Here is a 72,089-nt window from a genome sequence, read left to right as displayed (position 1 = left end):
TTACCTTATTCCTGCACAAAATCACCCTTTCTGTATTACAATTAGTGATTGAAACGTTTGACTCTCAATTAAATGAACCAACCAATCAAAATTCCATAAAAGTCTCCCCCAACTAATAAGATAACGTTAGGCTTTGGGGACGAAACTCTTTTATTTCCAACTAAAATATTCCCTCTCCCCACAATGTAAATATTTGTTTTAATTCTATGCCTCTGAATAAAGCCTTTATCTTGATCCAAAAAGTAATTTTACATCGCTGTATACAACAAAAAGTATTTTAACAAGGTTAATTTTGTCCATAAATAGTTCAGTAACAACATTCATCTTTATAGGAAAAGATTTTTTTTCTCTAATTAGTTTGCCGAGGTTTTGCGCCCTTAGTATCTGAAGGATTTGTATTCAAACGGAGAGAAGTGTGCAGAATAGCATTAAACCATCCACATTAAAAATGAAATAGCCCAAAATCATGCAGGGACATTAATGAAGATTTCCCAAAAAGAGAGATATATATGAATGAAGAGACATATGGATAAATAGCTTAACAGACAAGTAGATAGACAGACAATTAGATAGATAGATAGTGAGATGGACAGACAAACAGATAGTTAGATATATAGACAGACAGATAGATAGATTAACAGCATAAAGTGCATTCAAATAAATGACGTCGCACAATACAAAGTACCAATGCTAGGCCAGTATAAATTGTAATTGACGAATGGTATAATTTATATTGGCCTCTCATTAGTCACATGTAATGTGTTACGTCATTTTTTGGAGGCACTTTACGCAGTTTCATAAATAGATAGACAGACATAAAGCCATACAGATAGATAGACAGACAGTTAATTAGATAGACTGACTTATAATTTGACAGACAGACATAATTACATAGTTGCTACGCAAGCAAAAGAATGGTAAAATAAATGCATTGATACATGTTATTACTTCTTAACAAATTTCCTGAAGGCTTTTAAAATCAAAATGCAAATTTAAAAGATATTAAAACGGCTGGTGGCAATTTTCTTAGAAGGGTTGAGGGCCCCAAATTCCCCTAAAAGATAAAAAAATATCCATTGGACCTATAAGAAGCTTCACTGAAATGGAGGCTTATACCGGTTAGCGAGATATCTCGGTACAAACCCACAGACAGATTAAAAACATCCTGTAACTCTAAATAATAATTTGATTTTTTTTGAAAATAAAAAAAAAAATAGATTATAAATTCCTTTAGAAGCGCATGGAAAGTTTCATGTGTAATGTCATAAAAATACGTCTAATTCCATCTTTTTCTAGGAATTTCTTCTCACTTCTCCTCTCATCCCTCCTTTTTGAAAGAATTTTTATGACGTCACACATGACTGCAGCGCTTCAAGCCTTTAAAGCCAATTGAACGACTAAACACTTATTTGTCTGTCCTATGGCGTATTTACTAAAGTGTTGAACATACACATGAAGTGTCTAAATTGTAGCTACGCAATTGTGCAATATACAGGGTGGGGCAAATAAGACCGGACAAATTCTAACTTCTAAACAAATGAACATAAAATCGTCAATTTTAAAGATTTTATTGAATTTTAAAAACTGGCAAGCAAAATAGGTATATGACTATTAGATTATTCAACAAAATCGCCGCCAGCCTTAATCACCACCTTTACCCGCCTCCTTAACCACCGGCAGGTCCAGATCAAAATGTACCTGTCCAAGCTGGCGTAATTCTCCTTGATAGTGGCAATGAGGGAGGTCTTTGGGGGTATGGGCACGTCTATTGGTGCATGCTTCAAAGTAGCCCCAGGCCTAAAAGTCCATTGAATTATGGGAGTCCACATTTCCTTAGAAACGTGAGTAACCGCAGGATCCAAATTCGCCCAACTTTCAAGCTACCCTTGACACGGGGGCTCTTATTTGGACCACAGTTGAGCTAGAACGACGTTCTTTATCTTTTTAGAAATGGCATGAAGTTTCAGTACAATATGGAAACAAAGTTTGAAATCTTTAGATCAATTCTAATAGCTCTTACAAATGGAAAACAAACTCACACTAAAAGTATAAAAGCTATGCTTTAAAAAAAGCCACCAGGGAATTCTAACTCAAAATTGTTGATCCATTCTGAAGGTCTCGGGAGACAATAGCAAATATCAGGGATCTAAAGGGATAGGACAATGACGATAAATTATTGTTCATCCCAATGACAATAAACACCATCATCTGTAGATTATAATTATCGACTGAAAAGTTTCTACGCTACTAGATTGGAAGCAGCCTATCAAAAAAGTAACCAAACACTTTGTTATAAAACTTTGGGTACCCCTGTAATTTAAAGTTCAATGTCCCCTCCTCTCCCTGGCAAATGTGAATTGCAACTCTTTATCCGTAAAAATATCATCAACTCTTAATAATCATCCCTTGAGAACAAGGATGGGATTTTTCATAACGAACATTGAAAAAAATTGTATAAGGGAGAGAATACCCCCCCCCCCCTCCTCCTTTTAGCATTTCATATACAAATTTAATGAGTTAAAGAAAGGGAAAATATATTTTTCTTCTGTGCCATTACTTTGACGGCGATGAAATAACACCCTTTCCGGCTAAATTGTCTATAACCTACCCCCGGAATAAGTTTTCAAGAAAATTGTAAAGCAGTTGATGGGACTGTTCATGAGATCCTATTTGACACACTACATTTAGAATTTTTAGTTGTTTAGGTATAGTATGTAGCACATCCCAATTTAAATGAAATATTCTTTGTGAAGATTTGTAAAAATTTAAGATCTAATCGGTTCAGTGGATATATAATATATAGATCATCCTTATATAAAAGAAACAGTATGTCTGACTGCTTGAGTGAAACGAAGGATCTTGCTAACAGCTGAACCACTAAGATTCTTCTTTATGGTTGCTTTTCACAGGTCCAGGGTAGGGTTATAACTCTTTTTGGGTGGAGTAATCGCCTCTATAAAGTATTTGACCATGCCAAATTGTTTACATTTTATATTTAAACTAAAATGAATGGATGGGTGGGTGGACGACTTCCAAAGAGGACTCTAGGGGCATTGCCGCTTGCAACAGATAAAAAGATAAACCACTTTGGCATTTATTATTAATGGCTTCAAGAGAAGCTGGACTAAATAAGTAAACCATAGAAAATTAAATATCTTCTTTATCTTAACCTTGGACATTTTATATGTTCTGTCAAACCAGCACAGTTTTCAACAGGGATGAAGGGGGCATTAGTTACTAAATTACACTGGTACCCAAAGTTTTATAAACACGCTACTTTATTCGCTGCCTCAAAACTATTGGGTACTATCAAATATTGATTAAATTTTGATTCGGTTTAGTTTCAATTATTTTCAACCTATACTTTGAATCTATTTATCTATCTATCTATCTATCTATCTATCTGTCTATCTATCTATCTATCTATCTATCTATCTATCTATCTATCTATCTATCTATCTATCTATCTATCTATCTATCTATCTATCTATCTATCTATCCATCTATTATCCCGCAGTGCAAATTATATATTTGCTCAGTAGTGCAATTTTAAATACAAGGTTGATAACAGGATTCGTCAGCCGTTGATGCTGCGGCTATATTTAATTAACAGCTATTTTAGCTGTCTTAATAAAGGAAATTTAAAATAGCAAACAAGGACAATAATGTCATAAATAATCACATTTGTAAAACAATTTATCTGTGTATAATAACAGCTTGATAGTTATGTATATACCTAGTAGATTACCTCGTACGGGCGGGATTACAGTCCAGGACCTTTTAACTTGGTGTACTGTCTAGGTCCTGGTCCAGCAATCCAGGAGAACTAAGGATGACTGTTACGCACCCTTCTCTGTCCAAACACCCAAGGATATTAGGTTAAGTAACATACAACAGACAACCAACTCTCTGAGATGCACGACCTTTTGTCTGAGAAGTCCCAACTGTGCATGGTAACGAGTTGCGCCTGTTTTGGGCCAAGGCATTCCCCCTATTCTAACTATTTATGTCGCGCATCTGACATAGCAGCAGTAGGAATCATTTTTAACGTCTTTAGTTATGACGCGGTGTCGACCCGAGATTCGAACCTATCACCTTCCCGACGACGAGCGGATGCGCTACGTGTTGAGCCACGGTCGCGTTATGTATATAATTCATATATCATGTATTATATACAAGTCTGTCTGTCTGTACAGATAAACAATAACCTTATCCTGTACATTAAAATTGTTGGTGGGAAAGATTTAACAAAAGTAACCAAAGTTCTTAAACTATATTAGTAATAAAACTTTGGGTACCACTGTAATTTACATTCCAATGTCCTCTTCCTCCCTGACAAAAATGCGACTGTATCCTTAAAATTAAAAAAAGTATTGTCACCAAAATTAATTTTATATTGACTTGTACAAGATTTCAAGCAATGAGGTGGAGACATTTTTATCAATTTAGGTTAGTAACGATGCTGTGAGTATTGGTGCAAAAAATATGACGTAACAAAAAAAATTAGCCAATGAGAGTCCACTACCATTGCCGCCATTGGTCAATAACGGCCTCTCATTGGCTAATTTTTTTTGTTACGTCATATTTTTTGCACAAATACTCACAGCATCGTTAGTAACATGGAACTAATTTATTGGTCAGTTTGTACTTCAATTGGGGAAAATTTATAGTTAGTGCTTCCAGAAATCAAAATCTTTAGCTACAGACGAAAAAACCTAACTACTTTATGGATGGAATTATCGTTATTACGTGTTTCACTTTATTAGAGAACATGAAAATTTGGTGTACCATCCAGGTAACAATATATATCCATTTGAGTATATTACTATTGCCTATGCATGCACACCATTAAATTTTGTTTTATTACAGGGTATGATGTGTGTGTGTCTGTCTGTCTGTACCGAAGGATCTCGCTAACCGCTTAACCGATCGGGTTCTCTTTAACAGGGTAGCTTATCATAGGTCCAGGAAAGGTTTTTGAGAAATATAAAAAAATCGAAAAAAAATTAAATATTTTAGAGACTTGAACGCAACATAAAGAAGTATCGTAGAAATTTTTTCTTCTCAAATAAACAATTTTAAATAAAAAAAGCAATAGGGCCTCTAGGGGTGTAGCCACTAGTGGAAGATAAATTATCATGCATTTCTATTGATGATAAACTAAATCACCCCTAATGCAGATTAAATTATTGGCTGAACGTTTAGACACTAGAAGTTGGAACCAACAAATAAAGATTTGATAAAGGTACACAAATTGTATGAACAAAACTTGGGATAACAGTATTTTTTAATCCAATCCTTTCCTTAAAAAAACGACTGATTTCTAAACCATATTCTTGAATAAATTTCTATTGAAAAATCGCTAGTACAAAAAAATATTCCAAGTATCTTACACCTAATTCATGCAAAAATAAAAGCTTAAAAATTAGAAAATTATTGCAAGTACTAAAAGCTATTCTCTCCTATATAATTTTCCTTAAATACAACAAAATTTAAATAAACTTCTTGCACTTAAAATTCCAAATAAAAAACTGTAGCTAAATTGTAACTTTTTTCTTATATAATATCTTAACTTTCCTGTCTAAAATTTAAAATAAGAATAAAGAAATATAAATAAATTAGAAACTAAGAAAGAACCATAGCATGTGGGTGAGCGAGAAAACATGTCTTAAGCGCAATGCCTCGTAACATTTTTATTCCCTGCGATCGATCAATGGATAATCATTGAATATTTATTTGAAAGGGCGGACATAATTTACAGTCTGATGTCCCCTACCTGCCTGAATTTTGCACTTGTTTGCATTTGTCCAGAAAGAGAAAATGGGCAGATATCATGGCCATATTGCATTGTCACAAATTAAACTTTTAATTTGTTTCAAAAAGTATTTTCTCGTATTCATTCGAATCCGGTGGATAGGAACCGGTTCTCATCCATACGAAAAAAACTATGTCTAGCCTCGTATTATAAACCGCTTTCTACGAATACAAACATGTACAATCATAAGATTATAACCAGTTTTTTAGCCCGTGCCTTCGGCACCTCGGGGCTAAAATTAATCCTATAATTGTACATTCTATATCCGCGGAAAGCAGTTTATAATACGATGATAGAAATAACTATTACAGTCTAATATCCCCTACTTTCCTGAATTTTGCATTTGTTTGTACCATTTGTCCAGAAAGATAAAACGGACAGATAACATGCCATGTTGCATTGTCGTCACAAACTATTGTTCATTTGGTTCAGAAGGTATTTTCTCGTATTCATTCGAATCCGGTGGATAGTACCTGTTCTCATCCATACGAAAAAACTATGTCTAGCATCGAATTATAAACCGCTTTCTACGAATATAAAAATGTACAATCACAAGATTAAAACCAGTTTTTTTAGCTGGTGCCTTCGGCACCTCGGGGCTAAAAAAACTAGTTTTAATCTCATAATTGTAAATTCTATATCCGCGGATACAATTTAAAAAAATCGCCAATAAACTAGGATGTTTTAGTCTATCCAGCGACCCATTTTTCTTTGTCATGCAATCGATCGGATAAAATTTATAAAGTAGCTGAATTTTTAATTATGTGATAAATAATTTTTGAATTATAAACATACATGATGCCCTATTAAAATTGACGAATTTTAGTCCATGTTTTTTACTTGTTTTGTGGAAGGGTAATGAATGTCTCTATTAAAACATTGATTTCTTGTTAATGATCACAATATTCATTTTACTAATTTGTGACATATACACTGATACAGTGTGTTTGATTGCAGTCTTTTATTTCTTTAATTTTAACACTAGGGGCTACATCCCTAAAGGCCTCTAGGGTGGAGAGTTTAGGCCCCCCACCTACTTTTAATTTTAGTTTTGAAAAGATAAATAGTTTTTTTTTTTTTTGATGGGGGGGAAGGGATTAGTTCTTCTAGTGGTGATTACTCTTAGGATGGGGGTGTTACTCTCCCCTAAAATAGTTATAAACCTCCCCAGGACCTATGAGAAGCTACCCTGTAAATGTGAAACATATCGGTTTACCAGTTATCGAGATCCTTTGGTACAGACAAAAAAACCTTACCACTTTATATAATAGGCTTTTTTCTTTAACTCTTTACTTGTTGTAAAATTTTGAAATTAAGAGACCTGGTTGTAGAGTGTTTGCTTGTTGTTGGATAGGTGTCAAGTTCTACATTGGACAACAACATGTCATACCAGAGATGTTTAATATAAAGCATATATTTACTCAATATCATAATTTTTTCCTTTGTTTGCATATTAGATTTTTTCTTCTATTTTTGACATCTCTTTGAAGAGCAGGAAGAACATAAAAAAGTTAAAGTAATTAAATTCAACATAAATTCAATATTATTAATTTAAATTTCTCTATATATGTATCACATGTATGCTTAATTACAAGTAAAACATAAAACTGCATTTCTAAAAATTGTGACATTTAAGCAGTTTTAAGTGTTTGATATAAAATCTTTATAGGATCTTCATAAACTTATTTTACTTTGTTGTACATTTATTTTTTTAAGTTAGCTTTTCTTCATTTAGGTAAAATTAATATGTTTGTCTATTTACACTCCATTAACAGATAGCTATTTAACATGTTAGAATTGTCCTTTTGGATAATGAAAAGGAAACAAATTAGCGGGTTTCGATTTATTTTCACAATAGCTTCTGATAGGTTACTTTAGTTTAGGTTAGTTTAGGTAAATGTTAATGATTGCCCTGCAGGGTTAACAAATTGGCCCCACAGGGGTAGGAGGAGTAAGACAACTAAAAAAGTGGGAAGAATGATAGAAAGATAGATAGAGAGAGAGAGACATAATGAGATAAATAATAAAAGATAGAGCCAAGTCGCTACAAAAGAACAGAAAGCAATTTGCTAGCAGACGAAAAAGGTTCCAAACATTGGATCAGGTAGTTGGATCTATCTTTATACATTTATTGTTGTATTATCAAGAGTACAAATAATATATAAAGTATAAAAAGTAAATTGAAGATGGGTCAATCCTTAATGTAGTAAAATATCTCTTTATTTAAAACCATAAATGTCTTAATTTTAGAATCTTGTTAAAAAGACGAATACACAGTGACATAGGAATATGCTTTAAATGCTCGAAATTAGCCTGAAGTGTAACGTGTCGTTTTGCAGTATTTAGAATACGTGGATATATTCCAGTAGGATATGAGTAAATTGGATAATGGGGGTGGATTCGGGGCTATTATTACTTCAGCCAGCTGGGAGCATCACTTTATTAGAATACATTAAATCTGGTGCAACATTTAAGTAATTAAAAATCGATTTCATTACCGATATAGACCTTGATTTTTAGATTAAATAATATAGTTGCTTAAACGTCCTAAAAATTGCAGATTACAGAGTTGCTACGCTTTCTTTATCCGACCTTTTTGTTCCAGAAATCGTCTTTCAAAGTTTGAAATTAATAGGAAAATTCTAAAAAAAATATTTTAATGATTATACCTATCCGTTACGGACGTAAAGACTTGTAGAACGGCTTAGCCTGTAAAAATGGTATTCAAATATTGATCGCTTTTCATCTGATATTATAATCTTACAGAAGGAATTTTGATTTGCTTAATTAAAAATACTTTTTTCTTAAAAATGTGATTATTTCAAAGTTTAGATTTAATTATGTTATTTTACGCGAAAAATTCGTGATATAAAAAAATACTTAAACTTTTACTAGCTATTATTTCAATCATTTGAAATAATTTTTTTTTGTGGAATATCTTTAAGTAGTTTAGGAACAATTCTGATGTTAAATCTTACGTTCTCGATGCCAATTTTCCCAGAGTTTGAAAAATATTTCTTTTTCTGCAAATTTTCATGTCTTTTGTTGCATGTATCCATTCTTAAAAGCGAAGCTTTTCTATAATTATTGTCGGTCCGTTCGTACGTCCGAGAAATATAGCTTGTTCCTTAATTTAGGCATGTTAGAATTGTCCTATCGATTTCAAATTTTGCATGGTGATCCCTGTAGTAGTTAGGTACAATTTAGAAAGCGTAGCAACTCTATAATCATTACCAGTTTTTCAACAAATTTACTCACAATTTTGTTTTGACTCTTATTCATTTATATTCTGATTATTCAGTTCTGACACTATACAAGTGTTAACGTTCGTTTGTCCTACCGTTTCATAGCTTCGCTTTTATGGATGTTGTCTTCCTTGTTTTCTCTTTTTCTTTAGCAGCATATCTTATTTTTTATCTTTTACTATCTATCTATCTATCTAAACCATTAACCACTTTCTATCACCTTTGTTTTTTCTTATCTTTTTTATCTATTTTTCACTTTTTCTCCCTTTCTTCCCATTCCTATTGATCTATCTATTTTTCCCTCATGTTCTCTCTCTACTTTTTGTTATCAATCTATCTATCTGAAGTAATATACTATCTATTTATATTGCTTCTATATAATTTGAGTCTAGTATAACTTCATTTTTAAAATTTGTTCTAAACTTAAATCTATCTGTCTATCAATTTGTATCTATTTATTTCGCTCTCTTTTTTATCTCTCTCTTTATTTTGTCTTGTATTAATATCTTCTATATGTCTCTCTTTATCTAACCATCTCTCTCTTTCTATCTATCTTCTCTTTCTCTATCATCAATTTGTCTTATTTTTCTATCTTCTCTTTCTAACTTCATGTCCATTTTCTATAACGCGTATCCATCTATTTCGCTCTCTTTCTCTCTCTCTCTCTCTCTCTCTCTCTCTCTCTCTCTCTCTCTCTCTCTCTCTCTCTTTCTCTCTCTTTATCTCTCTTTCCTTATCCCTGTAATCAGCTAGTTTTTGGTTTGAGTTTAATAGTGAGAGAATTTTCACTCTGGCCCGTTTCGGAGCCAGATGGTCAGACCATTCAGATACCAGGCATCAAGTAATATGTAGTTTATCTGTGTGTATTGTTATGGTGGTGGGTGGGTTGTATTGTTCAAGTTCAAAGGGGTGGTGATAAAGAGGTGATTATCCCCTCAAAATATGACACCTTTCATAAAAAAAACCCTAACCACTGAACCGATTGGATGATACTCTTCCGGGAATATACCTACTGGTCCTGTGGTGGTTTTAGGCTATTTTCTTAGAGAGGGGGGGGGGGGTTGGGACACCAACAACACAACCAAAAAAACAATAACAATTTTTTTAGGCAGATAATTTATAATAAGTGGTTGCAGCACCAGAAGTACTTATTTCTTTTTTAAAATTAAATCTTGGAGCAAAGCCCCAAGAGGCTAGGGATGCGAAGCCGCAAGTTATATCATAAAATGTTTCATTTATCAAATCAAACTAAATTAAATGTAATGAAAGACGCTTTAATACCACAACCTTTATCGCTGAGTATATACAATAAATATACATGTAGAGAGAAAGGGAAGTAGCTAGATTTTGGGTTATCCTTCAATAAATCAAAATAATAAAATAGCAATAATGATTATGTCTAATTGTCATCTATAAAAACATAAATTTACAACAGAATAATTAACAAGGACAAGCACAGCTTATAGTGCCTAATAAAAAATGACGTCATACAATACAAATGACCACTGACAGGCCAGTATACATTCTATCATTAGTGAATATAAATGTATACTGGCCTATTATTAGTCATTTGTATTGTATGACGTCATTTTTATTAGGCATTATAAGCTGCGTAAGGACAAGGGGATATTTAAGTTTTTTATGGGGGGAGGTGTGAGGTTCAAATCTAGCCATACTAGAGACGTTAAGAGGGACATACTGTTACTGTGTCAGGTACGTGACCATAAATTGTAAGAGTATAGGAAATGCTTTGGCCTATAAATCAGCGCAATTCTTTACCATACACACATATATAGGACTTACAGGCAACGATCTTGCAATCAAAGGGTTGGTTGTCTGTTGGATTTTATTTTTACCCTTGGTGTTTGTGATAGCAGTCTCACCCATTAGAAAGGTAAACTTAAGCTAAAAAAAATTATTATAAATGTAAAAACACTGCAGCGATAGAGAATAAAAAAGAGAGAGAGATAGAGAGAGAAAGAAAATATAAAAGAGAAAGATTTATAAGAAGGGAGAATCATAAAAAAAATATATCTACTTTTATCAGGAAATTTAGGGATAAGACAATGGATGATAGATTGATATGAAACAAAATTACTCATTCTGTAGACTAAAGTGATTGGTTGGAAACTTTGGAAACTGCTATAAAGTTAATAAAAGTTCCCAAAGTCTTCTTCCTTTGATTTCTATAAATAAAATTTTGAAGTCTAGGATATAGAGATATATGGATTATAAAACTTTGGGTACCAGTATATTTTACAGTCCAATGTCTTTTTTTGTGTTACCCCCTGTATTTTGGTTACTATGAGAGACTAGGATATAGAGCATAACTGTTGTTAGCAATAATATTCAATACGGAATAACATTCAGATAAACAAATACAAAACAATCAGACAGAAGACCTGATCATCGTTAAAATAAATTTAACTCTACTGCCCCCTTAAAAAGTTCCTTACCGAAAACCTCGGACTTCCTTCCCCTTTGAAATAAAGTCTTATTTTTTTTAGGTTCACACCCAAAAATAAAGTAAGAACTTTTACTCCATCAAAATATTATATTATGGGGGGGGGGGGGGCGGCTTAATAATCCCCTGGCCCCCATCCCCTGATTTTACAGCACCATACAAGATATGTTAAAATCATTTTTATGCCAGGCAGGTAACATTTACTTCAAGAATGCCTTCGCCTAAAACAAGCAATGTTAGGATCTTCAGACAAATGCTCTAAAATCAAATAATTATATCTAAATGCATTTTATCGAAACGCAATAGACGTCATTATATGAACTAACAAACCTAAGTGGTCGTGGTTGACATATTATCCACATATCAAAGTAATAATTAAATCTGTCCCGATTTTGATTTGGGTCTTTGATATCAGCTAACAGCTTCTGAAATATAACCACAGCCGAGTACCTACAAAAGAAAAGAAAAAACAACTTGCTAGCAGAAAAAAAGAAACTCTGCCACTTGTGACGGGTAATTGTTTATACTTCTATACTTATACATTTTTATCGATATAACTGTCGCGCACTGAACCCCATCCCCCAGCCCATTTCTGAATAATTATAAAAATAAGGGGAGGGGGATAGTTAATTTTGTATCCCTATCCCTTACCCAATTTAACCTAACATAACTTGGGCTACAGTAATTTATATACTAACATATGACTACACCCCCCTCTCAATCTAAATATTGTTTTAGGGGGGTTCTGTGCTCAACAAGGTATTTGATGGAAAACACCTTATATACACACTATTGATATTAAAATTTGTTTTATTTTATATTTATCCCTCAAGATGTGATGAGTAATAATAAAGGGGAAGGTTTCATAATTAGGGAAAGTAAGAAGGCCTTCAGGGGGTTATACTTAAACAAACAGAAGGACATTGAGAGAAAAAAGAAGAAAAAAAAGGGAGATAACTTTCTTGTTACGATTTTTAAAAGCGAAGATTTTCTATAATTAGGGTCGGTCAGTCCGTCCGTAACGGATAGCTTTTTTCGATAATTTAGGCACGTTATATTTGTCCTATCGATTTCAAACTTTGTATGGTGATTCCTGTGGTAGTTAGGTACGATTTAGAAAGCGTAGCAACTCTATAATCATTACCAGAATGTCCGTACGTCCATTTTAAACATGTTGATTTTTTTACTTTTTTAACAACAACTTTTTATGTGATCTAATCATACGATTGATCTGATTTTTGGTATGTTGATTCCTGGGACAACAAAGTATAATGTAATAAGCGAAGCAACTCTATAATCAAGTCCTAAAAATGTAAGTATGTCCATAAACATTATCCTGAATCAAGCAGTTTTTCAACAAATTTACTTACAATTTTGCTTTGACATTTATACATTTATATTATGATTATTCAGTTCTGACCCTCTAAAGAAGTTAATGTATGTATGTCATACCGTATCAGAGCTTCGCTTTTATGGATGTTGTCATCCTTGTTTAATAGTAAACACTACTCTATAAGCGTTCCTTTCTGTCTGTATGTTGTTCTTCTGTAATAATTTTCCTTAACACCCATAATCTTTTAAATACCCTTACTTCCCCTTCCCTTCTCTACTCTTCCCCATACTATTTCTCTTTTCCCTCTTCCCATCCCTAACCCTTTAGTACAAAACTGTTATAAATTGTATGATTTTTATAATATTCGTGGATAATTGCCTGTTATAAGTAATAATTTTTCGGTATGGCTGAGATTCGATTCTAATTAATATAAATTAATTAATCGGTTTTGAAAACATACTGGAAATTTTATTTCTCGTATTCATTCGAATCCGGTGGATAGGAACCGGTTCTCATCCATACGAAAAAACTATGTCTAGCATCGTATTATATCCAGTTTCCTACGAATATAGAAATGTACAATCATAAGATTAAAACTAGTTTTTTTTAGCCCCATCTTATTAATTGTACATTAAGAGATATAAGTTTTCCGGAATTTTAATGTAGGGAGTAGATTTGAAATCTGCATCAAATTTTAAGGATTTTTTATAAAATTCGTTTTTTGTAAAATTCTTTATCTAAAAGCGAAAATACATTTTATATTAATTAATTTTGACCAATAGGATAGGTGGATTTTAAACTACCTGCGCTCTAATTGGTTGAATGATGTACGACATCCAATCAGAGCGCAGATTTTTTAAATCCACCAATCACAGATGCCAAAGTTAATTAACTTAATTTGTATTTCCGCTTTTAGATAAAGAATTATACAAAAAACGCATTTTATAAAAAATCCTTAAAATTTGATGCAGATTTCAAATCTACTCCCTACATTACAATTCCGGAAAACTTATATCTCTTATTGTACATTCTATATCCGCGGAAAGCCGTTTATAATACGATGAAAGAAATAACTATTCTTGATTTATGTTTTATTTGGTTTGTACAGAAACATTTTCAGGGCGATCTACATTTCACATTTTTAGTTTTAACCAGAACAAGGACGAGAGCATCAACACAAGCGAAGTTAAACAATACAGACAAACGGACAATCAACAATTTTAGAGTAATTGCGCTTTTATAATCTGAAGCAAAAATCACATCTAATTTTTGTGTGTGATACATATTATTATAATTTACATGTCTTAATTGCAGATATTTTACAGATGAAGGGAAACCTATTCATGAAAAAATAAAACAAGATCAGTAATATCCATAAATGGCGCAGCTATAACAATCTAAAATGATAATTTGTTGAGAAACGAACAGTTTCTTACATTGTTCATAGGCGGTTTGATCTTTTTGTTGCTTTTATTAAGTTAAGGTAGAAATACCAAAAATAGGGTATGATTTCCCGCAGGGTTAGCCATGTAAGAAATTATACTCTACTTTCTCCCCCACACACTTAGTTTTAAATAAATTGAAAATGCGGGGGGGGGGGGCAAACTTAACCTAACCGAAGATAACTTGGCTTAAAGTAATAAAAAAAGAAAAAAATATCCAGTCCTCTTTTTTTCATTTTTTTTCAAAATAAAATGGGGAGGCAGAGAATCAATGACACAACCCAATCTGTTCCGATTTTGTATCACTTTGAAAAGTGCGATTCCAGTTACGTCATATACGTTTCGGGAAAGAAAAAGGGAAGGGGGGAAGAAAATCTCTTCAAAAGAGATGGGAGAAAAGGGAAGAGATTTTCTTCCTCTCCCTTCCCTTTTAATATGACGTCACAGGAATCGCACTTTTTAAAAGTGATACAAAATCGGGACAGATTGGGTTGTGTCAGAATCAATGCTTAACATGGCACTTTGAGGGAAACCGACCTCATATTCTATATAAAAATGAAACCCCCTCCCCGACAATATGTAGTACAATGCAGAGAGAAAAGAAACAAAGGGCTCTTTATTACACTAGTCCCCAAAGTTTTATGATAACGTTTTTATGTTCGTTGGCTTAACAAGTTTGGGGACTTTTGCTGAAGTTAGATTGGTTGGTTTATTGAGTTGAGTGTTTGAACGTTTCAACCACTAATTGTAATTCAGAAGGGGTAAAATGATTTTGTTTATGCACATCAATTTATTGGCCATTTTCTTATCCCTTTAGACCCCTGAGTTCAATGTGTTACAATACAAATTATAAACATAAAAATAATTAAAAACAGTATTCTAATGAATTGTAAATGTAAATGGCGGGTTTGGGAGATATTTCTTGATATTGAATTACAGTAAACATTGCGTAGCGAAGCTACTCTAGATTGGATAGTGTGTATTGTATTGTATTGTCTGCTACGATTTCTAAGTTTTTAGCTACCTGTACAGAAAATTTAAGCAGGTACAGTAGAGGTGTTACAATCATATAATATAGACACTTTCGACAAATAAGTGCTTTTTATTTTTTCATAGTAAGTCCAAATAAAATTAGTTTTCCCCCAATATATTGGACTTAATCGTCTTTGATATGTTCAGAAAAAAGACTTTAAAACTTACTAACAAAGGTTTAATTACGTTTTCATTAAAAGTTCCGTAGAAAAAATATTCGCTTTATTTTCCTTATATTTGCGTAAGACAAGAAACGAGAATGATATTGTCAAGAAGTTGCACAGCAACAATCAGCTACGCCCCTAGCATCTAGGGGCTCGATGTATTCTTAGGGGTAAAGTAGCCTAGGGGCTAGAAAAATAGCTTTAAAAGTCTTTAATCTAAAAATAAAATAGCCGAAAACCATATTTCGAAGCTTACGTAAAAAAATTATCCAATTGGCTAATTAGTTATTAAGATCTTACGCTATATTTATATACGCTGCGGTTGTGTCACTTGCATCTAGGGACTCTATATTCGAAGGGATATGGAAGGGCAGAAAAATAACAAAATTGACCATTATGAAAAACCATAAAATGAAAAAAAGTAGCCTAAAACCCTTTCAGAACCTAAAATAAGCTTCACTTTAAAGAACACAATTTTTATAACCGAATTAGTGTAGCCAAAATATTTCATCAAAATAATTTTTCGTCTCATTTTTCAAGAAAGTTTAATTTGTCAGTTTTCTTTTCAATACTTTCCAAAAATACAAAAAAGACCAAACAGAAGCTTTGCAACTAAAGATATTTAAAATGTAATTTCTTTATGTATAACATATTACATATGTAGGGATAAGAATATATAAACATGAAAAAAATTGTTATTTTTTTATAGTAAAAAATAGCAAATGTATTCTTAAATTTATAAAAATTTCTTTATATCTATAATACAAAGTAGAACGATGTCTGTCTGTCTGTCTGTCTGTCTGTCCGTCTGTCTGTCCGTCTGAAGCTTAAGATCTCAGTAACCACTGAACCGATTGGGCTCTACTCTTCAGGGAATATACCTACTGGTCCTGTGATGGTTTTAAGCTATTTTCTTGGGGGGTGGGACCCCCCCAACCCTCCCCCCAAATTTTTTTTTTTACTTTTTCTTTTTAAATAAAAAATACGAAAAATTAGGTTGATCAAACCTCTTGGGGCATAGCCCCTAGAGGCTAGGGGCGAAGCCGCTAGTTAATTAAAAAGCAGAGGAATGCGATATCAAACCATAATCATGGGAGTATTACAAAGTAAGGGGGGATAATACATTACCCTAGGTGTGACTTTTATTAACTCGACACACCCCTGGCTGTTTTGGGGGTGTAAAGAGGTGTATGGGGGTATATCCAAACAACCTAATTTTGATTGTTAAATCCTTTCTAAATTTTATAGTATAAATCCTTCATGCTATTGTAAATTGAATAAATGTATAAGTATAATCCAGACAACTATCTGGTGATTTCAAAGACCCAATACAAAATCAGTACAGGGTTTCCATCCTGTAGGCAAGGTTATAAAATATAGCTCATGCCCTATTCTGTTCTTTTACTTTATTTTAAACAAGCGGCTGCGTCCCTAGCATCTAGGGGCTCTGTATTTCAAGAGCTACGAAATGGTATAATATGGCCAAAAAACCATCCCAAGACATAAATCCGGAAATAAAATAGCCTAAAACCATCCTGGGACATATTTGAAGACTCCGTGAAAAGGAGAACAAAATCGGTTTAGTGGTTTGTGAGATCCTTCGTTACAGAGAAAAAAAGCTTATAACTTTATGTAATAGGATTGTAATGCAGAAAATTCGAATTTTGGGCATACAAAATACTTTTATCAAAATTTGTTTTTTCAGATAACCTGTCTCTGATCCTTTTTCCCTGCTTATACTATTAGTATTTGCGTAGAAGGAAAAAAGTGAGCAAAAAGCGTTTGACATGTGAATTTGTGTAAAAAAGGAAAAAGGAACAGACAAATGAACAATTGAAACATATCCGCTCGTAATCGGAAAAAGTAATTGGAAGTATGTCCAATATATTAGTCACCCCCCCCCCCCCCAGCATAATTTTTTTGAGTGTTATCATATAAAGTAGTATTTTTTTGTCTTTATCTTAAGATCTCAATAACTAATGAACCAATTGGATTATCTATTTTAGGTAAGCTTCACTTAGGTCCTGTGATGGTTTTCGATGGGATGGTTTTAAGCTATTTTTCTAGCCACTCGACCTCTATTCCCCTTCGAATGCATCAAGCCTCTCTGATATGATATGATGTACATTATTTCTGTATAAAAGTTTACTGTTCATTTTTATCAAAACTATTTAACAGCTTACAATTAATTTTCCAATTCTTACAACTCTGTATCATATAGACATTTTTGAAACGTGTGAATCTTATTTGAACATTTATTTGACACATAGTCAAAGTATTTAAGAAAAAGTCCTATCCTATTATATAAAGTACTCTAGTGCAGCCTCTAGTATTATATAAAGTACTAGCGGCAACGCCACTAGAGGCCTCTAGGGGCACTTGAGGAGGGTAGAGTCGAAATTGACAACACAATTTATTATTTTAGATTTAAAAGAAAAAGTAAAAAAGTAATTTTGGGGCGGGGGGATTTTTTTTGGTGGGGGGGGGGGCAGCCCCCCCTCCAATTTTAATTTTAGTTAAGAAAAATTCAAAATACAATTTTTATTGAGGGGGGTAATTTTTTTCTAGGGGCGATTTCACTTGGGAGGGTATTATATAAAGTAACTAGCGGCTACGCCCCCTTGAAGCCTCTAGGGGCACTTAGGGTAGGAGAGGGAAAAGTTTACCTTATCCCATTTTAAATTTGAGTTTCAAAGGAGTGAAAAAATATGTAGGGGGGGGGGGGAGAGGGTGAAGACACGCTCCCCAAAAATAGTTTAAAACCTTCCTAGAACCTATAAGAAGCTTCACTGTGAAGGAGAACAATATCGGTTTAGCAGTTAGCGAGATCCTTCGGGACAGACAAACAACGCTTACTGCTTTATATAATAGGATTAGGTTTTTATGTATGTAGCTTAAAATTTTGTTAACTACTAAACCAATTAGTTCTCCATTAATAGAAATCTTATTATAGGTCCTTAAGATTTAGTTCTTGGGAGAGTTTTATCTATTTCGGCCCCTTTCTACCCATTCTAATATGGAGTCCCTAGTTGCTCGGGTTACAGTTGTAACTTTTCTTTTGGGTTTCTCTAATCATATCTAACACTTATTTAGTTAGTTTAAGATGTCTTGTTTCTTTAAAACTTAAAAGTGCTGTAATTAATGTTCGTTTGTCCGCCAGATTTGTCCAGCTTCGCTTTTCTAAATGTTGTCATCCTTGTTTTTCTTGTTTTTTTTGTAACAACCATAGCATTGGTCATTATCAATAAGAAATAAATAAATTTCGGAGTTATATAACTAAACATTTAGTCTAAAGAAAAACTAATTTTGATTTTTGCACTAGGTTGCTACACTTTCAACATATATTATATACTTCCATGATTGCTCAGCTGCTACCAAAGATAGACGACTGGGCAGCATCTTATAGCTCGGCTGCTATAAAAATTATACTTCTTAAATCACTTGGCGATTCCAATAATATGGCATAAAAGGACCACAAATTTAAAACCGGTTGAAAAAGTATTTTTTAAGCTTATTAAATAGTCCAACTAATAATCATCCAACTAAATGTATGATTAAAATAACTATTACCCCCTTATGAAGTATGACTAATATTGCTTAATATTTCATATTTTATTTCATTAATTTAGTTTTTGTTGTTAAAATTTGTCAAAAATTAAAAATTCAGCCCTCAAATAAATTGTTAGAATATGATGTAATTTAAATTTGTCTAATTAAGTTTAAAATTGCACTAAAAGCTTTTTTATCGTCAGTGAAACAACTGAACCTCCCCCTCTAGTTATTTATCCATACGGGATTTCATCCCTACTTCTGATGGGGTCTTAACTCCACTGCATAAGCCTAACCCTATATGAAATGTCATAAACTGTGATTAACTCAATTTAGCATAACATTACCATTGCTTCTTTTAAAATTCTTATGTCTATGGCAGTCAATTTGAAGAAGTTTTCCTAAAGATTAGATGATAAATTCACTGCAGTGAAAAGCCTCTTTCTTCGTAATCATTTATTTGAAAAATATTACGGTGGACCTGCCACCCTCTTCAGTCTAAATGACATATTTCGTATTAATTTAACTGACATATTAATAGATTAATAAAAAAATAGATTTGTGAAAAAATAAATAAAGGTAGACAATGTTAGATCCAATAAAAATAAGTACCAAAGGATGGGGGGGGGGGGGAGGTGATCAACTAGAAGTAAAAGTTATTTTACTAAATTACTAATTAGTGCTTAATTTTGATAATAGAGCAATTCTTCAGATTAGCAGAGAATGTGGAATTATGTGAAAAGTAATAAAATTCAAATAGAAATCCAGAAGGTATTGATTTCGAATCCCTGTGGAAACTGCATCATAACAAAAGACTTTAAATAATGTACCAACCAACTGCTGCTATGTTGGGCGAATTTAATAGAAAATTTAAACAACCCCCAATATTAACCCTCAGCTCCTGTTAGAACTTAAAACTTTTGTGCATGACCTCTGATTGTAAAAAATGTTCCGGCTATTAGTTAGTCATATTTTGCTTCCTTCACCCTTTTTTTAAAAACCTTTTTTAGGTCCTTTTTTACTTGAAAATTTCATAAGCTGTATTTTTTAGTAGCAAATCTACTCTATAATTCACTATGTCCGTCCGTCCGTCCGTCCGTCAGTCAGTCAGTCAGTCAGTCCGTCCGTAACGCTATGGGGGAAACGTGATTTTCTCGGCTCCTATTCAAGATAGACAGCTGAAATTTTTAGTGAAGATTCATATGAAATATGCCCATCTAATCTATACATTGTTTTGTCCGTCTGTCTGTTAATTGGGGTGCTAGATCGATTCCTAGATTTTTACGTTTTTTTAATTTTCTCGATTCCTGTTCAAGATAAATGGCTGGAATTTTCAGGGATTGAATAAATTTAGATTTTACATATTTCGATTAAGTTTTATTTAGATGCCTTTATTGGTTGGGGTGCTAGATCGATTCCTAGATTTTTAAGTTTTCATGATTTTTTCAATCCCTATACAAGATAGACAGTTAAAATTTTCAGGGATTGAACAAGTTTACTTTACACATAATTCCACCTATTTTTATTAAGATACCTTTATTGGTTAGGGTGCTAGATCGATTCCTAGTTTTTCAAGTTTTTGTGATTTTCTCAACTCCTGTTCAAGATAAACGGTTGGGTTTTTTTAGTGATTAATTAAGTCAACATTCTTCATATTTTGACCAAGTTTTTTAAAGACCTACTTTTTTTTGGGGTGCTAAATCGAATTTTAGATTTTAACGTTTTTTCTTATTAGTTTAATGCTTCAAAAAAACATTATACAATATACATTTTAAAAGGTTTCGTGATTTTTGTTATTGAAGTTTTTTATTACATACTCTATAGATCATTTCCAGTTGTCTATTTATAGTTTTTGAGCTTCGCTACTTATGGAAGTTGTCATCCTTGTTTTATTTTTTTTCCTTCGGAAGAATTTTTTTTCCAAAATATGTTTATTTTCATGTAAAGTTGATATTAAGGTTTTAAAAATATAAATTTTAGCAGCGAAAAAAAGAAGGTGGTATGTATGAGTGTTCATAAGGCATGTTAGGGGAAAGCACCAAAATTTTACTCTAAAAATGCGCAAGTCAGTAATCAGACATCAGAAAGAAAGATATTATTAAACATATAATTATAACTATACAACAACAACAGATACATTGCAAATGGATGTAAAATATACGTGGATATTATGACAGCGGAAAAATTGTCTTAAATTTAGCTTGCTCTTTCCTCTGTCATTCATTGGTCTCTTTGTTAATCCAGTAAGAGGGAGGGGATGAGGTAAAGGGGGAGGGTGGGGGAGATCGTTATTTTAGCCCGCTACAAAGCACACTTTATTAGAAAACATGATAATCTAGTGTAATATCCAAGTAATAATAAATCCATTACATTGCAATTACTGAAAAACAAATATAATAATTATTTTTAGCAGTAAAGCAATTCTACAAAAAAAACCATGGTGGTTATATTCCTTTCTTAACGTGCGTTCCACTTAAAGCATGACTTTAAGGGAAAAGACAATAAATCTATGTACAAACCTAATGATAATTTCAAAATTTACCCTTCTGTAGATTAAATTGGAACAGTGGATACTACATTTTTAACGAAACAATTAAATAAAATGAAAGTACTTAAAACTAAAAAGGCAGCAAATGAGAAAACTTTGGGTACCAGTAAAATTTAAGATCTAGAAACTTATCCCTTTTTATTTTTCGCAGTTTTAGGTCCGTAGCTATTTTACAAATAATTTAGGTCAAATAAATCTCTAGGTTTTGTGAATTTTATTTTAATTTGCCAAAGATTTTAAATAAGATATTTGTTTATGATATTTTACTTTCAGCTGTGTCCAAAGAGGCCTCTAGGGACACTTTAGGGAAGGGAGAGGGGGGAATTGACCTTACATTTTTAAAAGATTCTTTTTAAGGTTCATTTCTTTTGCTGGGAAGGTACTTTCCCGTTAAATAATCAAAAAAAACTCTCTGAATCTATGAGAACAAGAAGCAACACTGAAAAGGAGAACCATATTGTGTAAGCAAGATAGTATGATTTTTTCCTTTATTATATTTATATTACTTTTAAAAACATAATCTTAATGAGTGCCAGAAAAGTTTCAGATATTGGTTAGCCACAATTAATATCAATAAATCTTTCAAAACAAAACACTTTTACAGAAGCTAGGCAGCTGTTCATATTAGGACAGACGATCTTTAATAAAAGTCAATTTGGCCATATTGTCTGCCGCAGCCACGTTAATCTGCAGTTTTAGCTGCGATTTTTATGAACAAAATTACAGCTCAGGCTATAAATTTCTACAATTTACATTTTAGATAATATACAATTATAAAGTTTTTAATAAGCTATTCTGTTATTCTTTACTTATACTTCTTTGTCTGTTTCAATTTAAAAAATCACTAATTAATTACCATTTTTGCTGTTCACAATTTTTTTCTTGTGACTTTTTAAAACATAATTTCAAATAGGCATAAACAAGGATAACACAATTCTAAAAATTCTTTCCATGTATTAAAAAGTGAAAACTAATATCGAAAAAAATTGAAAGAAAATCTATCTAAAAGTTATGCCTTATAGTCCAAGAAATTTAAATTTATAAGACGTCTTCTGCCTGTTAATGTATAAATTGCTAAAGCAATCAAATCTTAGAACAAAGTTTGAACTAACTCATAAGAACGTAGTTAAATACTATAAATAGATATGCTTTGATTTAACAAAAATTGTATAAATTGTACAAAAAAGTTTAATATATTGCTATATTGACCACATCTTTTGTTTCTGTGTCGCTTAAATCTTATTGTTTTTATAAGGTGGATACACTAGAGCTTTCCTGAAAAGTTAAGCATAACTCTAGAGATTTCAAACCTTGCATGAAGGTTCTTGCAGCAATCTTCCAAGCCTAGCAAGATATGGTGAGTCCTAGTATGATTAGAAAGTAAATTAGCCCTTAACGGTCGGGGGGGTTTTTTCTATCTCATTTTCTGTGTGTAAAAGATAAAGAGCCCAAACTGCGTGACTTTTTAAGTTTGGGTATGACACATAACTGAGAGTTGGAATTTTTTGAATATCTCCATCCTGGCTGGCACAGGATGCCAGCAAACCTGGCAGGGTCATCCAGGTAAAGAGCAAAAATATTTTTTTGACTTAAACAAAGTATTTTATCTTGCCAAATACTAAAATATCCTCTAGTAGTACATCCTTATATGAAATACAGGTGTTCAAGTCAATTTCAGGTTCCAGGTATGATCCTGCAGGTCCTGATCCTCCAGGTCTCCAGAAATCTTTAAAAGGCTCCTGTGGCCTCAATTTTTGACTTAGAGACTTCAAATTTTAAACTTAAGCTTTTCTTACATGTCTACATAACGTATTAAAATTTCATAAAGATCCACCGCCGTTTTCCCGCCGACCGCCGACTGCGGCGGCTGGCAGCTTCCAAGTACAGCTGCAGCCGCTGAAATTTATTTTTTGACATTTCAAATATAAAATTTACATAAAGATAAACATTTTCTGCAAAAAAATTGTTCTTCTAGCTTCAAAAATAAGAAAATTTTAGAATTTTTAAGTAAAAAAGGACCTAAAAACAAAGGTTGTTAAATAAAAGGGTGAAGGAAGCGAAAATTGACTTTGACTTACTTAAGGTCGGAAATTCATCATAACACAGGGGACTTGTACAAAAAATTTAGCCCTCTAGCTCAAATAGGAACTGAGATAATATGGGCCCCCCCCCCCGACTGATTAAGGTGCGGCAAGGGGCCCGACTGTTAAGGGTTAATAAGCGTTGTGTCTTTGTACTAAGGCTTTAAATTGATGTTCATAATCTAAATACACTATGTACAATGTACATATTATAATTCTTACATAATTATGCTCTTTAAATAAAGGTATATTGCTCAATTGGTCTTCTTTGTAAAAAAAATAGTAAATCTTCTTTTTATTAACTTTTTTTTCTACAAATAAGATTTCTTTTGTTTTACCTAAACCGTAAAATTGTTGAGAAAGAAAACTAAAATAAACATTTTCTTTTATTTTTTTAAAGTTTTAATTTAACAATCGATGAAGAGTTAGGTAGTTTTGATTAAATTTTGGTTTAAACCACGCCATAAGATATAAGTGCCTACTGCCGCTTTTCATGATTTTGAAAGTAAGAGTAAGGGGAATGTCTTGTTCCAAAACAGGTCCATCTATTTAACTGCATAGTAATAATTTTCCAACAAAGGTCGTGTAATCAAAAGCGTTTTAAAGGCTTTGGTAAATTGAATAGTGCCATAAACCTGCTTAAGTTTTAATAAACCATTTCCTCATTTCTTAACATCCCATGAAAAAAATGTGTGCACACCACTGCACTGCATAAAAGTGATAAAATGCCCATTTAGAGACGAAAAGTCCAACAGTTGAATTGGTATACTACCGATATACCCTTGTTAAAGAGTAGCTTCGCTGCTGTTAAAATCCTGGGCTCGGCAGCCGCGAAAAAAACTCAAATTTAAACCCGTTTGGATGCTTGACAAAATTTTTTATAAAAGAGGGATTTCCATATTTGGGTAAGGTTTAGACTTCCGACTTATTTTCAAAATTGTAAAATGCTGATTTCACTGAGGCTTACCGATGGCTGGCGAGCATTGTTGAAAAACCAAGTATTATGAATGTTTTTCCCAAAACAAAATTCATGGTCCAACGGATGTAGAAGAAATGGCCGTTTATACGTTATCATTATTTTCTAATTGAATTTTTCACATAATTGCAATTTTAAAACAAGAACAAAAATGTCCATTGTGTTATAACACAGTAATCTTATTAAAAATAACCATTGGTACTCTCATATTTAAACCGTTTAATTTTCTTTTTATACAATGTACAAGATAAAACTGGCTTCGAAACCGATTAATATCCGCTGGGTTAGAACTGGTGTTAAGCCACACTAAAAGATCATGTATCGTACCGTATCGAATGAAACACAACTTTTCCCGAATAATAAAATACAAAACTAAATAATATTATCATTTTTATTTTGATATCCGCGGAAAACTGTCTATAATTGGACTGTGATTTCATAGAATGATATTATAAAATGTATAGAATACATACATTTTACTATTAGAAAATTAAGAGGGATAATAATTTCTTTAAGTTTCTAATGAAAGAGGGAAAAACTTACATATAGAGCTGCTACGCACTTAAAAGCATAATACCTTCCCACGTAAGATATTTAGTAATAATCATGATGAATCTAAAAAAAATAAGATAAAAATTGTACATTTAGTACAAACTTAAAAAAGGAAATCAAATTAAATTTATTTAGTATTTGAATGGCACTGTGTGTGTTCTGTATAATCTCAAAAACAGATCTGATATTAATTAGATATACAAACAGAACTATTAAATGGAGGGGGAAATGGCCGGGTGGCGTTCCTAATGAGGGACGACCTACGCCCATTCCCCCTTCCATAAATCTTGTTAGAAAAATATCCATAAATAGTTATTTATCGTATTATAGACAACTTTCCAAGTATAGTAAAATAGAAACAATTGAAAATTAAAACCTCAGGACAAACTTTTCTGGTACCAATTTCTTGGAAAATTATCTGATTTTATATTGATTGATGCTTTACATGATTTTTCAGTACGGCAAAGAAACTTTCTAATCCAGCGGATATTAATCAGGTTAGAAGCAATACTAGAAAAATCTTCCTCGTATGTAATTAGAGAATCGTTCCAACCTTTTTTTACTTATTATCTATCTATTTATCTTACAAAAATTTCGAACATTTTTCAAGATTTAAGAAATAAAATTTAAAGTAAATGATTGTTAATATATCCTTTTCATAAAGATTAAACATATCATGTTCTTTAAAGAATATTTCAAGATCGACGCCGTATTATTTCATACTTTAAGAATATTTTAATTGTTTTATTAAGTTTTGTCCTAGTTATTTATTGTATCGTATTACATACAGCTTTCCTTTAAAATTAAAATATTAAAACCAGAAGGCATTAATTTTATGATTTGCATTTCAATATTCGTTGAAAATTGTCTGTAATACGACGCTATACATGAATTTTCAGCATGGCTAAGAATTGGTTATAATCTAGTGGGTATTAATCGGTCTAGAAGCCATACTGGAAAATTTATGTTCTACGGCGCTAAAACCGTGATAAAATTGATTGTATTCTAATGTTGTAAAATTGATAAAACGACGCTGAATAATAAGTCTTTTACGATAATACGGCGTTAATACTCCGATGAAATGTCCAAATTAGGTGAATTGTGTGTCCGGCGCTTTTATATTATACACACAAAATCCAGGGATCTAAATGGATAAGACAATAGCTGATAAATTGATTACATCCCCAATGATGACACACAAATTTACCCTTTCTTTAGATTACAATTAAAGGAAAAACGTTTGGACCCTCAACTAAAAGAACCAACCAATTAAAAATGCAATAAAAGTCCCCAATGTTATCAAGCCAACGAATAAGAAAACTAGAGTGATAAACATACCCATGTCCCCTTTCTCCCTGTACAAAACCACTTATAGATTCAGGGATAAAGAGATTGGCCACATTAATTAAATTAATTAGTATTTATCAAAAGTTTTTATTTTTCATCATCATACATTTTTAATGTATATTCTATAATTGGCCCGGCCCCTAGCCTATAACCTAAATTTCTCTCTCTGCCAATGTCATAGTTCTGTTGTTGTTGGGGGGGGGGGGGGGAAGAACACAAAAATTTTCAAAATTAAAAAACGTATGTAAGGGAGTGGTGGGGGGGGGGGGGGACCACTAAAGATTTATAAAGATTAATATTAATTCAACAAAAAAGATATAAAATATTTTTAAAATTATCTTATGGCATATCCCCTAATCCCTGGAAAAGATGATGTGACAAAATTGTTGAAGGAATGTCCCTTCTCATAACCAAGACATGGATGTCCAGACAATGTAACATAACCAAAACATTGGTGTCCAGACAATGCAACATGACCAAGACATGGGTGTCCAGACAATGTGCCATTACCAAGACATGGATGTCCATGTCCAGACAATGTAAAATGACCAAGACATGGATGTCTAGACAATGTAACATAACCAAGACATGGATGTCCAGACAATGTAACATGACCAAGATATGTGTGTCAAGACAATATAACATGACCAAGATATGAGTATCCAGACAATATAACATGAATAAGACATTGGTGTCCTGACAATATAACATGAACAAGACATTGGTGTCCAAACAATACTATATAACCAAGACATGTGTGTCCAGACAATATAACATAACCAAGACATGGGTGTCCAGACAATATAGCATTACAAATATATGGGTGTCAGGGCAATGTAACATGACCAAGATATGTGTGTCCAGCCAATATAACATGACCAAGACATGTGTGTCCAGACAATGTAATATAAACAAAGACATGGGTGTCCAGACAATGTAACATGACCAAGACATGAATGTCCAAAAAATGTAACATGACCAAGATATGTGAGTACAGACAATGTAATATAACCAAGACATGGGTGTCCAGACAATATAACATGAACAAGATATAGGTGTCTAGACAATGTAACATAATTAAGACATGGGTGTCAAGACAATATAACATGACCAAGACATGGATGTCCTGACAATGTAATATTACCAAGACATGGGTGTCCAGGCAATATAACATGAACAAGATATAAGAGAATATAACATAACCAAGACATGGATGTCTAGACAATGTAACATGACCAAGACATAGGTGTCTAGATAATGGATCAAATACATCCACTTATTGGCAAGGTGATGATAATTGTTTCGAATTTTTTCTATAAGTATATCCCTTAAAGGTAGCAAAAAGTTTAATTTTCACAAATTACATTATTAAAATTTAATTTGCTAGTTTGTAAAAATACTGTATAAGACAAGCACATATCATACTACTCACATATAACACACCACACAATCATAAGAAAATATGCTCATTCAAAACAACCAGAAATTAAAAATATACTAAGAAGTTGGGTTTATGTATGTAGAGTAAAATTTTACAAATGGTTGGAAAGATTGAACCAAAATTCTAAAAAAAGCTTGCTATTATAACAATGTATGTGTAAGGCTATTCATTGGAGGGTGATAGTTTAAATTTTACATTTAGTAAATCATTTATTTTACGACATATACAATTCAGAACAAGAAACCAAAGAGTTTTGATGTATTTTGATCAAAGAGTCGACGCCCTCAACCCCCCCCCCCCCCCCCCAACCCCTAACAAATAGCAGTCATGATGTTAGATTGATAAAACACCGCGACTAAGCATCTTCAAACCTAGAGAGTTTCATTAGACCCTATTCTTGTCCGGCTATTATAAAGCCAAGGATAATTATGGGACAAACAGTGGAATAGTCCATTATTATATTTGCCATTAATAGCGGCTACGTCTTCTTTGAGCTCTTGAGGTAAAGGGGCGGAGGTAAGTCCACACATCATATTATTTTTTTTTCAAATTTCGGTGGAGGGAATTTTTCCATGGGTGTTTTTCTTGGAATGGTTAATGTTATCTCGCCCAACAATAGTTTTAAACATTCCCTAGACCTGTAAGAAGCGTCACAGCTTAAGCTACAAACGCACTTAGTTACTTTTATATAAGGGTTAGTGACTTCGCCTCCAGCAAGCTGTAACGTGTACAATAACCTAGCTTAGCTGTAATAAACTAAAAAAAAAACTCCACTTAACCTAACTTACTGCAATAACAGCTATTTGTGATGTTTAACGTTTTTCTCATAGTCTGTGATGTCTCTTGGAGGCAAATTTTGTGGGATAAAGAAGGTAAAGAATAATAACAGAGATTTAGGAATAGGTATATTTGCTTAAAAGAACAAGATCCATTAACGCTATTCTAATAATTAAAGTCCCTCTCCACTAATAGACAAATAACAAATGAATTTTAAAATGTCATTTAATACTGCTAGATACTTATAGGGACACTTGGAGAAGGGGTGTAGGAATCTGACTATTTCTTATTGTTTTAATTTTAAAAAAAGGTAAAACATTTTTGTCGAGTTAATTTTTAAGGGGCGATTTATCTTGGGAATGTGGAGTAAGTACCCTCCCAAAATAAGTTTTGAACCTTACCAGGACCTTTAAGAAGCAGCACTGTAAAGGATATCGAACTATATCGGTTAAGCTGTTGGCGAGATCCTTCGCTACACACACAGACAGAAAGACATCCTGTTATTAAACAAGGATAAAAAAAATCGTTTAACTCATATTCCTTTATGACTGAGGAATAATGTATGAAAAATGGAAAGTCTGATGGCTTTGAAAGGTATTGTCAGTATGGATTTATTATCACTCAGGAATTTTAATAAATAAAATAGTTTTTTTCATAGTTAGTTTAACAAGTTTTATTTATTTTTAGGGGTTGGGGGCTCTTTTTAAATGCGAAGCTTTTCTATAGGGTAAGTTCGTCCTTATGTCCTTGATTTTATCTTAGAATGTTAATATTGTCCTATAGATTTCAATCTTATCATGATGATTTCTGCAACATTTAGGTTGCAACTCTATAAGCATGTCAATATTAAGAATCCTGTGACGTCAATGAGAAAAAAAATGAAGGAGATGAGAGGAGAAGTGGGAAAGAAAACCCCTAAAAAAGAGATGGATAATTTCTCCTTTTTAAGACGTCACGTGGTTGATTTTTGAGTGACTTTCTTCCCCTACTTGCTAATGTTCGTTTCTCTGACCATCCTAATGAGCTTCGCTGTTATATATGTTGTTATCCTTGTTTTTAATAATCAAATATTTACGTAATGGTGCTATACAGAAGCTTTAAAAAAGAGAATCTTTTCTATAAATATATTTTATCTGTTATTAAGAATGTTTGAACATTTTTCAGCATAAATTCTAGGAATGAATTTATTATTACTTAGATCTTACACTAGATTATGATGTACTCTAATAAAGTGAAACTTGTTACAGCGGGCTATAATGAAAATCTGCCCCCCCCCCTTACCCCATCACCTCCACTCCTACTGGATATTCAAACTGGGCAATAAATAACAGGGGAAATAGCAACCAAAATTAAAGACAATTTGTCCCTGTATATTTTACATCCATTATTCTAGGTAACCTAAGAAACAGATTAGATTAAAGGTTATATTTTCTGTTTTTAACATAGGATAATAGCCTAAAACATGTTAGCTCTTTCTTAGATTTATATCAGTTTATGTTGCTAACTACGATTCAGCTATTTCAGATACTGTCATCCTTGTTTTATCAAATTGTTACTTAATTGTGTTAGACAGAAGCATTTTTATATTTTTTAATAAATGAATAATGGTTTTCAATTAGATACGTATTTTACTTTAATTATAAATTTTTAAATTGTATTTATCCTATTATAAAACAAGTAGCTTGTTTGTGGGTATGTTGGCTGTTTGTATGTTCATTAAGATCTCACTTAGGGAATTGCCTGTTAAGATCTTTTAATCTTAATATAAAGATATGTGTTATTACCAAGAAAACTGTGAAATTAACAGCCTCATTAATTTCATGTATACATATTTTCTGTAGGGGAGGTTAGATTAACCCCTACGTATAATACCCGCTAATCCCTTCCAACGAGTATTTTTGTTTTGATTTTTAAAAAAGTTCAGTGGGTAAATGAATAAAACTTTTGCCTTTTCGCTAATAAAACCTTTTATACGAGTTACATTTTTATGTCTTTTAACCCTTAACAGTCGGGCCCCTTGCCGCACCTTAATCAGTCGGGGGGGGGGGGGGGGGCGTTCAACGCCCCCCATATTATCTCAGTTCCTATTAGAGCTAGAGGGCTGAATTTTTTTGTACAAGTCCCCTGTGTTATGATGAATTTCCGACCTTATGTAAGTCAAAGTCAATTTTCGCTTCCTTCACCCTTTTATTTAACAACCTTTGTTTTTTGGGCCTTTTTTACTTAAAAATTTCAAACGGCTGTAATTTTCTTATTTTTGAAGCTAGAAGAACAACTTTTTTGCAGAAAATGTTTATCTTTATGTAAATTTTATATTTGAAATGTCAAAATATAAATTTCAGCGGCCGCAGCTGTACTTGGCAGCTGCCAGCCGCCGCAGTCTTCGGTCGGCGGGAAAACGGCGGTGGATCTTTATGAAATTTTAATACGTTATGTAGACATGTAAGAAAAGCTTAAGTTTAAAGGCCACAGGAGCCTTTTAAAGATTTCTGGTGACCTGGAGGATCAGGACCTGCAGGATCATACCTGGAACCTGAAATTGACTTGAACACCTGTATTTCATATAAGGATGTACTACTAGAGGATATTTTAGTATTTTGGCAAGATAAAATACTTTGTTTAAGTCAAAAAAATATTTTTGCTCTTTACCTGGATGACCCTGCCAGGTTTGCTGGCATCCTGTGCCCGCCAGGATGGAGCTATTCAAAAAATTCCAACTCTCAGTTATGTGTCATACCCAAACTTAAAAAGTCACGCAGTTTGGGCTCTTTATCTTTCACACACAGAAAATGAGATAGAAAAAACCGGATGGGGGGGCGTTCAACGCTCCCCCCCCCCCCCGACCGTTAAGGGTTAAAATAAAATATTTTAAACAAAGGATTATTTTTAAAATTATGCAAAAAAAATATAAAAAGAAATTCTTTTTTTTTTTTTTTAGCGGAAATTTATTTTTAGCTTCGATAGTTGAGGCTAAAATGAAAATATTTCGGTGTTTAACATTAATTTCCAATTAAGAAAAGATTCATTATTATGCCATAAATTAATTAAGTTTTTAGTTCTCATGGAGATTAGCAAATGAGCTAAAAATTTGAGTATTTTTTCTATGGTATCAAAGTAGAGAAGTCTCTATATTTAAAATTAAATAGAAAATTTATTTATATCAAAATGAACTTACTGAACGTAAGATATTTATTATAGTGTTGCTTTAAAGCCTACTAATTATAGATTTTCTTTACATAAACCTTCATTCAAAATTTGCATTTAATGGGACTATTCTATCATTCCTAAAGTTAAGATTATATTTAGTGGTTTGTCCAAAAAAACAAACTAATACGTCATAAATGTATATAAGCTTTAAGTCCCCAATTTGGTTTAAAACTTTCTTTACATATCATTAGATCTATATAATTTTATTAAGATAATTAATTTGCCCAAAACCTTGGCCATTTTACGGGAATTAATTAAATTTTGTGTTTAATGAGCTTGTTCTATTAATTTTAAAATTTCAAACACTTTTGTGTGAAACAATTAATGTCATCAAAAATTATAATACAAAATCACTAGCGTGCACTGAGTTTTGCCAGGGGGAAGAAAATATTGAAACCTCTTTTGAATCAAAATTGAGGAGGGTGTAGGGGGGGAGGATATAATCAACATACTTAAAAGTAAAAAGGCATCCTTGTGACTTTTTTCATCATGACACCCTCTCAGAGTTTTTAGTTTGGTGTATCATAGGAGTATAGACCCCCTGAAAATTGCCAGGGGGGTGGATACACACACCTTCTGCCCCTTCTGCAAGCCTACAACTTAAAATTGCGTCCGTCGATGGTAATTGAAAAATATTTTTAAGAACATATTATATTCATTGATTTATTACCAATACCTGCCATAAATATAAATTCTATTCAAAATAAAATGGTATTCAAAATGGAAAGAACAAAAAAATAGCCTAAAACCTACCCATGATCTATTCTTCTCAAATGAAGTACTTAATCGGTTCAGTAGTTATTGAAATCTTAAGCAACAGAAAAAAAATCCTGTATTATAACATGCTGTTAGCTTGTTAATGCTGCGCTACTTATAAATGTCACATTACATTAAGCTTAAAAATGACAATAAATATAACTAATGATATTTATTGAATAAAAACTAAATACCACCTATATACATATAAATAAATAGCTATTTCAGAGACCTTTCGGATAGTTATATAAAGATAAAACAAGGATGACAACATCCATAAGTAGCGAAGCACAAAAAATTGTGGATGGGAATACGTAGAAGTAGATTTAAAGTGTATTTATTAAAATCAAGAATAGATTTATTGGAGAAAATAAACACGAAACCTTGTTTTATTTTGTATGATGAAGACGGTTAAAGTAAATTACATACTAGATGCACATAACAATGGGGGAAAAAAATTTGAAACTGTTAATGCAAAAAAGTTTTAAAATTGGACCAAAAATACCAAAGATATGGGGAAATATGTCAAACATATAAAAAAAGCCAAAAACCTGCTAAAAGGCAGTTTGGCCGCCATTGTTTTTTTTCTTAAAACACCAGAAATTAAATGTTAATATCTTTAACTGAAAAATTTTTGAAAATTGGACTATAAACACCAAAGATGTGGGTAAAAATGTGATAAATACAAAAATAGCCAAAAACCTGCAAAAAGGCAGTCTGACAGTCATTGTTGTTTTCTTCAAATGACAGGAAATTTAATTTTGATATCTTTAACTGAAAAAATTTTGAAAATCGGACCATAAACACCAAAGATATGGGGAAAAATGTGAAAAATATAAAAATAGCCAAAAACCTGCAAAAAGGCAGTCTGACCGTCATTGTGGTTTTCTTCAAATGACGGGAAATTTAATTTTGATATCTTTAACTGAAAAAATTTTGAAAATCGGACCATAAACACCAAAGATATGGGGAAAATTTGGAAAATATAAAAAATAGCCTAAAACCTGCTAAAAAGCCGTCCGACCGCCATTGATGTTTTATAGTTATTTGTGCTCCTTAATGATGGGAATGTTGTCAAAAAAATTCAGCTCTCTATCTTTTATAGGAGCCGAATAAAACACGTTTCCCCCAATTCATTAATTACGGACGGACAGACGGACGGACGGACGGACAGACGGACGGACGGACATTGTGAACTATAGAGTAGCTTCGCTACTAAAAAGAGTGTATATGTATCCTACTAGAGTTGGCTCGATATAACTATCTCCCTATTGGCTAGTTTTCTATATGCATATATATTTCTCAATAAATCTATTTTCCTCACCCGGCATTACTATTTAAACGGAAGTAAATATTTAATAATTTAAATGATCTTAAAAAGATCTTTTAAATTATATTTTTTTCTTTACATTACCATCACCAAAGGGTTTATTATATGATTACAATTTTAGTTCAATATTTGAACACACAAAGTGTCACCACAATTGAATTCTTTCAAAACAGAGTTTTCTTAAATTTATTATATCATAAATTTAAATTTTCTTTTTTATGATTAGAAATTAAATACTTCATTATAATGTAAATAGCAACATGAAATGAAAAAAATGAATTTGTTTTTAATAAAGTAAAATAATGGGTCTTATCGTTCTGGGCAATGAGAGTTTATTATGGATTATTGGAGCACTATGAGTTTTCAACGAATAGTCCTTGGAAAACTTGAGCTCGTTTATAGACATTTATTTCCTATATAGATCTGACATGGATCTTGAAGCAATTAAGCAGGCCGTTTTGTACAGGTTAAAAATTGGAAGATTTCATTAAATAAAAGTTATCGCAAATATACTTAGTAAATAATACAGGATTTCTATCTTTTTGTCTGTGTGTCTGTTTGTCTGTAACGAAGGATCTCGCTAAACTCTGAATTGATCGGTTTCTCCTTTACAGGGTATCTTCACATAGTTCCTGGGAAGGTTTATAACTATTTTGGGGAAGGGTACAACAACCCTCCTAAGAGAAATTGCCCCTAGAAAAAAATTAACCACCCCAATTTTTTTATAAATATTTTTAACTAAAAAAAATATGAGGGGGGGGATCACCACTCCTCAAGTGCCCCCCGAGGCCTCTGGGGGCGTAACCGCTAGTATTATATAAAAGGGCCAACTTTGTATATATTTAAGTAGCGAAGCAATCTTTTTATAAAAGTAACAGGGTGTTTACCTGTCTTTTGTCTGTGTATCTGTACTGTAGAAGCTCGCTAACCACTGGACCACTGGACCAATAATTCTTGCAAAAGTTTAATTTTGAAACTTTCCCAATCACTATGTGCGTGTTTTCATTCAATAATAGATTTCAATAAAATTTTAGCAAATCATGAATTTTTCACTTGACTGCGCCTCTTTTATATGTGCATTATAATACACATTCTTACTGTAAAACAAGGACGTCCAAGCTTTTTTTTTAGGGGGGGGGGGTTTAATAAAAAATCAAAATTTATTTTTTAGGGGGTGGGGGGTAATCAACCCCCTCCCTTTGAACGTCCCTGCTGTAAAACTACATTTTGAAGTTGAAGTCAGTGATCTTAGGGGGTAAGACAATGGACGTAAAATTGATGCACATCCCCAATGCAATGATGAAAAATAAAGTACCCCTTCTGTATATTAAAACTATTTTTTTATCTAACGAATAATAATGCGTGTGTTCTCTTTTATACAATACCCAAGTTATCATATTAGTAGGATTAATAGATAAAGAAAGATAAAAGGTACAAATTTGTAGAAGGTTTCTCTAAAATATAGAAATAATAGTGGCTGCGATCTCAGCATCTAGGAGCTCAATAAACCCTCCAGGGACCTATAAGAAGCTTCCATAAATAAAGAACCCAATCGGCTTAGTAGATATCAAAATCTTAAGCTTCAGACAAAAAAACTTACTACTTTATATAATAGAATATTATTTTCCATTGCACTAAGCCTGCGTGTAAGGAAAGCGCAGAAGAGAAAGTAAGCGCGTAACATGATTGTTTTTCTCCCAGAGGCGGAACTAAAATTCTCCGTTATCCTCCGAATAAATCTTAAGTCTTCCGTCAGGCTTAAGGTACACGGTGTTTTCTCATTGTTTTAAAATTTTAGTTTTATATTTCAAATTTTGTATTTAATTTAGTCAATTAAGTCATAATCTAAGTTCTTTATAGTGCCTATAAAAATACAAAACAATGACCAATGATAGGCAAATACACGTACTAATTTACCAATGGTAGACCAGTATACATTTTAGCTAACCAATGATAGGCCAGTATAACGTCATAACGACACTGTAAAAAGCTTCTCATTATCTTTGATTTACTATTTTGTATAGTCTCATTTTAACTATAGTTGCCTTAAAATGCGCATTTTGGTAGGATGGTCTTCGTAAAAAACATGCTTTGAAAAGCTTTCCTGAAAAATAAACCAACAAATAAATTAACCCAGAAATTGTGATGAACGAAAGACAGACAGACAGACATTCATATATCCAACTAAATAATTTTTCATGCCTTTGTAATATACAATAGGATACTAATTTTTTTTTTGGTGGGTTTTACAAAAGACTTTCTAGATCTAATGTAAATGTGAAGTTTATAGGATTATATTGTAGAATCTCAGTAATGTATACACAACAAGACAGAGTGCATTGTAATAGCGAAGCTTTTCTATAATTAGGGTCGGTCCGTTCGTAACCGAAAAAGCTTTTAGTTAATTTAGGCATGTTAGACTTGTCCTGTCGATTTTAAACTTAGCATGATGACTAATAAAAGAGTTAGGTACGATTTAGGAAGCCACTCTATGTGCTGATTTTAAAAAGTTTTTTGACAACATCGTTTGTATAATATAATTGACTAAGGTGGTTTTAGTCTATTATCAAAAAGGACAGGACAACCCATCCTTAAAAAAGGCTTCTACACTTTTTAAAATTTAAAAATAAAGCAGCAATTAGTGTATAATAAAAAATGACGTCACACAATACACATGACAAATTATAACATATTTATCTTAAACAGAAAATTAAATGTTTAATCAATAATATGTCTTTTTTAAAGTAATAAACATAAAAACAAAGATGAAAACAAATATACATATTATCTGCTTTACAGAGATGTTGAAATATAGAACAACTAATGAATGAATTTTCAAATTCTAACACTTTTAATTGAATCTGAGATAAAACTGCCGTTTCAGCTTTACAGTGCATTTACGCTGGAAATAGAAATTCATCGCATCCTATTATAGATAGACAGCTTTGTAATAATGAATAATGATAAGATTAAATCCAGTTTTGTTAGACCAAAGGGACCAAAGGCTAGGCTAATAAAACTGGTATTAATTTTTAATGTTTATGGAAAAATTTGCTTCAACTTGATGCTATACACGATTTTTCATTATGGCTAATTTATCGGATATTATTATGGAAATATAGATTCGAGAATCTAAAAGTATTAAAACCTTTTTGGGGGAAATTTTAGGGAAATCTAAGGAAAAACTTTTTTTTTGCCATTTTGAAGAAAAAATATAACAAAATAGATTGAATTAGATTTTTAAACATTGTTATTCAATTTTAATTAGATAAAAATGGGATTAACCGTTTTCTCTGAGATAAACTGTAAAGGTTCCAAACAGGTAATTTTGTTGTAATTTTTAGAACAAGGATGACATCATACATACGAGGGGAAAAATCATCCTTATATAAAAGTAACCTGATGTCCTTGTGTACTGAAAAATCAAATTTCACTACTCCCCAACCCACACCGTAAGCCCATTAAGATCTGTAGGGGAGTAGCCGTTAGTAAATTAAAAAGCAAGAAATTGATTTTTAATGCAAATGCACATTGGTCAGCATAATCTTCACCGCGAAAATTAGATCATTGTCTTCAATAACAAATGAAAAAAACACTGATTTTTCAAAATTTCTTATCATGACAGTAACAAACATTTTTGTTTTAAGTTTACTTTTCTTTTCAAACAATAGGGAATTTACTGTATTTAAAATCAGCGTTACCTAAGAAAATGATTGTTCTTGTTTAATTTATAAAACAATGTTAAGGAGATAACAGACAGTATTATGGACATCAGCCTCACTCAGTGCGGAGTCACCTTTCCTGTAAAGGTTAGTTATCCTATTACTTTTTTATGTTTTACAACTGGAATTCTCAAAACACCCAAATTCCACAAATGAAAAATAAAGGTAGCTGAACAATGTGTCTAAAAAATCAGCCATGTGACGTCATAGCAATGAGGGAAATGAGAGAAGAAGTGAAAAGAAAACTCCTAAAAAAAATGGATAATCCTTCATTTTTATGACGTCACAAGGCTGATTTTTTTTTATAAACTTTGTTCAGCTACAAATAAAGTTTCTTGTCATTTCATCTAGAAACACAAAAATAACTTCGATTGAAGAAAAAATTTATCAAATACAAATACCCAAAAAGTCGGACCACAAACACCACATATATGTTGAAATTAGTTGAAAAGGACAAAAACTCTCAAAATAAAACTCCAAAAACGTTTCAGATAAGAAGACAGATGGATGGACGGGCAGACAGGCAGACGGTTCAAAATTATAGAGTAGCTTTGCTACTAAAAACTTGTGTTATGCCTTGTATAAACCATTAAATAAATTCAAATAAGAAAGACATTAGAGTAACTGAGTATGCTTTTTAATGTGTTAAAACAGGGAGTCAAAAGGTCTGTTTTAAATCAACTTTTTAAAGCATTTGGTGCGTTGATGCGTAGCATTAAAAATAAGGAAAACGAAGAAAAAAGTACTTTTTCTAAAAACAACAAAGATCATAGAAGGATAGAATAAACAAACCTTTTAAAACTGTTTTGATTGTATAAAAAAGACTTTATTACAAAATAGGATCTTCCTCTTTTTTTAAATTAAAAATTGTGTTAAAATTTCATTGCTGCGCTACTTATTGACACAAATAAGTTTTCGTAAATTTTGCATGTTAAATTTTTTTATTTGCTTACACTTTTATTCCTGAAAGTTAAAATACAATATTTCAACTGAAAGGTGAATGAAGGATTGGGTCAAATGCGCTGTTGACATCACAAAATATTTTCCTATATTTTGGCTAATTTTGCATTTAAATAGATATCTTGAAAATCAGTTGAGCATCTTTATATAAAAGTAACAGGATGTTTATCTGTCTGTGTGTAATAAAGAAACTCGATAACCGCTGCACCGATATGGTTCTACTTTACAAAGAAACCACCCCCAGCAAAAAATAACTCTCATAATTTTTTATTTGTTATTTTAAAATTAAAATTCAAATTAAAATTTACAAATCCCCTTCCCCTCAATATGTAACAAAATATACGGAGGTAATATTTGTCCACAGGTCATATTTAAGGTATGCTTTGTTTTGGTCCTGGGCAGGTTTTAGACTATCATATAAGATATCAAACACTTGACTGTCCGGTCCGATCACAAACAGTTTTTGTGTAAGTTCAAGGGGGTTAAAAATTCTTTAGGAAGCCTTTTTTTTTGGGGGGGGGGGGATGAGAGGGGAGAAATTGTTCAAAATATTGTAATACTTAACTAAAAATGTTTCCTTTTAACAACGATTATAATATGACGTGCGTTTAAGTTTCATTAAATATATATGATATATTTTTCCAACTTCAAAATGTTTTTTCCTAAGAATTTTTGTTTTGAAGTGAATAATTCCTTACTTCACGGAATGTTAGATACGTAATAGGTAGACATTTCAAACATAGCAGTAAATTAGCCAAACGTATCATTGATTTCGCGCCTTTAATGTAGGGATATTGAAGAAAAAATTAAAAAGTTATTGACAACTGGTTTTTTGAATTAGTAGTAATCAGTGAGATAGAGGGGACAATGGGTTGTTTATTACACTAATCTCCAAAGTTTTATAAAAACCTTTTCTTTGAGAGTTTAAACGTTTCAACCACTAATTTCAATCTAAAAAAGGGTAAATTTGTTTATCATTATTGAAAATGTACAGCAAAACTGGTTTTGATATTATGGTTGTACATTTTAATATTCGTAGAAAACTGGATATAATACGAAACGATACATGACTTTTCGGTATGACGTAGAACCGGAATTCGGCAGATATAAATCGGTTTCGAAGCAATTCTGGGAAATGTTTAAATGTGTGTCAAAATCATTTTTGTTTTTGTTTACAAACTATGTTCCTGGCCATGAGAAAACGTCATTCACTTGTTGCAGGACTAAATAAAAAAAAAGTAAATGTACGTACATTGAAATTTCCAATAATCTATAAATCTAGGGATCTAAAGAGATAAGACAATGGCCGATAAATTGATTTACATCTCCAATGTTGATACACAAAATTACCCTTTATGTAGATTACAAGAAGTGCTTGAAACGTTTGTACAATTAAATTGTTAATTCTAAATTAAAGTTGTTAAGCCAACGAATAAGAAAACGTTATTATAAAACTTTGGGGACAAATTTAATAAACAGCCCAATATCCCCTACCTCCCTGTATAGTTTCCTAAAATAGCAACTTTGGGAAAAATAAATCCTTAAATTTAGTAAGACTACTCTTTAAATCAATTTGTCCGTCATTACTCTGTTAAATCAATATAATTTTATAGGGGTAAATTAGATTTTATGGATAATGCAGAAATGTTTGAAATATAGATCCAGTGTTGGGGATGCTTTACGTCTACTAGCAAATTGCTGCCTGCTCTTTTACAGCGACGCTATTTGCTGATATTCAAAGACCCAATTGAAAGTCGACACAAGGTCCACGGGTTGGCGGATGTACAGATATTTGGCCCCTTCCTCATCTATTGTTTTACTCTAATGATTATTCATTGTTTCTGAATATTTTCATGTAACAGCCAGGGGCGTCCAAGCTTTTTTTTTGGGGGGGGTAAAAAATTTTAGGGGGGGGGTAATTACCCCCCCCAAACTAATTTACCCCGGGGGTAAAATTTTTGGGGGGGGTAATTTAATTATGTAAAAAAAGCACCTACCTAATCTATTAAGTTAATAAGTACTATCCTATAACATAAAGTAGTAAGTAAGGTTTATTTGACTATAGCTTCAGATTTCATTACTTTTAATCAGGGATCGGAAGCCTCACGTAAGCCGCGTGTAAGCCTCAGTGAAATCGTGATTTTATCACTATAAAATTCAGTTGGATGTATAAAACGGCTCTTTAGCAGACAATCCTTCTTTCTGAAATTATTTTTTTCTGCTCACAAGCAGGTTTAAAACTGAGGCTTATGCGCGTCTTACGTGAGGCTTCCGAACCCTGCTTTTAATACTGAGTTCTCCTTTTTAGGAAAGCTTCACATAGATCCCATGATGGTTCCACAATATTATAGGTCAATCCTTTGAGTGGTTTTAGGCTATTTTTCTCCTCCCTTTTTACCCTTTAGAAAACACGAGTTCTTAGATGCTAAGGGCGCCACTACTATTCAAATATATAGTAGTATCTCATTCTTTAGAACATAACAAGGATGACAACATCCATAAAAGCGAAGCTCTGAAATGGTAGAATAAAAAAACATTAACACTTATATAGTGTCAGAACTGAATAATTAGAATATGAATGTATAAGAGTTGAAGCAAAATTGTAAGTAAATTTGTTGAAAAACTGTTTGATACAGGATAATGTTTATGGACATACTTACATTTTTAGGACTTGATGATAGAGTTGTTTCGCTTATAACATTATTCTTTGTTGTCCCCGTAATCAATATACCAAAAATCAATCGGATGATTAGATCACAAAAAAATGTGTTGTTAAAAAAGTTAAAAAATCAACATGTTTAAAATAGACGTACGGACATTCTGGTAATGATTATAGAGTTGCTACGCTTTCTAAATCGTACCTAACTACTAACGGAATCACCATGCAAAGTTTGAAATCGATAGGACAATTCTAACATGCCTAAATTAACGAAAAAAGCTATCCATCTGTGACGGAAGTACGGACTGACCCTAATTATAGAAAAGCTTCGCTTTTAAAAATAAGAATATTATGGCTATGCTAATTTGTATATCATAATAAAAGTTACACCCTTGATATATAAAAGTTTAACTTAATAATATTTTGGCTTTTTATTTTTATCTTAATTTTAATGATTTTACTCTTACTATTTCATTTTAGTAAAATAATTTGACATAGACATTTATTTTTACAAAGCCGTTATTGACCCAATTATTAATGATTTTATAAATTCAAAATATTTTCAAAAAATAAATGATTTTTGCTATTTGATTTTATTTAATATTGATATGTGTTGCAAAAAAAACAATTATAAAAAATATTTGACTATTACAATGAAAAAGCAATTCATTTTTTTTATAAACATTTACTAAGAAAAAAAAATATTTAGCATCTTACCCCCAACCATTTGAAAACACCCATTTTCATTCATAATAATTTGGTCAACCCACCGAAAAAAGCATCCTTTTGCGTCCCCTTTTTATATTCTATCACGCTATATACTATTCACCAAAAAAAAACACAACAGACGGAAAAAAATAAAATTTCATAAAAATTTGATGAAAAGTGTCAAGTATCGGGGGTAATTTTCTTCTCAAAAAGTATTCATTTGTATATTTATACTATTAACTTTCAGACAACTTCCCAGTGGAGGAGTGAGATAAACCCCTTGATTAACAACCACCCCCTCTTAGACGTACCCTGTCAAAATTGTTGGCATTTTATCGATATGCAATTTCATAAGCTTATGTCGAGTAAATAAAACAAGGATGACAACATCCATAAAAGCGAAGCTCTGAAACGGTAGGACAAACGGACATTAACACTTGTATAATGTCAGAACTGAATAATCAGAATGCGAATGTATAAGAGTCAAAGCAAAATTGTAAGTAAATTTGTTGAAAAACTGCTTGATACAGGATAATGATTATGGACATACTTACATTTTAAGGACTTAATTATAGAGTTGCTTCGCTTATAATATTGTACTTTGTTGTCCCAGGAATCAGTATACCAAAAATCAGACCAATCGGATAATTAGGTCACATACAAATTTGTTGTTAAAAATGTAAAAAAAATCAACATGTTTAAAATGGACGTACGGACATTCTGGTAATGATTATAGAGTTGCTACGCTTTCTAACTCGTACCTAACTATTACAGGAATCACCATGCAAAATTTGAAATCGATAGGACAATTCTAACATGCCTAAATTAACGAAAAAAGCTATTTAAAAAAGTAAAAAAATCAACATGTTTAAAATGGACGTACGGCCATTTTGGTAATGGTTATAGAGTTGCTACGCTTTCTAAATTGTACCTAACTACTAAAGGAATCACCATGCAAAATTTGAAATCGATAGGACATTTCTAACATGTCTAAATTAACGAAAAAAGCTATCCGTTACGGACGGACGGACGGACGGACGTACGGACGGACGGACCGACCCTAATTATAGAAAAGCTTCGCTTTTAAAAATACAATAATTAACTCACTAACCAATGAACCAATATGATTATACTTTAAAGTGAAGCGTCTTATAGGTCCTGGTAAGTTTTATAACTAGTTTTGAGACACCCTGACATCCTCTCAAAAGAAATCGCCTATAGAAATTCTTTTTCATTATTTAATGAAATATTTAATTTAGTTAGGTATCTATTTTATGGAATCTTCAGTGCTTTACAATTACATCATAGATCCCCGGGATGGTTTTAGCCCTTATAAAGGCCCAAGCAAATAAAACATGATCAAACTATTAAATTTTTTGTTATCATGGTTAAGAACTGTTTTAACTGGTTGGACTATATTGGGGTTGTCACACTATGACTTTTTTTAGGGGGGGGGGGGGGCGGGGATTACTCCCTCCCCCCCCAAAAAAAAATTTTCAGTAAAATTTTTTTTAAAGAACATTTATTTTGTGGGGGTAATTACCCCCCCCAAAATGGTTTGGGGGGGGGTAAATACCCCCCCCCAAAATGGTTTGGGGGGGGTAAATACCCCCCCCAAAATCGTTAGGGGTACCTACGGCACCCCCAAGGTAGGGGTAATATTTTTTTGGGGGGGGTATTGTTTACAAAATTTTGGGGGTGCCAAATGTCCCATTACCCCCCCCCCTTGGACGCCTATGGTAACAGCTTCCTTCCTTTCTCCCTCTGTTTTTTTTTGTAAATGTAAATTTGTCGATAAGTATACAGGGAAGAGACAAAGGTCAATAAATTGGTGTACATCTCCAATGATGATAAACAAACATATCCCTTCTGTAGATTACAATTAATGGTTGAAACATTTAGACAATCAACTTAAGGAACTAATCAATAAAAATTCAATAAAATTCCCTAAAGTTGTTATGGCAACGAATAAGAAATCGTTAGTATAAAACTTTGCGGACTAGTGCAGTAAACAGCTCAATGTCCCATCCCTAAAGTACACCGCTACTTATAAATATTCTTGTTTCTATTTTTAGAGTGCAATAGTGGATGGAAATCCTTGGGTCCTGTATGCGAATATTAGATATGTTGGATTTCTCAACTGTTTAGAGGAAGGAGTGTAAGTATTTACTTACTAGTGGCTACGCCCCTAGAGGCCACTAGTGGCTCTTTAAATGTTTGGTTTAAAAAAATAATACTCAACAGTTTTATTTTGCGTTCAAGTCTCTACGATATATATCTATGATTCGTTTTTTTTTGTGATTTCTTTTGGGAGGGTGGTGGTACCCTCCCCCCAAATAGTTATAAACCTTCCTGGAACATATGAGAAGCTACCCTGTTAAGGAGAACCCGATCGGTTCAGCGGTTAGCGAGATCCTTCGGAACAAACAAACAGACAGACAAACAAACACACATCTTGTTCCCTAGCATCTATGGGGTCTGTATTCAAAAGATTTTAATCTAAAGACAAAATAGTCTAAAACCATCCCGGGAGATATGTAAAGCAAAAAGGAGAAATTCTTCTGTTTAGAAGTTATGGAAACCAATTCAGACCATAAAAAGGGTTTGCTACGTTTTAGTCTACTTGTTTCTGTAGTTTGTATTGATTTTTTGAAATTGTTATTTAAAATAGTACATTCTTCGAAAGAGAGGAGTTGGTAAGAAGCACGCCCACCCTAATTGACCAATACAAAACTTCCTGAAAAATGTGATCATACAGGACATACATATTTTACCTCCAGAAAGACAAACAACCTGTTACTTTAGTATATTTGATTATCATCTAAGTATGATTCTAAAAGTTTTAATTTGATTCTTTTCATCTAAAACATGCTTCAGAAATTTAACAATTTGTGATTTTTGTACATTTAATACGCTAAAATTAACAAGGACATTATTTTAAATACTATTTTGAAGAAGTATGTATGTATGTGACTGCTGTTTTATCGTACTTTATGTCGTCCGACCATTTATTTATGATAGTTAAGTTAGTTATAACACTTATGAATGATGTTTCAACATTTTATTTCACTATATCAAGATGAATGCAATATAATAGAGTGGGCAGTGGTTAAATAACTGTATCTTCACAAGGCGGGGATCCTATGTTTACTTTCAATTGGGTCTTTGAATATCAGCTAATAGTGTCGGAAATATAAACACAGCCAAGTCTCTACAAAAGAGCAGGAAGCAATTAGTTAGCAGTCGAAAAAGGTATTTGGCTAGGTTCTACATTAAATATATTATAAGAATTGTAGAGTAGCTTCGCAACTAAAAAAATCGTAAAATTTTAGACAAAAAAAAGGCACAGTAAGCAATAAAGTATGTATCATTTATTTGATAGCATTTTAAAGCGAACCTTTTATGACGTAAAACTATTCTTTATGGCTATTCATTAAAGTCATTTTCTCAGTTTTGAAAGAGCTGTAGACACGTTTCGGTAACCAACCATTCTAAGGCGAGTTGGATGTGATTTTATTTTAACGTAACAATATTTTAATCGCTACTAGAAAGACCGTAAGTCCATTTAAATCATGATGAATTTCAACTTTATGGCAACTATTTTTTGAAACAATGATTTCTAGGACAACAAAGTACAATAAGCGATGCATATATCTATAATCATTTTCTAAAAATGTAAGTTTGTCCTTTAACAGTATGCTTTATTTACCCAAAATTGCAATACATCTTTTGTAGAAAGATATTTTGCTTTTACACTCAAGGGTTAAGACAATAGCAAATATATTTATAAAAATCCTAATGATGATAAACAAAATAACCCTATCTGATATAAAATTATTGGTTGAAATGCTTGAACAGTACTAGTTTGGAACCAATCAAAAACAAATACTCCAAACTTCCCTATGTGTGTGGAGTTTAAAAATATTTGGTCTCTATAAAGAAGGATAAAAAATACAAATAACAAAAGATATCAAAATTACATTATACTCATTCAATAACATTAAATACTTTTTTTATAAGCAAGTGCGATTAAATGCAAGTAAATCGAAGCTTCTTCATAGTTATTTATTTTGAATCGTATTATAGACATATATCCGCGGATAGTAAAATGAAATATTAAATTATCAATTCTATTTTGGCTAGCCCCGAGGTGCCATAGGCCCGGGCCAACTAAACTGGTATTTATTTTATGGCCTGTATTTTAATATTCGTAGAATATTTTCTGTAATTCGAAATGATATTTGACTTTTTAGTATGGCTGATAGCTGGTTCTAATCCAGCAGATAATAATCGGTTTTAAAGACATACAGTTTTTCTTTTTAATTGGTGCATAAATTAAAACCTTATCAATTACCCCCATTTAATATTATTTTCCTCTTACCATAATGGTATTAATACATATTAAGCGGTGCAGACATACATACAGACCGACGGATTAACATAAAATGTAGCCACGTTGCCAAAATTATAAGAGAAAAAAAGCATTACATTTTTTTCCCAGGTCTCAGCTGGAGATTTTTAAAAATTATCTTTTAAGTTTTATGTGAGAAAAGTGTACCTTTGCCTCTAGTGTTACGTGGTAATTCTCATGTTTTAGTTAGTGAAGCTACTCTATAATTCAATAAGAATGTCAAGCTATTATCTAACAGACCTGTATACACAAACTCTCCATTTAGGAAAACTTTCCATACAAAATTATGAAAATATATGATATCCATCACTCCCCCTTTACAAAAAATAAACAGGAATTACCCCCATATTGGGATTTTATACCCTCCAAAATTGAAACCATTCCTTAAAAAGTTGATGCATATTGGTTATGGGAGTTTTTACAAGAAAGTTTTATTTCAAAGTATCCAAGAAAGTCACAGCTAAATTGACAGACTGACGTACAGTGTGATTTATAGGCTGTGACTTACGCACAAACGGACATTGACATTAGTTAAGCGTCACTGCTAAAAAGAATTTTCTTTTCTTTCAATTGAATGAGAATTACAACGCAACAGTGTAAAGTTTTATCCTTCATGATTATTTTTTTTGGAGAAAACCAGCAGGGGGTGGGGTTTTAATTTTATTAATACAATCACAGTAGCCAGGGAGTAGGAGCCATATACTACTTGTATTAACCAACCATGGGGGTGGGGGATATGTAAATGGACTTTAATTTTTTATTGCAATAATGTAACATGTAAAACAAAAACACACCAACTTTTCTTTATTTTCTCTTTCTTCATTTTTGTCTATCTCTCTCTTTGCTCTCTTTTGGTTTCAACCACTGTTTGTAATCTTTAGAAGGAGTTAATTTGTGTATCATTGTTGGGGATGTACATCATTTATCGGCCAATGTCTTATCCTTTTAGATCAATTAAACATCTATTTTTTTTAACAACAAAAACTTTTTCAAAAATTCCTGATTTTTACCCCTCTTCAGTTTAATTCTCCCCTAATTTTGCAAAAGGAATTAATTATATTTTTTTCAAATAAAAAAAGTAGTTTAAGTACATTTTACCATTAATCCATTCCTATTGTTTTTATCATATATCATTGAAAATGATAATTAAATTAACAAAAATAAGCATGTCTGTAAGTAGCGAAGCAATAACAAAGTGAAAAAAACAACAATTTGTTAATAATGTGCTATAAATAAAGCTTTCTATTTCCATATTTAGCTGGTATCATCAAAAAATCACTCTACCTGATGTATTAACTTATGAGAAATGAAATGTATTGTTATACTGTCAATAAATCTTTCAATATGACATTTTCATTTGTAAGCTAACACTACTTTTATCGACTGAACTACGGACAGATAAACGGACAAGACATATACACAAATGGTGACTAAGGATTATTAAATTCCTCTTATTTCTAGGCATAATGATCTGACCCATTTGAAGAGTAAGATTTGCTGTGTGAAGGTTTAATTTTGTTTTCCATCATTGGTAATGTGTTGATTTATCGTCCATTGTCATATCCCTTAAGATCCCTGCATTTAATTAACGTTTTCTTATTTGTAGGCACAATGATCTGACCCATTTGAAGGGTAAGATATGCTGTGTTAAGGTTTAATCTTGTTTTCCATCATTGGTAATGTGTTGATTTATCGTCCATTGTCATATCCCTTAAGATCCCAGCATTCAATAAACTGACTCTTATTTCTAGGCACAATGATCTGTCCCATTTGAAGAGTAAGATATGCTGTGTTAAGGTTTAATCTTGTTTTCCATCATTGGGAATGTGTTGACTTATTGTTCATTGTCTTATCCCTTAAGATCCCTGCATTTAATTAACGTTTTCATATTTGTAGGCACAATGATCTGACCCATTTGAAGGGTAAGATATGTTCAGTCAAGTGTATGAGACTGGCTGCCAGTAACCCCCATGCCATACTCTACAATTCTTCCATTTTCAAAGGTAAGCATGAGGAACGTGCACAGATATTTCTAGAGGAGTGTAAGCCTTTGGGAGGGGGGGGGGGGGTGGATAAAGGGACGGCTAACCCTTACCCAATTTTCTGATGCCAGAAGTTCTTTATAGTGCCTATAAATAATGATGCCAAACGATACAAATGACCAATGATAGGCCAATACACAAACTAAATATCAATGGCAGGCCAGTATACATTTTATTGTAGACACTAAGTCATGTTCGGCATCTAAAACCCGCTCCAATACGTCCCGTGAAAAATAATTTCTATTAAACTTCTCTGAAAAAGAATGAAGGAAGGGGGGGGGGGATGGATTTCCCTAACGCTGCTAAAATCGTACTATTATTAAAACAAGGATGAAAACATCCATAAGTAGCGAAGCTCAAAAATGATGAATGGATATCGGGAAAAAATTACTACAAAGCCGTGTCATACAATAAACATTAATCTTGGTAAAATAGGAAAAACATCAAACCTTTAAAATCACGCAACATTATAATCATGAAAACCTAAATATCTAGGAATCGATCTAGCACCCCAATTAATAGAAAGATCTTAATCCAACTTGGGGAAAATATGTAGAATACAAAATTAATTATTCCCTGAAAATTTTAGCCCTGTATCTTGAAAATGAGTTAAGAAAATCATGAATCTTAAAAATATAGGAATCGATCTAGCACCCCAAATAACAGACAGATGGACAAAACAATGTATTGATTAGATGGGCATATGTCATGACAATATTCACTAAAAATTTCAGCTGTCTATCTTGCATAAGAGAAAATCACGTTTCCCCCATAGCGTTACAAACTGACGGACAGACATAGTGAATTATAGAGTAGCTTCGCTATTAAAAATATGCCAGAATGTGCACAGAATGTAGACAAATAAAATCTAACTAAGCTGTGCAATTGCATTTCATTTTATCTTTACTACCAGTAGTAATTTACAAACAAGGGGTGAGGGGGGTTATTCACAGGGAGTAAGGGAGGGGACAATGGATCGAATATTCAATTTTTAAGGAGTCTCAGACTTTGGGGACTGGCTTAAAGGGAATGTGCACGAATACAGCAGATTTTTACTGATTTTGGGGACTTGCGCATCAATGCCCCGCTAACTAGCTGAGCTAGTTTTGAATATGCAGACAGAAAAGTTTGTTATTTATCGCTGGTTTTAACAAATATTTTTTCCCAAGAAAATGTCTTTTCATGTATAGAAACTCTACTGTGATATTTATGTATTAAATAATCTAAGAACCACTTGAATTTAGGGGTCAGTTATAAATATATCAGAAGGGTTGAGGTAGTTCTAAACAAGATTTTTCTAGTGATTAATTACAGAATGTTTCCTACATTGTGATGTGTTGATAATTTAATTTTCAAGTAAATGATTTTTTTCTTAGAACTAATTTTGTTCTAAATTAGGTTACCATGATCCCTTTACAATTTTGGTAAAATTTTCTTCATAAATCTGGTTTTCATTGCTTTTCAGCGAACCCTCTTAAATTGAATTAATTGCCCATTGTCCCCTCCCTTACTCCCTGGGTTATTCAACCAATAAAATAAAGATAAATACAACTAATTATTGATCCAATTAGGTTGACCATTTTATTTTATCTTTACGACCAGTCGTAATTTACAAACAAGGGGGGGGGGGTATTCAATGTACCTAAAGCCCCAACCTTGCTAATATCGTACTATTACAAAAAAAAAACCGGCCGAAATGTGCACCTTTCTTAACTGCACATAAACTAAAGATATGTAACTAACTATTGGTCTAATTAAATTGTGCAATTCTTTTAAAAAGCAAAGCTTTTCTATAATTAGGGTCGGTATGTCCGTAGTGATTAACATTTTTCTTCAATTCATAGGTACATGTTAGAAACAATTTCAAACTTTGCATGATGATTTCTATAACAGTAAGGTACTATTTAGGAAGATTAGCAACTTTATAATTTTTACCAGAAAATCCGTACGTCCATTAATAAAATACTATTCATATGATTTTTGAAATAGTGATTCCCAGGAAAACAAGGTATGTTCTTTTCTATATCCTGTGTATGTATACATTTGTTTAGACATACAAATTAATGTTCTGCTTATTAAGTTCCGACAATCTACAAGAATTTTTGGTCGTTTGTCCTTCTTCTGACTTTCAAGCTTCGCTTTCATGGATGTTGTTATCCTTATATCTTACCTAGTTGTATTTTACAAAAACAACGAGGATAGAAAATTCAAAATATTCATAAAAGCGAAACCAGTGGTGTGCACAGGCGTTTGCCACGGGGGAGGAAGGCACACCACACGCTCCCTAAATTTCAAGGGGTGTTACATTTTATTTTGACACATCCCTTGGCTGTTTTATGGGGGTTGTGTTTATTACAAAAGAAAATAATTGGTGGAAAAACTTTTTTACTTTGTTTATTAAATTACGATTCAATAATACCCTTTTAAAAAAGAGAAGGATGAAAAAAAGTCAAAATTTAATGCTAGACCTTAATTTTATTACAGACCAATTACAGAGCTTTTCTAAAAAGAGAAAAAATGATTTAGTCAATTACTTTTTAAAAAAGACAAACAGCCATTAGTTCCAGTAATCAGGACATAAAGTAAAATGTGGAGCAGTTTTGAGAAATCTGTGCATTGCAGATACTAAAATGAATTGATTTTTTATGTGGTCTGAAAGTTTTCTAGTTTGCCTAGATAAGATTTCAAACAGGTTTCATTTATTTTACCAACATTTTATGGATATACAGAAATTTACTTAACTAAACAATCAAATATTTTAAAACTTTGCAATATAAATTTTGGATTATGGAAAGTAAACGAAGTTGCGGGTTTCGTCGTATTTTAACAGTAGCTTTTCTCCTATTTCTAGCGCCTGCGGGGCATATTTTCTAACAAAGCGGGGCAATCATTAACATTTACTTAACCTAACCTAACCTAAAATAACATTTCAAAGGCTACTGTGAAAATACTATGAAACCCGCAACTTCGTTTTCTTTCCATGACCCTAAACTTTAAATACATAAGGTTTACATTAGGTTTCTTTTTACAATATTTGTTTTGTCTTTTGTCCTAATTTTTATTTAGGGTAATTAATAAAGGAATGATAGTAGTATGTATCGCTTTGTATTATTGACAGCTTTCCGCGGATATTTTATAAAAGATAATTAGATTAAAACTCCAGGGGGCCGAAGGCCTAGGTTAATCGTGGAAATTGTTTGCGATACGAACCTGTACTTGATTTTTCAGTATAGCTGAGAAACAGTTCTAATTAAACGGAAATTAATCGTTTTACAAATCATACTACAATATCAATTAAAGAATATATCTAACATCTAAAGTTTGTTTTGTGTGCCCATCCCAATGTCATTATTTTCAAAGAATTATGTTTGCTACCGATTTGTGCTGGGACGTTCAAGCTTTTTTTTTTGGGGGGGGGGATAAATAATTTGGATATGTGGGGTAATTCAATTTTTGGGTTAACCCCCCGTTAAAATGATAATTACCCTATTATTCCTTTGGATGACTAAAATTACATAGTTTTGGTGATACATAAACTTTTGAAATATTTACACCTCGTTACCTCTCCCCTCCTTTAACGCTCTGGTTGTATATAAAAGTAATATTTTATGTATCAAATTTGCAAATTTTTAACACATTATTGTAAAATTTTTAAAGTTTAACTTCCTAACTTTCAGTTTTGAACATCCGTTTGGATCAAAGCAATTTTTCTGTCAAGCAATTATGGTAATTTTCATTAAAGAAAAACCTGACATAGAAGTCTTTTGAACGCTTATAGAACATTAGCATTTAAAGAAAAATACTTTATCGTCATAGGAAACACCATTTTAAAAATCAAGATAAATAAAAAATAAACATGGGTTGTAATTACCACATCCTAAAATTGTAAACAAAATGTTTAAATTAAATTAAAGTGATAAATGTTAAATTTGGGTAATTTTTTTTGCAGGAACTTTAATGCTTGTAAACAGTTAAGATTCTTGTGTTTTTGCACAGATACTGACAAGTATATTGCGAGGCAAGAATAATCATTTCCATTTTAAGAATACAAACAACAACATTATAAATAATAAAGTTTGTCAGTTTACGATTTTCTTCGTCGGACATACAGACAGATAGCAAGCTAAGCAATTTTGTGGAGTTTTTTGGTATATATTTAATTGCTATTTTCTTTTGATTTCTTCACCCTTCCCTATTTTTAATGTTATTTAGTCAGGGAAGAAGGTAAAGGAAATTACACAGGTACCCAAAGTTTTAGAACCAGGTTATTCTTTTTGATGGCTCAAAAACTTTGAGTACTTTTATTATATTATGATTGGTTAGTTCCACATATAAATTGTGTCTAAACTTATCAACCAATAATTTTATTTACAGAAAGGGTAATTTTGTTTATCTTTATATGGAATGTAATGTAATTTATCGTCCATTGTGCTGTCCCTTAAGATCCCTGAAAGTTAGTAAAATCCTGCCCTTGTAATTAATCCATTAACTTGTTAGACATCTGATATCACAAGAAAACTTGAAAATATGTTCTAGCAAATTATAACAAAGTAGGTAATTTACTATAACTACTAAGCTCCTAGCATCATGGTTATCTGTTTTTAAAGTGGCAGAGACGGGCAAGAAAAATAGCTTAAAACCACCAAAAGATTTAAATCTGAAAATGAATTAGCCTTAAACCACCACAGAACCTAAGAGAACCCAGTTAGTTAGTTATTTGTTGATATCTTGGATTAAGAAAAAAACCTTACTGCTTTAAATATAACTAGCGGCTGCGTCCCTAGTATCTAGGGATATTAGAAGGCACATGAAAGTGCAGAAAAATAACTTAAAACCTTACAACGACTTTTTTTGTAAAAATTAAACAGCCTAAAACCACCCTGGGACCTATAAGAAGCTTCACTCTAAAGGAGAACCATATCAGTTCAGCGGTTAGCGAGATCCTTCGCTACAGACAAAAAAGCTTACTACTTTATATAATAGGATAGGATATTCCCTAAGTTGAATGTAAAGACAAAACAGTACACTTTTCTATTCTTGGGTGTGCGGTCATTTTCACAATTGTATCACATTCTCAAATCATCAGAACCGCATACTATGTAACAATAGACATAGTATATCTAGATGGTCCATCTAACTCCAAAATTCGTCAAACTTAAAAAGGGATTCCTATGGCAGACAAACACCTTTGCTTATATTTTGCATTCAAGTAAAAGCGAGGATTTTTTTCCAGGATATAATTTACCCAAGAAAAGATTTATCTTGAATAATGCGACAATTTATATTTTACTCATTATGAAACGAAATAAAAATTATGCCCTTACTACTAAAATCTGTACACAATTTGAACCAATGACATGTCAGGAATGTACCTCTACTATTCTCGTATTGGCTGATTTAGATAGTATGCCTCTTGATTATTTCTATTCATGCAACTTATATAAAGGGATACCTGTTCTATGTTTTACGGGCGATATTAAACACAAACTCCAATTCATTGGCTTTTGGCGAAAAAAGCTGAATATCTAAATATGTGCGGAAATGAAAACACACTGTAAATATTTTTGTTTCTTGCACATTTTTTGTTAAGCATTGTGAACTGGGGGAATTTGTAATTTAGGCCTGTCAATCCTATTAGATAACAGATACATATAGGCATTATAGCTGACTAAAAGAACGATCGTCTTTACCCACCATACTTTTCAGAGGAGATTACTTATTGTTCTTTAACCTCTCTTTGAATTCTTGTTTTATACAAAACTAAAATATATCTAAATCTTTTTAATGTATAACAATTTACTGTTTTCTACAATATATTCTAATTATCTATAATTGTCGATTACAGATACCCAGCAGACCGAGAATGTAAGCAAATTTACAAAGTACAAATGTCATTAACCATTAAAATACTGCTTTTAAAAGTTAAATAAATATTTGATTTTAATTTCAAACATTTTTATATTTTGTATTTGCAATTCTCGAGAAAAACTTATAAGCGCTGTACAATAGTGTACCCTGAATTACCCTCGCACCCAATTGTCCTAGTTTGAATACTTTTCTTTATTGTAGTTAAGATTAAGACTTTAAGATAGATTATTGTAAAAAAAAAAGTCTGGACTTGTTAATTTAGATATTTCAACTTAAATTAAATCCTTAAATTTTTAAGATTGAGGATAGATGTTCTAAAAGAAAATATATGTTTAGTTCGTATATTTGTTACATTATTCCCAGGGTGGGAGGGGACATACGATTGTTCATTAGTCGCCAAAGTTTGATCGTAACGCTTTCTTATTCGTTGGTATAATAACTTTGGGGACTTTATTATTGAATTTATAGATAATTATTTATTTTCCAATGGCCGCGCTTCTTTTGATGGTTGGTTCAGTAAGTTAAGTGTCCATGTGTTTAAAAAATAATAATTAAAATAAATAAATAAAGAGTAATTTTGTATGTCATCATTGGGGATGTATATCAATTTATCGACCTAATCCCTTTAAATCCATACATTATATCAGCTTGCATGGCCTTGTGGGGCTTAGGTAAAACTTGTGCATCCTAACCTTAAAAATGTTTTTTTATGTTTACTATAAAATCTTAAGTTGATTGAAATTTTGTATAGAATACATATATTTTCCTTTCTAAAAAATTTTGCGTAAATTCCAGTACAATGTCAAACATGTAAAAAGATTATCTATCAAAACAACTATGCTGTAAAAAGAAAGCTTTAAGGATACTTTAAAATTGTATAAATAAAGATCTCAAAAACGGCTAATATCTGTGTACTGTAAATCTTTGTTATGTTTCTATCATGTATTTAGGTTTTTTTATAACTATTAAAATCTTTAATTTTCTGATATTTGACTTTCCTATTTTTCCTATAGCCACAATATAATTGGTAGCTTCATAAAAACACCAAAAACGATTAAGAGAAGAAATTTGAGTAAGGAAAAGTCTTACAAATAAGAAAACAAAAAATAAGTTTAAAATATTTGCAAAAATATTCCATTACAAGCCTGTTATCTTTTTCTCAGGTTAAAATTGACATTTCTATGTTTTGTGTAAATATTGCAAACTTTAGATTTTCACAGCTAATTGTTAAGTACATCAGGTTCAAGGACGTGTAATGAAGGGGGTAATTTCCCCACCTCCTTAGACATTAACAAATAAAAAGTGGGGGATAAAGTAGGAGAGAGGGAACAAATTTACCCCGTTATCCCAAGCAAATTCTACAAATTTTCCTCTCCACCGAAAAAAAAATAAGATCTTGGATTGCTGACAATAAAACAGTAAAGTGAGTTTTTGTGTATGTCCAGAAAGAGCTTGCAAACGTCTGAACCAACAACTAAATGATTTAAAGAAGACTTAGTCTATATATTACTAGAGTTGGCTCAATATAACTATATCGCTATTGGCTAGTTTTCTATAAGTACCTATCTATTTATCTATTTCTCAATAAATAAATTTTCCTCCCCCACCATTACAATCTAAAAGAAAGAAGTAAATATTTATTAATTTAAATGATTTTAAAAATAATTTTTCAATTATATTTTTTTCACATTACCATCACCAAAGGGTTAATATGATTAAAATTTTAGTTTTAATATTTTAACACAAAGGAAGTGTCGCCACAATCGAATTCTTTTAAAATACAGTTTTCTTAGATTTACTCTATTATGAACGTATGTTTTTTATTTATGAAAAAAGGATTAAATACTTCAATGTAATTCAAATATCTACATGAAGTGAAAAACTTATTTCAATCCATAAACAAATAGAATAAAGGTCTTATCGCTTTGGTCAATGAGAGTTTAATGAAGATTATTGGAGCACTATGAGTTTAAACACTTTACCATTGGAAGACTCGAGCTTATTTATAGACGTTTATTTCCTATATAGATCTGTCATGGATCTTGATGCAATAAAGCAGGCCGTTTTGTAAATGTTAAAAATTGGAAGATTTCATTAAATAAAAGTAATCGCAAATATACTTAGTAAATGATAAGCATCACAAATATGTCTTTCTCTGTCAAATATAAAAATAAGGCCAATAAAGGAGTTGTAATGAGTACAGGAATCTTGTTATTTTTAATAGATTGTTATTCATTTCTAATGCAATGCAAAGACAAAATTACCTCTTCTGTAGATTTAAAGTTTTGAACCTAGTTTGAAACATCCAATTAAAATTCAATAAGACTACCCAAAGATTTTGAGTCATTAAATAAGATAAAGAGGTTCTAATACTTTTAGTACTAGTTTAATCTACACTCAAATATACTCCATGAATGTAAATATGCCATCCTTGAAATATAATGCATATTTTTGTAGATTGTGTTAGCTGGTGGAATTATGGAGATGAAAGGTACCTGGACATGGCTGTTGGAGGAGCGGGGCTGTGGGCGGTTCTTGGATCCAAGGTAAGATAGTTAGCTGGTGGAATTATGGAGATGATAGGTACCTGGACCTGGCTGTTGTAGGGGCGGACCTGAGGGCGGTTCTTGGCTCTAAGGCAGGCTTGATTTGCTCTAATTACATATCCTGTTGCATGGGGATAATTAAAAGATTTCTAATACAATTTTAAGTTGGGTTAGTGAAAGTAAAAGTAATGTCAAAAATGTCATTAATCAAACATTCAATTTCGATAATTTTATGTCGTGTCGTGCCTTTACTGGCGTATTACAGACGATATAGTAAAAGTACAAGACTCTGTTAAGGCATATAAATGTTATATAATTTCCAAAGATAGAACAAAGGCAATATTCGTTACCAGCAATATTTTACCGTAAACTGCAGTAGATCCGAACAATGTATTTGAAATTCATCAATTTGGTTCTGTTATCTAAAAATCATATCAATGAATTAACCTGAAAAATTTTTAGTTGATGCAACGAGTTGGGTCTGGATTTGGTGAAGGACTCAAAGGTTCCACCTGGAAATCTGTCATTGATTCTGGAGTTAAACAGGTAAATTTCCGGGTGGGAGGGGACATTGGGAACACCAGTCCCAAAAGCTTTATGTTTATATTAAAATTTGTAACAGGTATCTGTAGGTGACAGTATAGTATGGGCAGTTATGAAGGACAATAAACTGAAGATCAAGTCTAAGCTATCTCCTGACAATCTAAATGGAAGCGAGTGGCAGCAACTAGATGCTGATTTTGGGTAAGTACCCTCATGCGATCAAGGACAATTGTATTAAAGAATATCAAAGCTTTTAGAAAAAAGTACACTCCCATTAAAAAAAAGAAAACAAATTTACTCGCACATAAGTAGTTCAAATGTTTTTCAGTTAATAATTAATAATTCTATTGAATAGATATATTTATTATTAAAATTATATTATAATATTTATAACTATTTTAATATTTGATATATATTTTAGGGAGGTAAACAATTGCTCAGTTGGACCCAACGGAGTAGTTTGGGCTACAGATACAAAGGAACATATCAGTATTTAAATATCTATATCTACCTATCTCCTTATGGTCGACCTAATAGAAAAAAAGTACGAGAATTCAAGGAGGGAATGGACAATGAGGTGTTATTACACTAGTCCCCAACTTTAGGGACTTTCATTGAATTTTGATCGATTGATTGATTAAGCTAAGTGTCTAAACGTTTTAACCACTAACTGTAATCTACAGATGAGGTAATATTGTATATCATCATTGGGGATGTACATAATTTATCGGCCAATGTCTTATCCCTGTAGATTCCTGAAAGGGAATACCCTAGCTATACTTTATATATCCTTTTAATATTTTGTCTTTTCTTTATTTTCTTTAATAGATATTTCAACTTTTGTAATAAAATTGTTAAAAACTGACATGCAGGGAAAGGTTCACAGAAGAATGGGGGCTAAGTCCACCAACCCCATGGGGACAAAATGGCAGCAGGTGGATGGGGAACTCATTTTGGTGACAGTTGGCAATGCTGGTGTCTGGGGAATTACTCCCAAACAAGTGGTATGTATTTCTATAAGTTAGCCAGCATGAAAAGCATATTATAAAGCATGAAACAAATTACATTGGTATTATCCTCTTAGAAATATCCTCCCCGACAGGACAGAACTATGAACTCTGGCCGCGGCGCTTGCCACCCTAGCCTGCCTAGCCGCAGAGTCCGGCCCCCTAGCCTTCCTAGCCCCGGGAGCTTGGTCCCCTAGCCTATAACCTAACCTAACCTAAAATAGTGGTTCTCTGCCAGAGTCATTGTCGGGGAAAGGGGGGGGGGGGGAAAGGTATAAATATTTTAAAAATTGAAAAAAATATTTCTAAGAGAATAACGCCAAACAATGAATCAATAGTCTAGTCATGTATACTGGTAGAGCACAAAATTGAGATGTAAAATAAAATTGCAACTAATTAATACAATGCAAAACCAAACACTGACACATTGAATAGGAATTATAAATATATTTTGTAGGTATTATATAGAGAAGGAACTTATGGGTTATCAGCGGATTCTGATGGCAGAGGATGGACTAAGGTAGACTTTATGAACTGAGACAAAGATAATAGTTATTTCTTTCATCGTATTATAAACCGCTTTTCGCGGATATAGAATGTACAATTATAAGATTAAAACCAGTTTTTTTAACCCCGCGGTGCCGAAGGCACGGGCTAAAAGAACTGGTTTTAATCTTATGATGGTACATTTTTATATTTGTAGAAAGCGGTTTATAATAAGATGCTAGACATAGTTTTTTCGTATGGATGAGAACCGGTTCTTATCCACCGGATTCGAATGAATACGAGAAAACTATATTAGTTTTATAATGATTAAAAAAACAAGTCAATTACACCCATTTTTACAGATTCTTGCTCAATAAACTTCAATTCACAATAAAGAATGCCACAGAAATGAAACAGACAGAACTTATTTTTAGTAGAGGACCTAGATAATAAAAGTGCTGATGGTAATAATTTCTTGATAGTTTTGGGTTTGTAAGCAATTTGAATTTGTACTAAATAAAAAACAACCTTAATAGTTATAGAAAGGTAAAAAAAGGAGCGAACAAAAAACCTTCTAAACCATTGGTTATTGAACAAACCTTACTTTAATGTAGAACATTCCTTTTTATTTACATATAAAAATATGCCTAGATTAATGGAAAAATGAGTTGGATATCAAGTGGAGATGACATTGTTTGGGCCACCTCTTCTGATGGTTCTCTGTGGTATAGGTAAATCATTATATTCTTTTCTATATTACTCTGTGTTAATTTCAGTAGTTCAAAGACTAATTCTTCAGAGAGAGAAAGTGGGGACAATGGGCTATTTATTACACTAGTCCCAAAAGTTTTCAAGTTGGCTGGACAATTTTGGGGACTTCAGTGAATTCTGACTGTTTGCATCATTAAGCTCAGTGTCCAACCATTTTAAAGAAAGGATTATTTGATGTATAATCATTGGGAATGTACATAAATTTATCAGCCATTGTCGTATCCCTTTAGATCCCTAAAAATTCTTTCTGTTTAGAATATGTTAGGGAGAAAAAATATGTTTTTCAATTATTTTTTTTTCTAGAGGTGGAATATCTCAAACTAATCCATCTGGTAACAATTGGTTCAAAGTTGATGTGAGTAGTGATATCAAACATTTCAATTGGTCAAAGGTACGGTTTTCATTTTTATTTTATGTTTAACAATAATCAAAATGGCTTAACCCTTACAGATCGGGGGGGGGGGTCATATTGACCCCCCCCCTCTAGTTTTTTCAATGTCATTTTTTTTGTAGGTAAGATGGAGAGCTGTGACTTCATGACTTTTTAAGTTTAGTAATTATACGTCGGCAAGAGTTGATTTTATTAGGATATCTGGTCTGTGTCGGTCGTGGTGTTCGGTCAAAGTCGGTTGGGTGGCACCAACATTTTAAAAAAATTCTAAATAAATCCTAATTTCTACATTATGACTTTTGTGTATAAGTTAGAAACCTAAAATTTTTTTGGTGAATACTGAGATATCAATGACCTTCTGAGAAAATTGGTGTTATGACCGTTTGACCGCACCTTGACCGACTTTGTGACCGATTTTTGTCCGGCTTTTACTACAGACATTTATCATGAATATCGTGGCTTCTATTACAGCTAGAGACCTAAATTTTTTTTTGGTAAATCCTTGAGCAACAATAAACAGATAAAAATATTAATTGGCGCCGCCAACCGCCGTTTTACCGCCGTAACCGCCGAAAATGGCGGTTTCCGTTATTTGCCGTTTTTCGGCGATGATCAGAAAAAGTAATTTTTTTGTTATGAAAAATAAAAGTTCGTCCTAATATTTGGTCATCCTAGCTGCAAAATTGGCCGCTCTACAGCTGTTTTAAAATTTAGCGGCTGGCCGCTAAAAAGCGGCTAAGGAGCGGCCTGACCGCTATGACTAGAAAAAGTGATTTTCTCTAAAAATACACATGAACCACCAGAACAAAATTTTACGTCTTTATCTGTAACAGAAGCCGAGATAGAGGGGGGGGGGTCAATATGACCCCCCCCCCCCGATCTATTAAGGTGGGAATAGGGGCCCGATCTGTAAGATAAATGTTCAGTAATAGTTATTTATTGCGTCGTATTATAAACAGCTTTCCGTGGATATAAAAATGTACAATTATGATTGTACATTTTTATTTTCTGGATATATTACCCGTTGCTTTACATGACTTTTCAGTGTGGCTGAGTTTCGGTTCAAATCCACTGGATATCAATCGGTTTCGAAGCGATACTGAATAAAATATTACAAAATGGAATTGTATATACATATCTATAATACAAAAGTAGAATGATGTCTGTCCGTCCGTCCGTCTGAAGCTTAAGATCTCGGTAACCGCTGAACCGATTGGATTCTACTCTTCAGGGTATATACCTACTGATCCTCTGGTGGTTTTAGGCTATTTTCTTGGGGGGTGGGACACCCCCAACCCCCCAAAAAACCAAAAAATTCCCCCCCATTTTTTTTGAGAAGATTTCCTTGGTCCTTTTTTCTTGCAGGAGATTTCCTTGGTCCTTTTACGAATTTCACCTTAATTTTTTTGATCACCTCTTGGGGCAAAGCCCCTAGAGGCTAGGGGCGAAGCTGCTAGTACATATTTAAAGTGGTATACAGTTCTGGGTAAGAAAAGTTGACATAAAAATAAAGAAAAAGAAAGCGAAGAATTAAAATTCCTGAACGAATCAAATGACAAATTAGTATTATCTTGATTGATCAACATCGGAAAATGAGGACTAATGGACATGCTTTGATGAATAATAAATTTTTTTAGAAACCTTTTTTTCAGTATGTCTGCGAAACTAACTAATATTCGCTGGATTGGAACTGGTTCTCAGCCATGCTCAAAAAACATGTATAGCTTTGTATTGCAGACAAATTTCCACGAAATTGAAAATAATAAAATTAATACCAGCTTAGTTAACCAGGGCCTTCGGCCCCTCGGGGCTAACAAAACTGGTGTTAATCTTATAATTTTTCATTTTAATATCTATGGAAAGCTGTCTTTAATACAATGCGATAAAAACATCTTGCAGGTATCAGCTGGAGGTAGTGGACTGGTAGGCCTGGATCCTGATGGTGCAGTGCTTGGTACTGATACAGCCCTCTCACAACATCTCATTGGTAACACAATTTTTCTAAATCTTGGTGATTTAAAAAAAAATTAAATGTTGATTTTAAACTGTTTTATCTATTCTATATTGCTTTAAAAAATCTCTATTTTGCAACAAAAAACTTTTGCGATTATAAAAAAAGAACTGCTTTACTTTTTCCTTTTACGTTACTTTGAGTTGTGGATAACATTTGATCTTTGAAAAGTAAAATTATCTTGATCATAATAGTTGTATGTACAAATCTTTTTTTTATGTCATCACTTGTGCCTGCGCTCCTGGCATATAGGCTTTGTAATTGCAAGAATGCAAATATTGGAAAAAATAGCCTAAAATCATATTACGACTAAAATCTAAAAAATAAATAGACTAAAACCATCCCAGGACCTATATAACGCTTCCCAGAAATGAGTTCAGTAGTATTTGAAATCAAAAGCTTCAGACAAAAAACTGTACTACTACATTATAGGATGAAACATTTGAAATTTTAGATGGTGAGGGAGTTGCTATTTATGAAGGAGAGGAAAATTTTGGAACATACCTTATCAATACACAACCAAGCAATATTGAGGTACAGAAAAGTAACTTTTAGATTGACTCTAGCCCTATTGATCATAAGAATTACTGGTTGAAAAGTTTGGACACTTCTAGTGCCAAACTATGAATGTATAAGTATAGATGAATTACCCAAATAACTACCTGGCCCAAGTGGTGGAGACCTTTTTTGTCTGCTAGCGAATTGCTTTCTGCTCTTTTTTAGCCGTTTTTCTGTATATATTTCCGATGCTATTGGCTGATATTCAAAGAACCCATTGAAAGTCGGTATGGTGTCCTCACTCGCGTATCTTTAGTTTCTGATTGTAATTTTAGGTTTTGGCTGGTGCGTGGATTGCTTTTACAAATAAGAACTACAAGGGGACTTATTTCTTCCATTTTGAAGGTAGTTTTCTTTTTCTCCTGACTATCATTATATTAGTATTAACTGTGTGTGTATGTCTGTCTGTACCGAAGGTTCTTGCTAACCGCTGAACCAATATGGTTCTTTCTGACACTGTAATTTCTCATAAGTCCTGGGAAGGTTTTTAACAATTTTTAGAGGAGGGTACCACCACTCATGCATAATGCAGCAGTAATAAAAAAATCCTTTTTAAATATGATTTTTAAAAAGTCCAAAACCTGCACAAGACCTTGAAATATCTGAACCAATTATGTCGTTAGTGATAACTAACTGACAGACAAGAAAAAACTTACTACTTTATATGATGAAAAATACATTCATTTCATGTTTAATTTTGTATCTACAATACAAAGTAGAATGATGTCTGTCCGTCCGAATTTTGCTAATTTTGCGCATTCGTTATTTATTCGTGAAAATTTGCAATCCATTCGTATTTTTCCGCTGGGTAGGTAATAGAAGATGTAATTATATCTCTTGGGGCAAAGCCCCTAGTGGCTAGGGGCGAAGCCGCTAGTATGGTTATAAAGTAGCAGTGAACATAAGGAAAATGTAATATTATTATTCTTAACTATCTTAGCATCATAAACATTAAAATATTGAAACAATGACCACTCTGTTCATATGTAGCGCAGCAACAAAACAATAAACATGCTAGAAACAGTAAATCCTTATGAAAGTAATAGGATATATGTCTGTGTTTTTATAGTGAAGTATTTTGTTAACCTCTGAAGCTGCTCATAGTTCCAAGGTTTAGACCTTTTAAAGTGAATTCGCCCCTAGAAAATAAGACTCCCTCCCCCAAAATGTCTTTTTTATTTTTAATTTCTAATAAAAAAATGTTTTACGCTAAAATTTAGAGTTACCTATGGGTGAATTTAAACCAAAACTTCAGATGACATGCTACGTAATGACGGTAATGCATAAATTATACATTAGCTGCGCTTCAAAAAAAGAAAATAAATTGTTAAAACATGTAAAAATCAATCTTCACATCACCCTAATGATCTTTCTTTCCTGGTATACACAAAATGCAGAACTTTAGGGATATTTAATAGTATATCTTAATTAAAATATGTTGATTTATTGTCAAAATTGTGGCTTCACCCATAGCATCTATGAACTTTGTTATCAAAGGGAATAAGATGGAAATTAAAAAGTAGCAGCACAGCAATTCAACAGGGTTATGTGACACTTTGTGGAGGTGAAAAAAGGTAGATGTTTTAGATGCCACGTTCCACTTAAATGTAAAATGTAAACTTTTTGGTTAATTGCCTCATTCTTGCCCGTTTCCCTTATTTTGAAATGTATCTTAAAAAGGAAGGGTCGTTTCCTTCCTTTTGCCTAACACATTCGGAGGGTCCTTACCTTACTTGACTTACATTAAAACACAAACACACGAAAAAAACCCTGTTTCAATATATTTTTGTGCTTTTCTAGGAACTTTGAGGACAAGCGCAAAATCTAGTAAATAAACCACTCCTTTTTTCCTGATATAAAATGTTATAAGAAATTAATTGTTTGTTCACTTTAGTGATTGATATTCTTAATAATCAATCTAAAATGGTTTTGTTTGTGTTTATTGGTTTGTTTGTCTATGTGTTTGTTTATTGGTTTGTCTGTGCGTTAGTCTGTACTTTATAATATGTTACAAGGAGTATATGGCTTATTCCCTCAAATAGCCTTGTTGAGCATAGAAATCCCCCCCATTTTGGAATAAATTGAAAGGGAGGAGGGTAGGTGAAGGTTTGTTGTTGTATATTAGGTTAGGTTATACTGGTTACTAGGTAGCCCCGTAGGGTTAGAGCCCCCACCCCTACAAGGGTAGTGCATATGAGAGAAAACACTTTACCCCCCCCCCCCATATTTTAAAGTTATATTAATTATAAGAGAGGGTAAAGTAATCATTGAAAAAATACAAAATCTTTAAGTATGTATTATACTATATGGCTAGGGTCCTGCATGGTTAGAGCTTCCAATCAAGGGCTAAATTTAAATAAAACCATTTAAACATCTATAAAAAGTAAGTCAAGAATACAATTTGTACAGTTTTGAAATTATTTAGATAACAATATTTTATTATTGATAAGTAATAAATAATTATTTCAAATAAATAAATTATTCTGCAAATCAAATAAAATACTATAAATGATATAGCTAATGACAATTTAAATCAATATTTAAGAAGTTATTAATTTTAGTTATAGATTTATCTTTGCCTTTTTGCAAAAAAAAACAAGAAGGAAATAATAGTTATTTCTCGCATCGTATTATAAACAGCTTTCTACGAATATAAAAATGTACAATCATAAGATTAAAACCAGTTTTTTTAGCCCCGAGGTGCCGATGATTGTACATTTTTATATTCGTAGAAAGCTGGATATAATACGATGCTAGACATAGTTTTTTTTCTTGTGGATGAGAACCGGTTCCTATCCACCGGATTCGAATAAATACGAGAATACTTATTTATCGTATCGTATTATAAACGGCTTTCCGCGGATATAGAATGTACAATTCCGGCACCTCGGGGCTAAAAAACTAGTTTTAATCTTATGATTGTACATTTCTATATTCGTAGAAAACTGGATATAATACGATGCTAGACATAGTTTTTTCGTATGGATGAGAACCGGTTCCTATCCACCGGATTCGAATGAATACGAGAAAAGATAATAGTCACACTAAAGGAAGTTAAAATTTGCACATACCGCTGCTATATCAGGTGCGTTACATTAAACAGACTTCAAAAAAAAGTTGTGCAAACAAAGGATTTGTTGTTTATAAAAAAAATTAACGTGCTTTTTAAAAAAGTTTTATAAATAAAAAGTTAATTTTATCATACAAAAGTTGTTGCCAAAATTTAAAAAAATCAACATGTTTTGAATGGACCTACGGAATTTCTGTTGGTTATGGTTTTTCTCAACATTCTAATTTGTACCTTAATGTTACAGGAATCATCATCATAACACAGAATTACCTTTAATGTTTAATGAATAATATTTGATTAAGATGAGACCATCAGTAATGACCCATATGATGAAACAGAAGACCTGTTGAAAAGCTGGCAGAAGCCCCTGTCCTCCATACGGCCTATGGATCATGCAAACTTCAAATCTGTAGAGGTTATTAGATTTTCACACAACTTTTTAAAAGCTAAGCTTTTCTATAATTACGGCTGGTATGTCCGGTACATATAGCTTTTATCGTGAATTTAGTCATGTTAGAATTGTCCTATCACTTTGCATGGTGATTGCTGTAGTAGTTAGGTACGATTTAGAAAACGTAGCAACTCTATAATAGTTACCAGAATGTCAGTACGTCCATTTTAAACATGTTAATTTTTAACAACAAATTTTTATTTATTACAATTATCCGATTGATCTGATTTTTGAAATATTGATTCCTAGGACAACAATGTAGAATGTTATAAGCTAAACATTACTATAATCAAATCATAAAAATTTTGTCCTGAAACATTATCCTGTAATTAAGGAGTTTTTTTTACAAATTTACTTACAAATTTTGTTTCGACTTTTATACATTTATATTCAGTTCTGACACTCTTCAAGTGTTGATGTTCGCTTTTATGGATGCTGTCACCAACACAAAAAATGCAATGAGTATACCTAAATTAGAACAGGTATACCTATTAACACATATATAGTTCCATTTGTTTTCATAGATAGAGAACGTAGTAATAAATTGGGAGAATGTGCAAGTAAGCCTAGCTGTCAAGACTATTGATGTACTAGAAGATATAAATGAAGATGCAACTGAATATAAAACTCCTTCTTGGCCAAGAATTGCCAACTATAATGTTGAAATCAGTCATAGGTATGTATTTCAAGATCTCTAAAACAGATAGAAGCATGTTAGAAGCATAATAATGGATCTAAAGGGATAAGAAAATAGCCGATAAATGGATGTACATTACTTAATACCTATTCTTTAAATACAATACGTTTGGACACTCAACTTAATGAACCAACCATTAAAAATTTAATAAAAATCTTCAAATTTGTTAAGCCAACGAATAAGAAATCGTTATTTTAAAAAGATATAATAGTAGGCTTTCAGCTTAAAATCGTTGGATAACCGTGCGATCATCAATATGTTATATAGAAGTTGTTATACTAAAAAAATGTTTTAGGTTAGATTTGAATGAAAGTGTCCCCGCAGTGCAGGAACGAGCCCTGGTCTTTAGGAATGTTCATACAGCATACATAATTAAAATCAAAACTTGTATATCCTGTTATGTAAAATAGCAAGGTTTTTTATATGTCCGTTGAAATATCGCCAACCACTGAATCGTTTCATTAAGCCCAATAGGGACGGTTTTAGACTTTTTTAGATTTGAAGTCATGTTATCTTTAGAGTTGTATTCTGCCCCCTTCCTTTGCTATTTGAATACAGAGTCCTCTGTTGCTAGGGACACGACCGGTAGTATAACAATATACTCTTGTTCTGGAATGTACCTACTGTTTATGGAATGGTTTTAAGCTATTTTACTCTCTTTATAATTATATTTTTCAAAATAAATATAGTCTAGATTAGCAGTCCCTTAATTAGACTACTAGAAAAATTTATATAGGATTATACGTGTATATATTTACAAGGGAACATTTGTCGTCAATTTAGGAAGGGAAAATATGGGATAAATGGGGTGGATGGGGCGGGGGGTATCGTTATTCTAGTCAGCTGCAAGCAATACTTTATCAGAGTGCATGCAAATCTGGTGCAACATCCGTGTAATAATATATAGAAACAATCCGACCACATTATTTTATCAATAAAAATCAATATCTCATATAAATCCATTTTTAAGACACATCTAGATCAATAAATCTATTATTTTTTTCTCTTCATAATTTCTTCTTTTTTTAGTTACCTTTATTATGAGTTTGAACAAAAACACTTTTAGAGTGGACAATGTACCCAAGACAAACTTTAGCTTTGTTACAGAGGAGGGGGATAAGTTTGAAACTAAAGCTGAATTTAGGTATGCATTTATTGATAGATAATTTTATAGTTGAGATAGATAGATATGTATATAAAACTAGAGGTAGATATATAGTTAGATAGATAAATATAAATGACATTATTTACCTTACTTCGAAAAGGCGGAATTCTCCCTCGATTTGTAAGTGATTATCTAAAGAATCCAGAGCATCATATGCTTGTAATGGGATGCGATACTCTAACACCCAAGGGTTTTATGTTAAGTAACATCCAATAGACAATCCTTTAAGTGTACGACCTTTTTCTGAGGTAATGAATTGCTCCAGTTTACAGGTCATGACACTCCCCCTACTCTAACTACCTTTGTCGCACACCTGACAAAGCAACAGTAGGCCATTTTAAATGTCTTTAGTTGTAATGCGGTGTCGGGTCGAGATTCGAACCTATAACCTCCCATCCGACGAGTGAATGCGCTACTTGTTGAGCCACGGTCGCGGAACCTAGTAAAAGTGTCTGCTGTGATTATGACGTAAAAAAATAGCCAATGAGAGGCCACTATAAATTTTACTATTAGTCAATTACAGTGTATACCGGCATCTCATTGGCTAATTTTTTTTACGTCATAATCAGAGTGAGACAATTTTACTAGATTCCATTCGCGGGTTGTATATAAAGATAGATAGACAGATCAACAAACAGACAAATTCCTATTTTAGGGAAGCTTTTCATAGGTCCCAGGTTGGTATTTATTTTAAGGTTTATGTCCTACGTTAGTGAATATAGTGCCCTCGGATGCTAGGGACGCACTAAACTATGATTAAATAAAATATATTTTCATAGGCAGGAGCTAAGTGGAGTATTTACATTCTACTCCCCAGAATTTACAGACAGAGTGAGAAAGCGCACAGAAATGGTTAGACATCCGCCCGTCCTGGAACCCATGGCTATGAAAAAGGTTTAGTTTTTGTTAGTAGTGAAGCTACTCTATAATTCACTCTGTAAGTTCGTAACGCTATGTGGGTACTATTTAAGAGCATGTCTATCAGTCATGCAACAAAAGAAATATAGAAATTTTAGATCATGAAAAGAAAACAAAGTAGCATGTTTTGTCTATTTTCACAGTAGCAATGATTATCTTAGGTTATAGTTATATGTTAATGATTGCAAGATTCAAAAATTGGCCCTGCTGGGTTAGAGTCCCCTGCAGGGGCTAGATATAGGAGAAAGGCTACTGTGAAAAGTACAACAAAAACAGCTACTTTATTTCTTTCAATGATTCGAAATATTTGATAAAATTGAAAATAATACTTAGTAATTAAAGTCTTCAGTAAGTTATGTATTATATATGAATTATCCTTCATTGTTTATTTAAGATTTTTGTCAAATGTCATGAATTATTTATTGAAGCACCCTTTACTATGACTCTAAGAAAAGGATTGAAAAAATGGTAAGATTTCTTTTTTTTTCTATTTTAAATTATATGGAAAATAAAGTATACTTTGTTATAGATTTACATAACATTTTCTTTATATTTTTGAATCATATTAGGTTGATAACTATGAATATTCTTTGTCTGACTGTTAAGCTTCACCAAAGGCATATGAATTAAATAAAGAACTTTTGTAATAAATTGTAAATAATGTTTTTTTGTGTTTAACATTAAGTCATACTGTGTTTTGAGCTCCCCCGCATAAAGGAGAAAAGGGGATGGGGGGTTTATAAGCTAAATGTAAAATTTTAAGGAAATCATCTTTTTGTATTCAGGGATGTGAATGGTAAATATACAGGCAGAGATGGAACTACACTCAGACTATCTTATCAAGATACAAACCTTAATAAAATTACTAATGGTACTTCCAATGGTACAAATGGTACTAATGGTGAAAATGGACATTAGAAATTAGTTTTAATTTAATATTTGTGTGTTAGAAAGAATTTAAATTTGAAAGCTTTCCCTTTTTGTGTGATTCTATTAGATATTCCTTTACATATGCTTTGCTTATATCTAGAAAAATATTTTTATGCGTATAATTTTTACCCTTTCCACTATTTTGTCATTTTTACCCTAGAGACCTTTAAAACAACTTAATTTATTACGACAGGAACATAAACAATTTAAATACTATAGTTATGTTCCATACAGTAATCGGATGCCCATTGTCTATCTTCACCTTTTGTTCCTCTTATTTATATCTTTTTCAGGCTTGTAGGTTTCTAAATGTACCATGCATATCTGTAGAATAGATCTTTTCATGAAAATACCCTTTTTCGAATTTCAGTCTTCTGCTAACCTAAAAAGTTACTTTAGGGGCCTAGAAATATATGTACAAAATTTCAGCGCTCTATCTCTACTGGCGACCTAGCGCCAGGCATGTAAAATATCAACAGATAACGGTAGCACGGCGGTTTTAACAATATCTCAGTAATGTGCAGGTTTTCAGCTCTTCTGCATATTTCAATTTAAACACATAAGGCCAAAGATATTATATCCAAAAAATCTTTTGTCAAAGTCTACTCTAGACCTAGCGCCAGTCAGTTTTCTAAAATCATGCATTTTATACCTGTGAAAAATGAAATCGCCAGCGCTAGGTGTAGAGTAGACTTTGACAAAAGATTTTTGGGATATCATATCTTAGGCCTTATGTGTTTAAGTTGAAATATGCAGAACACCTAAATTCACCTTTCAAGCCATTCTCTAAGCATTTTAATATTTTTTTTGAAATAACGGGATTTCAAAACTGCCTTTTGAAAAGGCCTAAAAAATATCTTTTTTTGTCCCTTTTTTCACTGTATATAGTTACAACTTATTAAGATATTATTTTCAGGTAAAAAAAAATTGGCGCTTCCAGCACCAAAACTGGCAAAAACAGCCAGTTAAACTTCTGAACCCCTACTTAACCCCCTGACAGACCCCCCCTCTATCTCAGCTCCTGTTACAGATAGAGACGTAAAACTTTTTTCTGGTTGTTCATGTGTATTTTTAGAGAATTACTTTTTCTAGTCATAGCGGTCAGACCGCTCCTTATCCACTTTTTAGCGGCCAGCTGCTAAATATTAAAACAGCTGTAGAGCGGCCAATTTTAAAGCTAAGAAAACTAAATTTTATGACAAACTATTATTTTTTAAAATAAAAAAATACCTTTTCTGACCATCGCCGAAAATTGACAAATAACAGAAACCACCAATTTTGGCGGTAAAACGGCGGTTGGCGGCGCTAAATAATATTTTCATCTGTTTATAGTTACAACTTATTAAGATATTATTCTCAGTTAAAAAAAAATTGGCGCTTCCAGCACCCAAACTGGCAAAAACATGCAGTTAAACTTCTGAACCTTTACTTAACCCCCTGACAGACCCCCCCTCTATCTCAGCTTCTGTTACAGATAGAGACGTAAAACTTTTTTCTGGTTGTTCATGTGTATTTTTGGAGAATTACTTTTTCTAGTCATAGCGGTCAGACTGCTCATTATCCGCTTTTTAGCAGCCAGCCGCTAAATATTAAAAAAGCTGTAGAGCGGCCAATTTTAAAGCTAGGAAAACCAAATTTTATGACGAGCAATTATTTTTCATAACAAAAAAAAAATGCTTTTTCTGACCATCGCCAAAAAACAACAAATAACGGAAACCGCCAATTTTGGCAGTAAAACGGCGGTTGGCAGCGCTAGTTTTATCTGTTTATGATCACAATAAAGACTACATACAAAAATTGGCTGGTCTAGAACTGTTTTAGAATTCTGCTACTGGCAGCTTAAAAACGGCAAAACTACAGGAAGGAAATAAAAAATCAGTCAAGGAGTGGCCAAACCGTCATGGCCTTACTATTCACGGAAGTTTATTATTACTCAAGAATTGACAAAAAAAATTCAAGGTCTCTAGCTGTAATAGATGCCACAATATTCATGATATAAGTCAGTCTTTTAACAGTTTGGGAGCAGGGGATGTAACATTAAATGTCTCTTCCAATTATCTTAACTAATATTATACCAAGCGGGTTAAAATTATGTAAGGCTTCCTATTTAATAAAG

At 32.4% G+C, this 72,089-nt stretch overlaps 1 protein-coding gene across 1 annotated transcript; it reads left to right on the top strand.

The window, feature by feature from the left end:
- Positions 1–37,331: 37,331 nt before the first annotated feature.
- On the top strand, positions 37,332–70,296 carry LOC145324568 (uncharacterized). The gene is made up of 22 exons (XM_080167149.1): positions 37,332–37,381; positions 37,806–37,868; positions 44,184–44,266; positions 48,416–48,522; positions 56,887–56,975; positions 57,438–57,521; positions 57,598–57,719; positions 57,940–57,998; positions 58,392–58,522; positions 58,983–59,045; positions 59,663–59,742; positions 60,086–60,173; positions 62,073–62,160; positions 62,639–62,718; positions 63,018–63,087; positions 66,115–66,227; positions 66,788–66,939; positions 67,256–67,347; positions 67,990–68,104; positions 68,905–69,019; positions 69,438–69,511; positions 69,829–70,296. Exons 1-22 carry the CDS (start codon positions 37,334–37,336, stop codon positions 69,959–69,961), a joined length of 2,049 nt encoding a protein of 682 aa, XP_080023275.1. The 5' UTR covers positions 37,332–37,333; the 3' UTR covers positions 69,962–70,296.
- The last annotated feature ends 1,793 nt before the right edge of the window (positions 70,297–72,089 follow it).

The sequence above is a fragment of the Acartia tonsa genome, chromosome 7 (genome assembly GCF_053477335.1).
Source record: "Acartia tonsa isolate MP-2025a chromosome 7, ASM5347733v1, whole genome shotgun sequence".
In the NCBI taxonomy this organism is placed as follows: domain Eukaryota; kingdom Metazoa; phylum Arthropoda; class Copepoda; order Calanoida; family Acartiidae; genus Acartia; species Acartia tonsa.
This window is presented reverse-complemented; position numbering and strand designations above follow the sequence as displayed.

What these genes read in the sequence shown, in the direction of transcription:
- LOC145324568 (XM_080167149.1), top strand. Translation starts at nt 37,334, where the DNA reads ATGGGATTAACCGTTTTCTCTGAGATAAACTGTAAAGGTTCCAAACAG. An exon ending in AACATTTCAATTGGTCAAAG is followed by an intron (nt 60,174 to 62,072) that starts GTACGGTTTTCA and finishes AACATCTTGCAG; the next exon opens with GTATCAGCTGGAGGTAGTGG. An exon ending in CAAACTTCAAATCTGTAGAG is followed by an intron (nt 66,228 to 66,787) that starts GTTATTAGATTT and finishes TTGTTTTCATAG; the next exon opens with ATAGAGAACGTAGTAATAAA.